This window comes from Leguminivora glycinivorella, chromosome 1 (assembly GCF_023078275.1).
Source record: "Leguminivora glycinivorella isolate SPB_JAAS2020 chromosome 1, LegGlyc_1.1, whole genome shotgun sequence".
In the NCBI taxonomy this organism is placed as follows: domain Eukaryota; kingdom Metazoa; phylum Arthropoda; class Insecta; order Lepidoptera; family Tortricidae; genus Leguminivora; species Leguminivora glycinivorella.
The window spans coordinates 30,188,997-30,261,085 of NC_062971.1; the positions used below are offsets into that span (position 1 = coordinate 30,188,997).

Genomic DNA, 72,089 nt, shown 5'->3' on the forward strand with positions numbered 1-72,089 from the left:
AATTAAGAGATTATCTACGATAATGATATTATACCGAGCCAGTTGCGTCTCGTTCGCCACGAATCGTAAACGATTGTCGCTTAACAGACTTTTGTAATACTAACAACTCTAGACGGGAGCGAGACGGAAGCAAACAACTTTACACGATCAACATCTTCAATTGTCAGACTCAATCAAAGAATGTCATATAATATATATTTTTGTATAAAAAAATGTTTCAACATTGGGAATGCATTTCTTTTAAGCGCGGTGTGTGGTACTCGCATCTCAATTTTCCTCCCGTAGCGTAGAGACAGTAGCTCTCGACGCTTAGACCGGTCGTCAAAATAATTCTAAATTAAAGATGACATGTACCTAGTACAAAAGTAAATAATTAGGTTGTCTATTGTTTGCCCGACAGTCATTTAACATAATATTCATTTGCCCGAATCTAACTTGCCTGAATTTCATTTGCCCGAATGATTTGTTTACCATAAAAATCATATGACATACTCGTTGTTTATCCGAATATTACCTTCCATAATCATACAATGCCGTACTATTTGTTAGCCATATTATTAAGTGCAATAATATGGTTTCATAGAATATTCAAACGCCATAAGCAATTATTGCCATATTAATTGTTGCCCATATTATTACCTAACCTAACCTACTTTCTGATAGCAGTTTCATTTTCCAGGGGTCACAGTTCTAACCTAACCTAACCTACTTTTCCAGCAGTTTCATTCTCCAGGGGTCACAGTTCTAACCTAACCTAACCTACTTTCTGATAGCAGTTTCATTTTCCAGGGGTCGCAGTTCTAACCTAACCTAACCTACTGTCTGATAGTATTTTCATTTTCCGGGGGGTCACAGTTCTAACCTAACCTAACCTACTTTACAAGCAGTTTCCTTTTCCAGAGGTTCACAGTTCTAACCTAACCTAACCTACTTTCTGATAGCAGTTTCATTTTCCAGGGGGTCACAGTTCTAACCTAACCTACTTTCTGATAGCAGTTTCATTCTCTAGTCCTTCTAGTACCTATTATAGTAGTTTTCGATTCTGCCAAAGCACATTATGGAAATTGACTTTTCTGGACGCTAATTTGTATGACAAATGATGGTATGGAATGTGGTACTTACGGATTTCGATGATTCTGACAAATGACATTATGGAAACTGACTTTATGGGAAACAAAGTTTCTGGCACTAGATTAATATAGTAAACAATGATTATGGCATAAGATGTTATGAGAAACAATATTATGATTGTTGAATAGGATGGCAAATAAAATTATGGCAAATGAAATTCTGGCAAATGGGGGTATCCCAAATAATTATATACCTACGGTTTAATTTTTCTTTCGTATCGAATTTACACATCGCATTTTATACAAATCTAAACGGTATGTTCATACAGGTATATTATTATGTTATAACGGTACATGTCTGTATGTGTACATTGGTCAGTGTGTGTAAACATAGTGTATGATAATATGTATTTTATCAGTAAAATGTTAGTCAATCTTTTGTTGACCATTGACGAATTTATTTGAATGAATTTATGAAATTGGAAAAGCAATTTTATTTGGTAAACTGTTTCTGTCGCCAAAACTGCGACTGTTTTATTAACCCCGACGCAAAAACGACGGGGTGTTACAAGTTTGACGTGTCTGTCTGTGTGTGTGTCTGTCTGTCCGTCTGTGTGTGTATCTGTCTGTCTGTGGCATCGTAGCTCCCGAACGGATGAACCGATTTGGATTTAGTTTTTTATGTCTAAAAGCTGAGTAATTATTTAGATATTTTCCAGTTTTTAATGTTAGTATATATGTTTATACCGTTGGTGAATTTCGTTGGCAGGTGAAAGTGTGTGAAAATGCAGGTGCAGTTACCTATTTGAGATTATTCTGAAATAATATTCAGACCAGTGATCACTGTTTTGAAGGTGAAAGACCATTTTCGGTATTAGCCCCAACTACTAGTACCGACTTTGCGAACTAGTGCCGAAAAAAAACACCAAATATTCTGAAAAAAACGTTTATAATGTTAGGTATTAGCTCTTTACCGGCGTAGTGGCTACGAGGTAGTAAATCCTAAATACAACCCATAAAAGTTAACTGTTCACGGTTCCGTAATCATTAATCAACTAAGAGCGTTTTTAATTTCACTGTGACCGTTTGTCTGTTTAAATATGTAGGTCTGAAAGAAATAAAAAAATTGATCGCTTTTTTTTACCGAGCCATGGGTCAAAAAATGAAAAAATCGTAAAAGAAAAAACTTAGTAAGCACAATATTTGGGTCATTCTACTTTTTAGTGCAGGTTTTTGCACTGCTAAAAAAATGGGTTTTAAAAATTTTATCATCAGAGATAAATGAAGTAAATTAACTGTTTTTATGCGTAATTATATCCAGACAATTGAAATTAACTGCCAGCATCGAATTTTGTACATATTTCTTTCTGAAAATGAAGGTTTTGTAGACCAAGGTAGAAAAATCAAACCACTTTGTTACCAATCTAAATATTTTTATTGAGCAGCTTCAGTCACTCATTACAAACAAACAATTAACAAAACGTATTTTAGGAACATAAATCTTTCTCTTCCATAACTATAATAAGAAATTATCATTAATTAAGTCATTTATAAATCACATTAAATGACAACTGTGTTACCGTTGTGCACTTTTGTTTACAAAGATTTGACATAAAATGTATATATGTAAAAATATCTTAACAACGTATTTAACATTGATATTAAAAAATACTATCTTGCATCTGATATCTGTAATGTAGCTTATTATGCCAATTGTACAACTCAAATTGAAAAACCTATATTTATAATGGTAACACAGTTGTGCAACAGTAACAAAGTTGTTTCAATAGACAATTCTCTTCTCTACAAAAATAGCTAATCAGTCTCTTAGTTACCACAAAGGTTGAAGATAATAATTTAATCCTACTATTATATCCGTTTTACCAAAATCACAGCACTTATGCAGGTTGGATTACTTAAAAATTAATAAATAATTGCAGTCATTGTTCAAACACTTCCAGAGGATTAGGGAATTCGTAGTATTCGCGTTTCCCTTTAAAAATCTTTTTCGGTGCAGAAACCACTTCAACAATGTTATCATAAGGTTCACAACTAGTGTCTGTTTCGACCGCTTTAAAAAGTTTGCCAGTATCATTTACACCTCTGTAAAACATAAATTGTATGATGCTAAACTAAGTCTTTGACGAGGCGTTTTGTTTTGTGGTACCTGTCTAGAGCCTTTTTTCTTGCTTCCTCATCTTTAACAGGGTCTAATTTTCGCTTGTTTCGGTACCGACGTTGTTTTTCGGCTGGTGTTAGCGACATGATCTTCTGTAAAAGATAAAAACATGGCATTACAGTACTAATTTTACCGTCAGTAATTAAAGTAAGTCAGCAAACAAATGTGAAATTGTTAAAATATAAACCAATATTAGGTCGATACGAAAAAATCAACTTAAATAAAATTAGAAAGAATCAGTGACAGAGTATACTTACAACTGCGTTACCATTTTTACAACTGCGTTACCACAGCGTAACAAAGTGGGCCGGTAACACAGTTGTAAAATAACATGATGCTACTTGATATTTACGAAATTACCATATAATTTGCAAATCCAACAATAGAATACAATTCAGTGACATAAATGCCACGTATCAATAGTTAAAACATAACGTAAAAGTTCTGATACTTACCTTTTCGCCGGGTAACAAAGTGCACACCAAATAAACACACGCGTCTTGATTCACAACATGGCGGCGATTGAGTGGCGGCACGCGGCTTACTGCCATTCCCCTCCACCCCGCTCTTGTAATGCCCAACCTACCCAATCGAGCCGACCAGTGACGGTACAGTGACATCTAACGATTTTTTTGAGAAAATACCAGTAACACAGTAGTACCGTATTTCACTTCTTCCTTAGGGACAAAACTAAAGTAATTATTTTGAAAAAAAATAAAGCTTTTAAAAATATATGGGGTCTACATAAAAAACGCAAACATATTAAATAAACTTAATAAATTTTTGAAGCATAGGACTACACTGTAAGAAGAATACTTTTTTTGGTTAAGTTAGTCCGCGTATTGGGTCGGGGACACTTTGCAATACTATGGAAAACAACTATGTTACCATAAAATTCCACTATGTTACCCTAAATTATCTTAAAATAGGCAAAATATTCAAATATAAATGTTAACAGAAGTTAAGGAAATATTACGGAAGTTTCATGTGTTGCGCAATTTTTTTTTATTTCATTAAGAAAATGGCAGATCGACATTTTTTTGTCTGGGGGACACAAAAAACTGCACTAAAAAGTAGAATGACCCAATTTAAAAAAGCCGTAAATCCTAAAATAGGTAGGTAATAATAATATGTAAATTAACAAATCGAATCGTTTCATTCTTTCTAAATGTTATTTTATACCTAGTCAGTACATAGCCATGCAGGGCAATAGTTACTTAGCTGATTTTTTTATCTCGCAATATACTCCAACAAACTTGAATTTTATCGTAAAACAAAAATTTCAAGATTATGCCTCGCGGCCGGCTGCTGCTCTCGAGACAAGATTCTCAATTTTCGCTCCAATATAAAATTTAAATATTTCTCGTGTTGGAAATTTTCCTATGAAATCAAATTTCTTTCAATGTTGCCATTCCCCCAACGTTCAAGAACGATTCAAAAGTTCCATGTAAGATTCGAACAAACTTTGATAGGTATACAACTTGTTCTGACATTCCCCTATTGTATTCAACTGCAATAGTGTACGTGTACACAACCAAACAAGTTTGTTGCTGGAAAAGGCGCAAAATTCAAATCTTCTATTATATGATACCAAGAACGATTTAATACTGGACTGACAAAGCCCATACAAAAAAGCGTACCTAATCCTAATACCACTGGAATGTGGGGTTTTTAAGCTTAAAGCTTGATGGCGCTGGAAGTGGCTAAAATCATATTTTTCCCAAATATTTTTGCGTGTTCTTAAGTTTTTTACGAATAAATGACATATTTATTTACCTATGTACAAAAAAATCGAGGTACGATTCTTAGTATGAAGTATGTAAATCCTATATAAATAATAAATAAATAAATATTATTGGACATTCTTACACAGATTGACTGAGGCCCACGGAAGGCTCAAGAAGGCTTGTGTTGTGGGTACTCAGACAATGATATATATGTCGGAGACAGACCGGATATTGGCACGGACAGTCAATTATAGCGCAGCGCGCGAAGAGTTGCAGCTGGACAGCTGACGTCACAACCAACCAGTTGTCCACCCAACCAGTTGTTGTCCCCACTTCGTGCGCTAGGACGGAGCCGGGATACCTGAGACCCAACACTCTCTGGCGGACCACGCTAGAGACAAGAAGTCTTAGAGCCTCCTCGGAACTGTCCACGCTATAATTGTTCTAAACCAAGTTGTTTACCTATCAGCTATTGTAAAATTTAAAGTGTGTAAAATAAATCGTTGATTACTATCGTCTTCGTCTCAATCCTCGATGACCCAGCAACGCCCCGATGTCTGAAAATGGTGCCAATCCTGACCTGTCCCCGACATCAGAAGGTGGGATCACATCGAGGCAAAGAGACGCAAAATAATTGCACCGGAACGGAAGTGCCGCCATATTGGCAATTTCTCGAAGCGCAAAATCAACAAATGAGCGCCCTTATCGAGACACTGAAAAGTTCGTCAATATCAACCTACAATTCTACGGGTGACCTTTCCGGACTTGGAACCCGACAAACAAGAAACCAACGCCATGACATGGTGTGCTACGACCGACGTGTGTATGGCCGACGATCCATTGGCCACCCCAGCTTGTTGTCGCCATCCGCAAGTTGCAGTGACTATGAAGTGATCAAGGAAAATGTTGTTTATGAGTGATAAGAATGGAAACGGTCATACTCGTTATCATAACCGTGAAAAAAAAGAGGAAGTACCCGCTAGAAAAATAATGTCAACGAGTTAAAAGGAGCATCGTCTAGCTGTCTACGTAGCTTTCGCAAATCGCTTACACAGTATAGCAGTAATAACGCTTCGTACAAACTTCACGCCGCGCTGTGCGTCATAAAACTACCCTCGCACGCAACAAGTACATGCGAAACTGAGAAATATTGGATTGGACAGTCTGTGTTGACGTGTGTGTGTAAATGACATCAGTGCCGAGGACATTTCGTTACATCATCATCATTATGTATGGAGAACAGTTCTAAAAATCGGGAAATTCAGAATTCCTAGATATCCAGAAAAATGCCGACCGCGTCGCCCCTGCCAGATATTCACATACGACTCAGTAGTCAGTCGTCCTTATTTTGTGTTGCCAGGGTAAAGGCTTAACGTGGGACCAGTTCCAGGAGCTGTTTATTGCGAGCTAATTACTAACCTAGAAACGTGGTAGTAAGGTCACGTGTCTAACCTTGAATGCAGGTGAGTTCATTTCATAATGTTATTTGGTGAATTGTGGATCCCATTTGTGGAAAGTTTGAGAATACCTACACTTGACGAGAATCATTTGAAACGTAGTGATTATAAAATTTCGAAAAGCGTAATTATTGTTTGTGTTAAAATTATTTAGTGTCTTTTGCTCTCAAAACAAAGATTCTTATTCTAATTTTGTTAGTTTCCAAGATCCGTATTCTGTAACGTTCCGTAGTTTATCAAATTTGACAAGTTATTGCCAGTATTAGAGTAATACCTACCCCTTAATTCGTGATCTATCTCGAATTGTTTATTGTGTGAAAACAGAAGCTACGCATATGAAATTTTATGTTGCAGTGTGCTACAGTCAAGTCTACACAACGTGAGGTATCTAAAGTCGCGTGTACCATCACGCGAGTACCACAGACAATGCTCAGCACTGCATTTCTTGATCTGAAGGATGAAATGTGATCTGGAGAATGGAAAAAAAGGGACAGGTTTCGTTCCAATTGTTTATTATTGAATTTTATTCAGTGTCATGGTTAAGCAATCTAAGAAAAGCCAAAGGTCTAAGTAAAAATTTAAAGACAAATACTTAGAAACACGGTCATGTCCCTACTTGTTGTTTTCATTTCAAGCTTTTAATTTAGTATCTGGGAAACTTCATAAAGTGATAATTGTTAAATCTCATATCTAAGACAATGCCAGTCGTTGTTTACTTGTTTCCCTTTAAGTTTTTACTAAACGATGAAACTGATACCGTGAAAATGATGCTTTCAGTAATGGCCAGCTGTGATAAACCACGACGTGCTTCACTGCACCTACTGCAGCAGTGGCAACCGCTGCTTGGCGCCTTCGTGCTTGAACTGGTCTTCGTGAGGTCTTCATCTTTGGCTTCGACGTGTGCGTCGTAGCGACGAATGAGAATACGACCTTGGACACTGATACTTGAAGCTGGTGAGCAGTTTCCATTTTATTGGGATATTGTTGAGATATTTGTTCTGTTTAGATTGAGAGTTCTAAACAGAATGAAAAAGCTTTAGCTACTTTACTTTACTTTACTTTACTTTGCTTTACTTTAGTAAATTAATTTTTTTTTGTAAACATTAGTTTGCAATCGAAGAATGAAACTCGTTGTTTTCATGGTTAACGTAATTTTTATTTTGTACCATATTGCTATGTGTTGCTTTGGCTCAGACTGCGTACACCATTACAATCATTCGTAAACGTAGGAGTAAAATTCGGATCTATTTTTCCGTTTCTGTGCGGCCACGTATGGGTGGCGTGCGTTTGGTTTGGTGGTGTAATCGGTCGATGTTGGATGCCGTATGGAGGTAGTCCATATTCATGTGATGAACACCGGGTAGAGGTGGTTCATATGTCGCCGTGTGTCAGCTGTATGACGTGTCAAGTTGCCGAATGGATGCAACTGTTAGAGCACTGTAACTCATTATCTTGATTCTGATTTAGTGACATTTTGATCAGTGAGATCAACATGTTGAGTTTCATTCTACTATTGTTGACTTATTTTGGTACCTACATACAATTTTGAAAAGGTTTTTTTTTGTCCTTAACTAAAATGATAGGACAAAATATAAAACTGGTAAAGTTGACTTTTTGGTCATGTTTTTAGTTAGTTTCATAATAAAGAAAAAGTGAAAGGCTTTTTTTGATCTTACAATTTTAATTGCGGATTAGAGTCGTTGTTTTGCGAACCGTGAATTTTTGGTAGTTCTGTGACAGCAAACAAATAGGTTAACATTTAATGGGCTCACGATAGATTGAGGAAAATGCCAGATAGCCACGTACCATTTTGGATGATTTAGATGTAAAGATAGCGAGTGTAATATTGAGAATGAGGATCTCAGTTCGGCTGGTCAGACCGTACCAGAGGCTTCACCGTAGTCGTAGCCCGTTAGAAGTCGGTATCTGCTGTGTGCAGTCCGTGGGTGCGCGATGCGCGGGGAGCTCTGGCGGAGGTCGGGTCTTGCAGAGACCGTAGAGTCACAGGGTTGACTCGGCGATCCCGTGGGGATGCGCGTAGTGTGTGGTTATGGTATAACCAATAGGCCACGAATGAGATACTTGTTTGGATTTTATGAAATTAAATGTGTTGAAGATTTTATTGCGAAAAAAGACAACATTTGGTACTCGGTTGTTTTGGCATTGCGTATAGTGTGTAATAAATGCTATCCATTTCTTGAAATTTAAAGTTTTGAAGGTTTTATTGTGAAGAATAACTAAATTGGCACTTGCTAAAAACAACTGTTTTGGCACTACGTAATAGTGTGTAAATGCTATCTTAAAGTTTTTAACAATGATCATTTTACTTTGAATTACCGAGTTTCTTTGAGATTTCGTCAGGAGTAACCGAACGGTGTACTTTGCGTGTCTATTATTGTTGCAGAGTAAAACACACGAGGACGTGTGTAAGCGCAGGAAGGCCGTGTCGGAGACAGACCGGCGCAGCGCGCGAAGAGTTGCAGCTGGACAGCTGACGTCACAACCAACCAGTTGTCCACCCAACCAGTTGTTGTCCCCACTTCGTGCGCTAGGACGGAGCCGGGATACCTGAGACCCAACACTCTCTGGCGGACCACGCTAGAGACAAGAAGTCTTAGAGCCTCCTCGGAACTGTCCACGCTATAATTGTTCTAAACCAAGTTGTTTACCTATCAGCTATTGTAAAATTTAAAGTGTGTAAAATAAATCGTTGATTACTATCGTCTTCGTCTCAATCCTCGATGACCCAGCAACGCCCCGATGTCTGAAAATGGTGCCAATCCTGACCTGTCCCCGACATATATAATACTTATATAAATACTTAATATACGTAGAAAACATCACACAATCATCATGATAGTGATTGAGAAGGTTTCACACTCGCGGTATGATAACTTAGTACAGTCAGCAGCAGAAATTCCGTAGCGGGCAAGGTGTTCACAATGATCCTAACACGCTCTTATTGTCTTAAAAATAAGATCGTGTCAAGTTCATTTTGAACACCTTGCCCGCTACGGAACTTCTGCTGCTGACTGTACATATGTACTAAGTTATCATACCGCTAGGCTCACGCTATCGCTATAACGGGATGGGCCGAAGTGTCCATTTCTGTAGAATGTGTCACAAAATTTCACGAATCGATTTTAAAAGCAAATATTTTACGTGACTCTCGGGTAAATTAGAACCTACACTGAAATTATTACGATACCTGAAGGATACCATTAGAAATCGTGGAACTGGAATTGTCCTGCCTGCCCTTTAGACAATTTATACATCGACCTGTGCCCTGTATGCGTAGCCGAATGCACAAACGCTCACGATAAAAATATATCTCTATCGCTCTTGCGTACTGGCGCGACAGAGCCGGACTGCATTTCTGCGGCGTTTGGCGTCGCAGAAATGCTATTCGGCTACGGGGCCTGTCTCGTTGTAGAGCAAGTCATCGTTCAGTTAGCGTAGTCATTCCGAAACGCGTGATTGAGCCCTTAAACCCCACTAGTTTCAATAGTTGTACCAAATTTTAAACTCAAATTAATAAATACGATTCATATTTTTACACGACAGCATAAAATGCGATTGGGCTCAGATATTCTTCAAGTTTGTGAGTAGCCAATAGCCCTATCAATCTCCTTTACTGCAACTGAATTCAATATCCGCCATATTCACTTTATACATGGAGACGTCATTTATTTCTTATGACTTGCAGTCTAGACAAATGTACTGGGGGAATTTAAGAGAAAAGCGATAGCGCCCGTCGCTTCAAGTTTTGAACGTACAATAAATTCTCACGATTCAATCCGGATTCCATTCTGTGGTTTATAAATAGTGAAACATTAGCATCGCGAAAAAAGAAAGATAGTATTTTCCGGGATTTATCGGAACGAACCTGAATTCAACCCCGAAAGTTCCCGGAAAACCATGAAAATCAGAGACTTGAATATTTTTTCATTTAAATTTAATCTTGTATAGTGCCGGCACCGAGAGAAGCAGATAAAAAACCAGCCAAGAGCGTGTCGAGCCACGCTCAGTGTAGGGTTCCGTAGTTTTCCATATTTTTCTCAAAAACTACTGAACCTATCAAGTTCAAAACAATTTTCCTAGAAAGTCTTTATAAAGTTCTACTTTTGTGATTTTTTTTATATTTTTTAAACATATATGGTTCAAAAGTTAGAGGAGGGGGGGCGCACTTTTTTTTTCTTTAGGAGCGATTATTTCCGAAAATATTAATATTATCAAAAAACAATCTTAGGAAACCCTTATTCATTTTTAAATACCTATCCAACAATATATCACACGTTGGGGTTGGAATGAAAAAAATATCAGCCCCCACTTTACATGTAGGGGGGGTACCCAAATAAAAAAAAAAACATTTTTTATTTTTGCACTTTGTTGGCATGATTGATATACATATTGGTACCAAATTTCAGCTTTCTAGTGCTAACGGTTACTGAGATTATCCGCGGACGGACGGACAGACAGACATGGCGAAACTATAAGGGCTCCTAGTTGACTACGGAACCTATAGGTGGTCTATAGGTTGACTAAAATATTTTTGTAAGGGTTTTAAATATCTTTGACCATGAATCGCTTCTAATTCTTCTTCTTCTTTTTTGTCGTATCCTCATGGATGAAGGACGTGACGAATGTGAGCACTCTTTACCAGTTGTCTCCTCACCACTGGATCCTGGGCCCGGTGCATGCTGGCCTGCAATGTAGTCTTTGTTACAGACGTTATTCTGTCTGCCCACCGTGTGCCCATGCTTTCACTTCTTCGCCTCCTTGCCATGCATCCCGTGATTGTGAGCTTCTCTAGACTATCTGGTGCGGTCCTGCTCAGATGGCCAAAGAAACCCAGCACACGTTGGGTGCAAATAGTGGAGAGTCTCGTTTTGATGCCAAGTTCCTCCCGTATAGAGACGTTTGTACGGCGTTCAATGCATGAGATCCTGACTATTCTTCGCTTGCACCACATCTCGAACGCATCTATTCTGTGCCGGATTGTTACTTTAATGGTCCAAGTTTCGGATGCCTCATAATTATCATGGACCAAATATATAATATTCTCATTGAACTGTTTGGTCAAGGGAACAATATGTGCGGCTTGGGCTATTGTACCCGGATATTTTCTACCGAGTCATTCTCCATGGCTCCGATTGACCGTTAATGAAGTTTTGTAAATACATTTTTTCGAATAGAAGGATTTTTGGTTGCCTTTTGTAAACAAAGGATATTTCATAGCATAGTGCAGGTTAGTTTGTTGTCAGTTGAACTTTGCTAGTTAGTGTTGGTAGAACTGACGAAACAGTCCACTAGGGAGTTCCGGCACCTATTTCATTAAACTTTGCCGAACCTGTTCCCTTGGCAAACAATTATTCCTGGGCCGTTTTATTATGGTCCTGTGACACATTGAATGACGTTTTTTGTAGTGATGTCAAAGTGTCGATACTTTTTTAGGGCAGTGGTTGTGTATAAAATTAAACAGCCAAGTCAGTTAAAACGTTCTTCATAAACAAAGTTATTTAATATTTTGACCTGAATTAAAGTCAACTGTCGATTTTTAAACATAATTATTGTAGAATATAATATATGAAGCATACTACTTGTTACTTATTTTATTTCAAAATAATATTTTTAATTATGGATTTGTATCAATGTTATCGCTATAAAATAATTGAAAGTTAAGTAATTCATTTGTTTATTTACGGGCTTTAATTTAACTTGCATTCATGTTAATCCGCTCTCGTCTGTTATCGAATTTATTGTATCGATAAACCACCTCTCTAGTCGATACCACCCCAACGCAGTAACATTTGTAAGACGTCTCCACGCGAGTTCATATCAAATTATAGTGTATTTTTTTAGTAATTTAAATAATTTGCTATTGATATTAGTTAAATATTGAGTTTTAACATGAAAACGTTAACTACTATATATTTTAAGACCTCTAAACGCATTAGTGTGACAAGACGTTCTTTCGAGGTGATTATGAACAGAAATGTGTCACAGGATCCTTAATAAAACAGCCCAGGACTAGTACTTACATTAAATTAAATCAGTTTCAACATTACCTAGCCTTATTTAGGAACCAATTTGTAACCTAATCCTAACATTTACCTACTCTAATGATGTTAAGTTTAGTTTCAAGCTTTTATCGTTACAAAAACCTGTACTTATTGCTACTTCAACTGTGAAGGTAAGAGTACCGCTTTAGTCATTAATCAAACTAGTACAATCATTTAAAAGGCTTATTTTCAGTACCAACCTAGCTTAAAACTCTTGGCAAGATAGGCTATAATTTAGACTAGGTACAGGTGAGAAACAATATTTATTATATTTCTTACTGATAAGCTAAAACAATTTCAATTCACTTTGCCAACTGGCTAATTTCATCAACTCTAGGTACTCATTTGAACAATCCGTTCTCTCAGTCGACAGTCTAAGATATTTCTCAAATCTTATAACAAGCCCGTGAATTCAATCAAATTATCAGAAATTGATTCGGTACAGTTTCATCGGCGCAAAAATCTCTCACATTTCGTACCGCATTTCCAGCACTGCATTTTCAATTTCTTCAGAATCAGTAATTGAAAATAAAATTTCGACCTCTCCACTTCACCATTGCCTTAAGGGGGAAGCGTAAGTCGAAGGAGGAATATTCTTATAACCTTTTAAATGCGAGCAGAGAGCGGGGCACGTAAGCGTTCAGTACAATAAAGTAACGGCTTTTATAGCTGAACAAACATAATAATAAGCAAATTGAATTTACGAACTCGGTCCAGTGGATAGAGATAATAACGAAGTTTCGGCAAGGAGTAAAAAACATTTGTTTGAAACAAGGATTCATAAACATAAACAGAAATTAATTTTCCTTCGGATTTTTGTGTTTTGCATATTTACCTACTCAATGTCCTGTAACTCTGTATAGGTCTAATAAACTGTTGCATAGGTTTTATAGGTATTCTGAACCATGTATACAGTAGGAGTAAACGAGTAGATAATTATATACAAGTTATTTATTATTATTATTTATGTATAACACTCAGATCTGCGGGCACGGGTGGTCTGTGTCTGCGGGTCAATGATCTATTTTGTCGATTACTAGAGTGACTTAAGTGACTGCTTTAGTTATTGGGTACAAGCCACGATATATTAAATTGCTTCTAGATCTACTACGCTAAAATAATCCACATCAGACGCAAAATTTTACCATGTGTACCTAAATGTAAAAAATGTGTTGTTTTGTCTTTCGATATCTGTATTACATTACATCAGAGGCCGAGAAAATGAGAATTTCCGGCCAAGAGGGTATATACCGGATACGATACTGTATGGATACCACAGAGAACCTCCTATAGAGTAGCAATCTTGTATATTTTGTTCGCGATACGAGTCACCAGTGTTTGGGGTGCGAGGATGACTTATTTGTGGAATGTAATGCCGTCTGTTTTTAAATTTGAGCTTCTTGTTACCTTTCCACACTACAGGTGGACATCTTTAAGGCATCAAAATACCCTTTTCCAATTTTTTTGTGCGAAAAACACGCGCTGCTTTCGGGTCTGTTACTTGGTCGATACTGATCGGGCACGGCGAGCGCCCGCGCTTTATATCAGTGCAAATACTAGGAAGGCTGGCGACCGCGAGTCGTCTTGTAATGGATGTCTATAGGGGTTGGTCTGTGATGGATACGATGCCAGGAATCCGTTTTCACGCTGAGGCATGTATATAGTACTTTTTTCTCAAACATAGAATTAAATATTTTTTATAAAATGTTTTGGATTTCTGGTTATAATACATAATTTTAGACAATAATATTAATTAAGAATCATATACCTACTATCAGATTCATTTCTTAACATATTAGAAATATTATATCAACCCTTTTCTGCCGACATTTTTCACTGACAACCTTTTAAAAACAAAACCTGCTTTTTGTAAAACCAACAAGCCGTATGAATGACTATGTTATTAAAACAAAAAAACATCACTTTGCTGGCTTAGGCCTGAAAAAGCGATACTTCCAAGCCCATTGCATGTTTGAGAAAAACATATTATACCTAACTACACATACACCCAAGAATATTATCCAAGTCACGATACCTATAATGACGGTTTGATATCTTGCATTGTGAGCTATCTTTATTCCCCTGTCACACATGATGTATGGGCATGGTGTAGATAACGCGATGAATGCGTCGTTGTACCGAAACAAGTCATGGTGGAACTAGTTCGGTCGCTGTATAATTTATTGCATAGTCAAAATTATACATACCGGTCTTAGCGTCTATTTCAGATGATTTATGGTGCAATGTCCCAAAGATATTTTTGGTGGCTAAACAGACCTATGCGAGAGCGACATATTTTGCCACATAGCTGACAAGGGAAGCTTGCGACGTTTCGCTATGGTGTCTTTTTCCCTTTTGTCAGCAAGTGCTGCAAACCAGGTCTGATCGACGAACTTGCGACCATCTTCAACGCACTTTTGGTCGGCTAGAGCCGATTCGGCGTCGATAAAGTTGTTTGTTACCTTGCCTTGTACAGTTGTTTGTTATCCCTTAAATAAAAAAATAAAAAAAATCTGGGGATACCCTTAGAATACAAAAGTATTTGGTATGCAATGCTGTAATCAATTTATAAAAGCTCGGGTATGTCAGATAGCAGATTGGATTGGACCATCATTGGATTAAACCCGCTTACGCTTTTAAAACGAGAAACCCATCAAATCAAAATAATCAAACCCATTGCGATAAACATATGGCGTCAATGATATTAATTTATATGGACTAGACATTTCATACGATGCCGGTCGAATGTTTTCTACTTTGCAGATCGCGACACGAACAAGTTGGCGTTAATTAAATCAAATTCAAAATATTTATTCTTCAGGTCGGCCTTACAGGCCTTTATTACAAGTCAATAAATATAATAATATAATAGTAAATTATACTGGTAAAGAATGCCTTGAGGAATTAAGTCCGCCATTTGGACCTTTTTTATAACTGTGCAATAAAGTTTAAATAAATACAATTTGCACATTAGATAAAAGCATTATAAATTTATACAACACCTAGTTAAACATTACATCATACAAATCTTATTAGAGAATTACAATATACAAAAGATCTACGGTTTAACATAATATTAAGTTTGGAAATGTAAAAGGTCTCCAATGAATGTTAAAGTTAAACATTCCTACGAACACGAGGGGGGAGGCTCGTATAGCATATCCTTACGAAAAAAATATATGTCTATGTATGGTGCGTTCGTAGAATGTTGACCCCAGTTCCGGGTACGCAATTGAAAGAGCCTAAATAAACACGATTTTTCATTAGTTTAAAGTTACCCTGCCCGTTTCGAGTTTTTTGGTCAATTGACTGTGTATTTGATCAGTGATGCGTATTGCATAGGGTTTTCATTTATCCTGTTAGTCGATGCAAAGCCGTACAGGCAAAAACTTTTTGACCGATACTTTTTTCACAAATTTCACAACTTTTCAACTTCGTTACAAAACCTTTTCACGCCTTTATCCCATAAAGGGGTAGGCAGAGCACATGAAACTACTCAGACAAGTTTCAGTGTCACTCTTGGCAAATAAGGGTTTGAATGAAAACGCAATTGTGACATTGCAGTGACAGGTTGCCAGCCTCTCGCCTACGCCACAATTTAACCCATATCCCACAATCTACTTTTACGACACCCGCGGAAAAAAAAGGTGGCGAAATTCTTAACTCGTCACCACACGGGCACCGCGCAAAACCTATTCAATCCTTAAATAGGCCCCCATGACTCCCATAAGTTGAAGTGTAGGTATCCGTGAGCCCGCGCAGATTTAAGATAAGATGTGTTCTATCGCCTGTACAATGGGTTGTGTTCTGAAGAACTGTTTGACATGATGCCAACGGCCACTTTTCATCATCGCACCGCTCGCCATCGACAGGGCGCTCATCCACACACTTTATAACCTAAATGGTCACGCACCGTGAGGTTTCAGAGGAATTTCCTCCCACGAACGCTCCGGCTGTGGAATGAGCTCCCTGTCGAGGTATTCCCGATGAACTACAGTATGGGATTCTTCAAAAAAGGAGTGTACAAGTTTCTAATGGGTCGGCAACGCGCATGTGACACCCCTTGAGTTGCAGGCGTCCATAGGTTACGGTGACCGCTTTCCATCAGGCGGGCCGTATACCTGTTTGCCACCGACGTGGTAATAAAAAAAAAAAAGATACAATGGCACCCGCTTGCGTGCACCCGCTCCAACTAGCGGACGGCCTAAAACACCAATCATGACATAGCGCAATACACCCTTATTTTCTTCAATACTAGATAATATTTGTTTTCAAACTATTTTCCTGATACTTTCGCGTTGTCATCTAACCGTGCAACTTTTTATAGAGGTTGTTGACTGCTAGTGGGGGTAGATTTAAAAATAACGATGACTAAGCGTTTTCCGCCCTGGGTGGCTAGCCGAATGGCACAATCGCTCACGAAACGCTCACGAAACGAAGCGCTAGTAGATATCTATCTCTATCGCGCTTGCGTATTGGCGCGACAGAGCCAGCGGCGTATCGCTTTCGTTTGGCGTCGGAGAAATGCCATTCGGCTACGGGGCCTGGGTGGCTGGGATCGTAGATGGGCCATTTTTTTAAAGTTGTCCACCCCACTTTTTTGTAACATGGGTATTGTTTACGCGATTTATACTCAGAATCGCGAGGTCTTTCGATCCTGATAAGAGAAAAAAAATGTCCCAAGACTTCCATATATTTTTTCGAACCTTCCATTTCGTTACCGCCATACAAAATGTATGAAAAAATGGTAACGGAATGAGAAAACAAACCTTGGGACACTTTTTTTCTCCTATTAGAATTGAAAGAGCTCGCGATTCTGAGTGGAAACCACAAAAAATTTCAAATCCAAAAAAAAGTGGGGTGGACAACTTTGGAAAAAATGGCCCAGATAGCTATCTCTATCGCTCTTCCGTTTTGGCGCGACTGAGCCAGACTGCGTTTTGATCCACGTCTAGCGTCAAACGATTGACAATTTGGCTAGGCCGGATACGGTTTCGCTTCCGTAACATGAAAGTCTTCTCTAGATGCCCAGATATTTATTTTGAGATGTCGAAATTGTTATTATTTACTTTATTTAGGTAGGTATTGGATGACCACCACGGTTGTATGGAAAATCGTTCGCCCCCTTTTTAATATTGTTTGGAGACTGAGTAAACCTTAGATATATCTCGGAAAAAAACATGGTTGTTTTAAGTAAAAACATCGTTTGCTAGTTTGCAGAATAAAAAAAAAGAGACATATTTTGAGGAATCCAGAAACTAATTCGTCCTAATGTGGTAATCCATACTTATATTATTCATGGGAAAGTGTGTGTGTCTGTTTGTTTGTCTTTCACGGCAAAACGGAGCGACGAATTGACGTGATTTTTTAAGTGGAGATATTTGAAGGGATGGAGAGTGCCATATGCTTTTGTCTCTTTCTAACACGATCGAAGCCTCTGGTAAAAGCTAGTTACTTATAATTCTGAACAACAGTGAATAATATTGTAAACCCGACGTCAGGTATCATTGAACTATTGCAATCAGAAATAATTAATATTTGAAATATTTGAATGCTTAATTAATAATTTAACGAATGCAGCACTCAGTACCTAATTAGTCTAATTAATTATAATAGAAGATTACACTTGATTAAATTTTAATCAAAAGGGTTGATGCTTATGTTTCATCATTATATATATCTATGTCTTCTATACAGGGTGATTCATGAGTCGTGAGCAGGAGTGAACAGGGTACTGGGGAGGGTCACACTGAGCAACTTTCATAATGGGGCAACACTAAATTGTGATATTTTTTTTTTCTTAACTATGACTTAATTGATAGTTAATCATCAATTAAGTCATAATTAGAACGTAATTGATAATTAGCTATCAATTAAGTACTTATCAATTAAGTCATAGTTAAGAAAAATAATCACAATTCAGTGTTGCCCCATTATGAAAGTTGCTCAGCGTGACCCTCCCCAGTACCCTGTTCACTCCTGCTCACGACTCATGAATCACCCTGTATATATGTCTTCACCACAGATGGTATTCACTTAGGTACGTTAGGTAACTACTTCTCTTTCGATAAGTATGTTATGTTATCATCCGGTACTCACTTAAAATCTTATCTGTATCAAACCAGAAGTACGACACTCTGATTTAAGTTACGGGCGATTCCGGCATTGTCTGGCCCAGCATTGCTACAAGCAAGTTTAAGAGTAAGTTGGCACAACTTGACTTCCCTGCATGCGACACTACAGATAAAATACCACAGGTTTGTGTTACACACCTTTGCAAAGTTATTTTACCTCTCATGGGTTGTAATACTGGCTACGCTCAGGATTTTATTTTAGAACCACCGTTTTCGCTCAGGATTTTATCTTCGAACCATTCCCTTGAGAATCATACACTGTATGTCTCGGCATTTTAATTCCACACTGTTTGCACTCTGTATAACAAATACTAATTTTCTGTTTATAAGTATTTTAACCCCCGCCGCAAAAAAGACGGGGTGTTATAAGTTTGACGTGTATGTCTGTCTGTGTGTCTGTCTGTCTGTGGCATCGTAGCTCCCGAACGGATGAACTGATTTAGATTTAGTTTTTTTGTCTGAAAGCTGAGTTAGTCGAGAGTGTTCTTAATAGCCATGTTTCATGAAAATCGGTCCACTATGTCGTGTCGTGTCGCGGTCGGGGTTTTTTAAAATTTTAATTTTGTGGTTAGGTTATCATTCAACTGTTTTGTGATACAAATCACATCTGAAACAGGATAACGAAGTTCTTTGAAGAGGGTTGTCTTGTTTCCGCAAATAACCCGATTTGAGGTCAGGTATTATCCCAAAGCACCTAACACCCACTCGAGATTAAAGTTGTTTTGACATTGTCTCCTATACACCAATCGATATGACGTCACCGCCTTGCCTTGAAACGGCTCATTATAAGAGAGACATCCCTAAGGCTACGACATTACAGCACTGAGTACACCAGCCATTAGGAACCTGAGGAGTGAAGTAAGTGCTTCTAAAATTACAAACATGGTGGGTTTTAAGCTTCCGTTATATATTAATGTGGTAAAGAGGTTGGTATACAATAGCTTCTCCACAAAAATGTGTTTCGCATTTTATTTTGAATATAAATTTCAAGGTTTCAAGGAATGAAATTGAAATCGTGATCCGAAACATGTTTTTCTTTCTTTGAAGGTGTCGCTTAAAACAGACAAGTTTTTTTTTTTTTTGTACCGTATTTTTGTGGTTAATTTTTGATTTCGTTGTGGTTTTAAATATAGTATTTTATACAATTGTGATATAATACAAAGCTTTTCAGTCGAGTACCATGTTTAGGCCACGAAGCTTGCTGAGTGGCCTAATAGTACGGTACGAGAGTGAAAAGCTTAATTATATCACTATTGTATACAATACTTTTTCTACGATCCATCATCTTCATCATCAATGGACGTAAATATCATCATTCATGCAAGTTAAAATTAATGTTAATAGAGTCGTTCACCGTTGTATCAACATCGAATTACCTAGCAACCAATTGTTTGTAATAACCGTCTCTGATTGGCCGATAACGCAACAGATAAAAAAAATGTGTTTTAGATGCAGGAAAATTTGCCAGATATCGCAAGTTAGTATATAAATTGTATGAAATTCTATTTTTGAAATTATTATAGTTAACTAAAGTCAACTATAATGAGCTCATTATAATTGAGTCGGAACTGCCATAGAGTATCCAACACTGAAAAGTTAGCACTTATAGTTTAGTCTGTGGTGTCGTAATTGACAGATTACAGTCGACAAGTAGAAAAATATTATAACATCATAGTCAAACTTCGTTTCGATCGGTGTCTTGCGTCAACGGCTGTCAAATCGTCTAGACCGGCGGCAGGTATTGTGATTTGTGACAAACGATAGACAGCAGTCCATCTTATTGCTACAGCCAGCGTATTATGCTTCCAATTTTATCACTTATCCACGTGGATAAAGCATCCGTCACGCTTTGGCAAGTATGTCAGTGTGAGAGTGACAGTTGTCTTATCCACGTGGACAAGTGATAAAATTGGAAGCATGATACGCCGGCTGGACTATCCATACGAGATTATAATAAAAGCGGAAAACTTTATATACATACATAATTATACAGAGTGGGGCCTGGACTGTATCTCCTTATACTGATCATTATAATTTCAAAAATTATGCGGTTTTAAAAATTTTTCATTTATTAGCTAATGTACATATTGTTGTCATACCATTAATTTAGATAGAAGAAACAAATTCATATATTTGTATAGGGGCCGAGCGTGTCAAATTTTGTACTGAAGTTGATTCTTGCCTGTAATTTTAAATATGTCTCAGGCTCTTGATTGTTCATAATTTTTGTGTTGTTGCAATTGAATATCACGTAACGAGGCATTTTTTATGTTTTGGTTGACTTCAACTTACAAAAATTGACGCCCGAAAGCTGCAAGCGGCGAGTATACAAAGACGTTACTACTTACAACAATTTCACTTTCAAGCGGCTCTTTTCTTTTCGGAGTGGTCGTTCCTATTATGCAGATTTTTGAGTGACCCCCATTCCTTCCGCAAAATCTCCCGACGAAAACACTTGTGTTTTTCCTCCTCACAAGTACTTAATTAATTCTGGATTTTCATTTGTATCAATGTCACGAATGATGCGCTCAATGTTTATGAATGTTAAATAATGTCACTAGAGAACAAATCAAATGTTTTTTTTATTTGTTGTATAATTTTGACGACTGGTCTGGCCTAGCGCGTAGTGACCCTGCCTGCCGCGGTCCCGGGTTCGAATCCCGGTAAGGGCATTTATTTGTGTGATGAGCACAAATATATTTTCCTGGGTCATGAATGTTTTCTATGTAAATAAGTAAGTATTAATAAGTAAGTAAGTAAGTATATCGTCACTTAGCACCCATAGTACAAGCTTTGCTTAGTTTGTGGCTATGTCGATCTGTGTAAGGTGTCCCCCAATATTTATTTATTTATTTGTTTTGTTGTTTTAAGTAGTTACACTATTATATAAATATTAAATATATTAAATTAAATATTAAATATTATAGGACATTCTTACACAGATTGACTGAGGCCCACGGTAAGCAAAGAAGGCTTGTGTTGTGGGTACTCAGACAACGATATATATATAATATATAAATACTTATATACATAGAAATCATCCATGACTCACGAACAAATAACGATATATAAAATATATAAATACTTATATAGTACATAGAAAACATCCATGACTCAGGAACAAATATCTGTGCTCATCACACAAATAAATGCCCTTACCGGGATTCGAACCCGGGACCGTGGCGTAGCAGGCAGGGTCACCACCGACTGCGCCAGACCGGTCGTCAAAATAATATAATTATATTTAAGTAACTTCTACCATGAGGGTTTAACGATTTAGAATACGTTGTCGCTAGCGTAAACGACAAGGAAAATGACATTAATTGTATGAAGAAAATTAACAGTGCCCCTAAACAGTTACTAGAACCAAAGAACCAAAAATTAGAGTGAAATGAAATGAAAAATATTTATTTCTTTGAAACTACTAGTCCGCTGCCGAATAAAGTATTTCTATAAATATTTCAAAAGTTTAGGCCCGTGTTAGTATTTGGTATAATCGCACAACGAACTACGTCAAAAATATTTCAATATTAATCGCCTTATCGCAATTGAATACTGCAAAACTGTCGACATATCTGTGAGTCGATTACACCTGCCTTAAGTGACGTTTATGGCCAATAGCTCTCCACTAACTGCCCGAGGCGAGGCAGCGGTGAAAAGCGCATCCACGCTATAGAAATATAGCTAACAGGGTCCATAGCCAACATCAAAATCGCTTACGCTTCGTAAGAGTTTTATAGCTAGCTATATCGCTTCTTCTATAGTGGTTCGACAAAGCCAGACTGCGTTCACGTGCGTTTGCATGCGCGTGTGTGTATAGCACAGCGATAGCATTTATCACGTAATACCGATCTGAGCGTTTCGACTTCTATTCCCATTCTGATTTTATGATATATCACAGATATTGCTGCGGAGTTTTAGGTGGTTTTATGATTTGTTTATTTTAGTTTCAAGTCTTGTACTCCCAAAATCATCGCATTTTGGCAGAGCTCAAAAAACTACACATATTTCAGTGCCACTCTTAGAACTTAAGTTGAAAAAATCTAAAATTGTTATATTATACTGACAACTTTTATTTCCAGCCCATCGCCCACACCATAATATTTTTTTTATTTTCTTAATTTAATAATTAAATAGGTACATATTTAAATATACCTAGCTGGCGAATTCCTCGAACAACGTATCAGCATTGCGATACAGCGAGGAAATGTCGCCAGTATCCTAGGTACAACGCCTCAATTATGTTCATGTATATAAACGCCATAAATAATAGGCGACTAAAAAATACTAATTACTCCGTCAGTTACATTATCAAAGAATTTTAGACACGTATTTTTTATTTTTTATCGTAAACAAAAAATTACGACGGTACAGTGCGTTGAAGTTTCGCGTGACGTCACGCCTAGATACAATTTTTACTTAGACGTGACGTCACAAGCCCCCACTCCGGAACTTATCTTTGTATTTTTTCATTAATTAGAAAAAGCGAAAAATATGTTTAGTAGTAGTTTTGGACGATCTAACTGACGGACTAAACAGAATGCCATTTTTTTATGTAGTCGTCATCCCTGTTATATATTATCTCTTTATAATTATATACAGGATAAAATATAAAGGATCGTCCAAACTTTGCATAGTCACTTGAACAACTAGTCAATGAACAACTTTTATTATGGGGCCAATGCTGAAATCGCGAAAAAAAGATTATACAATAGAAATGAGCGGCATCATGACAGTCGAAATGTATGAAATAGGCAATTTTTTTTGTGATTTTATCATTAGTTCCATAACAAAAGTTGTTCATTATGACCCCAAAAGTCACTATGCAAAATTTGAACGGTCCTTTTTATTTCACTGTGTATAAATTACGAGTATACAGAGTGGGGCCTGTAACAAAGGCGAAGAATTGAACTGTAGGCTATTCTCCTTATACTGATCAACATTTGTTTAGTGACTTTTAAAAATTATGAAGTCTTTAAATTTTTAATTTTTCATACAAAATAAATATTAGTCTTTAAATTTTTAATTTTTCATACAAAATAAATATTAAAATACCTTCAATGTACGCCATTATTGTTGTCATTGACGTTGTCTGTCACACTTTAGACTTAACAGAATTCGCAATACATTACCTCTTAGAAAAAATTATATTCTTTCAAGGTTGATAAAAATAAAAATACTAAGAACCCCGGGAAAGAACCGGGACTCCACCGTCACTGGTTCAAAGTTTATTTTGTATCGAGTCCAAGGTTTGGTTATTAAACAAACGAATCTTAGAACGTAACGGGAAATTTCCCGGTTCCTGATTTCCCGGGAATTCGAATGAACCGGGACAAAAATTTAGGAACCGGTGCTCCCGGTTCTTTTCCAAATATCCGATTTATTCATTCTTTAAATTGTATCCGCATTTGGATTTGTACGATGGCAGTTTTAATTTAATCTGACAAGATAAACATGATATTTATCGCAAATAGTGCAATTTGCAACATTGCTTGAAACAATGATGGTACTATTTAATTGTATTTCCTTATATAACGTAAACAAACCACAGTGAAGAATTGTTTAGGGCAAGAATTTGTTAATTATTTCCAATTCAATGTGCTTATTCTCTCAAAACACACAGACGAACGGACAGAGTCGCGACATAAGGGTTCCTTTTGATTTTTTTTGGTATAGAACTATAAAAATACTAAGAACCGGGAAAGAACCGGGACTCCCGGTTCCAGTCCCGCTTAGAACCGGGAAATGAAATTCTTGGAACCGCTCCGGTTCTGCATGCCCTAGTAACAGTTTAAACACAATTAAAGAGACAAAGGGTCGTAGGGTCTGACATGCGCAAACGCGTGGCGTTCTCTAGTAAAGTTACCGGCACTACACTGCTACAATTATACTACAGAACTTAATCCAGTAATATAACTATATTACTTAACTAGAGACGTATTATAATTATATCCCTAGACTAAGTTTTATCCAGTTACATAATTATATAACTAAAATAGTAACGTATTATAATTATATTCCTAGTAAGATGGTAAGGAATCGCTTTCGTTTAGCTATGTTATGGCATATAATTATATCCCTAGGGTTATAACTATACCTCCGCCGCACCGCCGCACTCCTGCCTACAATCATTTCACTAAACTGAATCCAGTCATATAATTATATGTCTAAACTAGTAACGTATTATAGTTATATTCCTAGTAAGATAGCAATTAATCGCTTTCGTTTAACTATGTTACGACATATAATTATATCCCTAGGGTTATAACTATATAACGGCTTTATCTATCTTACTGCGACATATATATACCTATGTATACGCGAAGAATCGATTTCAGCCGCTAGTCAGCGACTTGTCGAAAATCGAGATTTATAATTGTTTTGTGGCTCAAAAAGCATGACAACACAAGCAAAGAGAAGTCTTTGTTGAGTGCGATCTCGAGTCTGAAGCCTTTGCAAATGACAGGACGAAGCGCACTAAAGTTTCCTTTTGTGCGTTTGGCTTTTATTAGACAATTAGTAGTAGGTACATTTTTTAGTTGAAAATACTTAGTTTTGTATAGTAGTAGTAGTAGACGTTAAACAAAAACACATTAAAAATAACATACATTGAGATATGAAGTACAAAGGCGAACTTATCCCTTAGAGGGATTTCTTCCAGTTAACCTTTGAGTAAATGAGAGGAAAGAGTTAAAGATGGTAACAAAGTCTAGCAATTTCTACAACAAGGTACCATAAAGACAATGGATAAAAATATATACATAGTTATAAGATAAACATAATAACTATATCACACAAAAAAGAATGAGAAAAATAAACTAAGTTGAAAAGAAACACAAAATATATACATAATAAAGCAACAAAGGCAATTTAGTCAGATAACCAGTTTCTTTAGTAGCTAGTTTTGTATAGTAATTAGGTAAGTAATACATAACATAATACATCTCTTTAAAAATCAATTTATAAGTTTTGGTTACCCGATTCAAACTCAATAATTATGGGTACTAAGTGCTAAGTACGTGAACAATTTTCTTAGATACATCAAAGTCAAAATTGATAGTTTTGTTTGAAAAAATTACCCTTTTGACACTGAAACGTACTAACTATTGAAGTTCAAACATAATGTCATGGCCAGGGAGCGTACTTTTCATGCTGATGACATTAATCTGACGTCACGCTCCGTATAGGATGATCCCAAATAGTTTTATTGTAAATTATTAATCATTAGTCGTCAATCATTTTAATCGTGTACAAATTACTTCAAATACAGTAGTCCATTTACATGTGGCATAAATACCTACCTACTTGAAATGTGAAACGTGAATATATATATTTTTTACATAAATTTAATTAAATAGTATTGTTAACAACACATTACAATAAATACGTAGAAAAGAGAATTCATCTCTAACGTAAAGCACACCATCCTTCTTGCATTCATTACCATGCAAAAAAATTCATAACTTAAAATGATTAATGACTAATGATTAACAATTTACAATAAAACAATTTGTGATCACCCTATATGGAGCGTGACGTCAAATTGATGTCATCGGCACGAAAAGTACGCTCCCTGGTCATGGCCGTCCGTGAACGTGGTCTAAATCGTTTCTCGTTCCTTTAACGTCATTACGAATCCTTACTATAAACAATATATATTCATTTCAAACCTCTTCTCCAGAAATATTTACAAAATATGTACCGACCAAGCAATTCAAAAATTATAATAATGACGTCAATATAGAAACAAAGGCTTCAACGCCCACTCGAGACATTACGAGGGGCTTGAAACCTTAGGCCTTTTGTTCGAAATTCCTCAAGGAATAATTAATACGCCGTATTTGAGCATACTGCCCTTAAGTACGTCGTCAATTCAGTTAAATTCATTCACAATTTATGATACAACTGCCGCTTCGCGATATTATTTCGCAATCTGGATAGAATGTCTACAATAATGTGAAGAAACAAAAAAGAGACCTACTTACTTTATAATTAAATTAATACTTAAGTATCTGTTGGCCTATTGACAACCTTTATATTCATTTTCTAGTCTATTTTTGTGTCATGTAAATAAAAAAAAATCAGTTTATATTAACCACTTGACAGTCCAGCCCGCGCGACCATATTCCGGTCAACCGTCCGGGTTTTTAAGCGACGCGCGCAGCGCGCTGCGCATTCACAACTTTTTACAAAAACTTCTGTATCTTCTAAACTACACAAGGTATAGTTCAAAAAAAATACTTCGGTATAAATGAACGTACAGTACTTGAAATAAAATTATAGTGATAGTAATATATGTATGATTATATACTATAAATCAAGGTTAAACTTATGTAATCGAAAAAAAAATGAAGAAATTTTTTATTTGACTATTACTTAAATTACAGGAAATTTTGAGCGATGACCCCTTTTTTCATTACGTAGAGAAATATACTATTTTACCTTTATAATGATACCACAACCAACACATACAGTTCTCATGAAGATATCCAAAAAAAATTAAACAAATTCAAAATCAAACACAAGGCACTGCCGAATTTATTTTTTCATTCACTAAGTAACGAGCGTACACTGCCATCTATACTTTTTGTAGCAAACTATGTAGTTAGGCTACGTTATTGTATCAAGAGAATAAGTAAATAATGCCGCAATATTTCGCTAGATGTCACTTTAATCAACTGTGTCTCCATCCCCTCTTTTGGATAGTAAGGTATCGTAGGACTGTCTACCGGAATTTTTTTTTGGATACTATGCTATCGTAGGACTGTCAAGTGGTTAAAAATCAGAACGCACAGTACTTAAAAGCTCTTATATTTGACTCAAAATATCAGACGTGTTTTTAAAGCGTAACCTCGTTACTCGTAAAGATTAATCTCCACTCTTACGGCCTGTTTACACGGTTCGAGAATTTTAGTTACATCGCGGACTGTTCAGGTTACAATAAATAGGTTCCTACCTACTTTTGCTGACCTTCGCGATCAAGAAGGGTACGAACATTCCATGCGCAGAACGTCATACCACATGATTTGCTTTGGTTTAACTTCTTGTTTTTCTTGTGTTCACACCAATGAAATAAATACCTACCGCTATAATATTAAAACTCGCACTGTGTAAATGGGCCCTTAGTTCGCCAGGTTAAGCGCTCCCAAAGCCGCCCTAAGGCTAAGTTACCGAACTCCCAAGTTACCTCTGACTTTCATTACCTTTACAGAATCTTCTGAATTCAGCTTCCGAAATTAACTCACGGAGCCTTTAGGTCATTCCGAATAGGTTATGAATGTATAATTTTACCATGCCTTTATACTTAACTTCAGGTAATAAAACAAACGGTATTTTTCTTTTTTTAATATGATTAAATTTTCATCAAATGCCATTTAATGCATCACACTTATTAATTAATTTATGAAAACGATCAAAAAACATTTTTTTTCCAATTTAACTAAAAGTCATATACCGGGTGGTTCCTATAATGAACCTAACGACGTGTCGAATCTAACGGAAAACAAAATAAAAACCGGCCAAGAGCGTGTCGGGCCACGCTCAGTGTAGGGTTCCGTAGTTTTCCGTATTTTTCTCAAAAACTACTGAACCTATTAAGTTCAAAATAATTTTCCTAGAAATTATTTATAAAGTTCTGCTTTTGTGATTTTTTTCATATTTTTTAAACACATGGTTCAAAAGTTAGAGGGGGGGACGCACTTTTTTTTCTTTTAGGAGCGATTATTTCCGAAATTATTAATATTATCAAAAAACGATCTTAGTAAACCCTTATTCATTTTTTAATACCTATCCAACAATATATCACACGTTGAGGTTAGAATGAAAAGAATTATCAGCCCCCACTTTACATGTAGGGGGGGTACCCTAATAAAACATTTTCTTTCATTTTTTATTTTTGCACTTTGTTGGAGTGATTGATATACATATTGGTATCAAATTTCAGTTTTCTAGTGCTAACGGTTACTGAGATTATCCGCGGACGGACGGACGGACGGACAGACAGACATGGCGAAACTACTAGTTGACTACGGAACCCTAAAAACGCGGTGTAGGCACACCTCGGACACTGGCGATCAAACATATGAAAGAGGCGCGTTCCTATAGCACACAGTCTAAGCTCGTGTTGGTGAACGCGATACTATGCTTGTATGTGTGAAATATGACAGGTCGACTGTTCGCGTTTTTGACAGGCGGTAACTGTGAGGTAACCGAGAGGGGTGGGCGGCACTTTCAGCGAGGAGCGGAAGTGGCCATACTCTACGACAGTACTCTTTATTATACTGTTGTGTAGGTATATACTTATCGTTGTCTGAGTACCCACAATGCAATCCTTCCTGAACTTACCGTGGGACTCAGTAATATTTATTTATTTTACTTTATCAAGGTAATCAAATGGATAGGATCGCGTTTCACTCGCAAGTAACAATATTTACAGCAATAGCCTCCTTCCCGAATATAGGTTGAGGGAGGCGATGGCTGAGATACGCGCCATACTCGTGAACGGGTGCTGTTTGTGAAGACCGGTCTGTTTCAGCTAATAGGGGCTATAACTATTAGATTGTAACATTAATTTTGATTACATTGAGGCACTCTGTTCGGTCCTTGTTTGTTTATTTTCTTTCTGACTCTTGGAGACCATATACATCTCCAAGGAAAAAAGTAGATTAAGTATATCTATTTTTTTTTCTTTAGTTGTGACATCAAGAGTCTTTTACAACTCTAAAGTTATTTTAGTTATCTTTTATTTGTATCAGTTCGTTTTTTTTTTGTTTTCATCATGTATATTTTTTCTTTTGTTTGATGTACTTTAACACTGATGATAATTAATGAATTGGTTTTGAATAAAGTATATTAATCTTTAACACTTAGAGACTTTACATCTCTAAAATCTCTTATTAATCATAGTAGCTTTGTACTTTGTATAATTTATTGAAATGAATTTCCATAGAGTAGGTGCCTAGTCTGTTAATTTAATATTTCTTTTTTTTTATGAATACTTTTGCTGATTAAATTGTATCTCGTTTTTTAATGCATGTTAATTATAAGATGTAATGTTTTGAAAAGAAGTGGCCCGCCGAGTTTCTTGCCGGTCCTATAGTGGATACCCCCCTCCAACTGAAAAATGAAAATGAAAAATATTTTATTTTCCTTGAAAAAGGTTTACAATATTGCCATCAGTGGTTGGGAGTTATGTATGACGATTGCGCTTTATATTGCCTCTTGGCGAACATTGACATATAGCTTGTTAAGGGAGCAACATTATTTTTACGTCGACGGGTCTCATTTATAGGCTTATAATCAAGTGTTTTATGAAGCCTGAGTCTTGTACTCAAAATATACAGTTTCTTGATGGTTAATAAGTCACTTATTTCATACAGTTCTTTTGTAGGAAACCTGTATGGTTTTGAGTACATCACCTTAAGAAGGCAGCGTTGCCCTCTCTCCACTTCTAAGAATTTGGTCTTGGCGGCACCGCCCCAGGCAGTAATACAATAGCTCATGACTGGTTGTGCTAAGGTAATATAAAGTTGATTCAATAATTCTTTACTAGTAATATATCTAAAAATGTTGAAAATCCAATTTAGTTTCCTTATCCTAGCGTTTACATTTTCAAGTTGCATATGCCATGAGAGGCGTTGTAGTCGGGTAGCGATAACTTTTGAGGTTTCGATAATATTCATGTTGCTTACTTTTTGCCTATGGTTTTCAGACTATTGATCAAATATAAAAATAATATTTTGGGTCGTCCTAGGTACTTGCTTAGCTCGAAATTTAGGTATTTCTATTTTTAAGCAGTGTTCAGTCAAAAAAATATTCGAGAAGAAATTATTTGTATCTATGTAAAAACAACGTGGTTGCCGATGTACATATGCATTTTGGGTCATTTTCATAGATGGGTTTAATTATATTTTAAAAATGTCTAATATTGGCCCTTAAACACCTAATAAAATATTAGAGTTGGTAAGTGAAGTCTTATACTATTCAGGACTATGTTATATATATATATTTTAAAAGTGTGTCACATTCATCCAATGCTTAGGTTAAAAAAAATTTTTTTTTAATAAAAACCCTGTCAAAGCCTCAAAAAAATTTTCATGTTAAAAAGTTGACGTCTACATAATTATAATATGATATCAAGTCATCATTTTTAATTTGGGTCACTTTCATCCATGGGTTTTCAATATTTGGCAGAATAAAACGCAACGCAATAGTATTTTAAATTTTCGCGCTGTGTGGCGCGCAACCGATAGCCAATCAGGTTGGCGCATGCCGCTGGTGCGACGCCGCGCTGTGACACGAGGCGTAGGTACCTACTTCTCGTGCGCAGTCATACATAATTTAAGATTGCCAGAACTGCCAGAAGTTCGGGCTTTGGCGGGATTCTCCTGATTTTTTTTTTGCATGTCTTCCCAATTAAAACTTATACATTACTAACCTTAAGAACTATATTACATTAGTAATGAAAACAGACCAATTATAAATCTCGAAAACACGTAAAGGTATCTAAAATAAACGAATTAAACTAGCTAAACTGTAGTTAAGTTTTATTGTGGTGCATTAGGGTAATACCGAATGACAAAAATGCTGTGGTAATTCCGAAAAGAGAATCTTGATATGATGGAAATAATGGTGATTTTTATGTGACTTTCGTAATTAGACGACTTTCGGAATTACCCTAATGCACTATTATTTTATTTTACATTTCCCTCGAATTTCCGGAACCCTTTGTTCCGATATTGAAGTGCCTAATTCGATCCGGCACTCCTATTCATATACCGTGATTAATATTATTGTAACTATTGATTTCAGTTTTTAGTTACACAATACAGGGTGTAATTTTTATGACGGTAAATATTTATGGCTGCAAATAAATACAAAACCCAAAAACAGTAAAATAAATTGTAACTTGAATATTATTTCCCATATTTTCCTTAATTTTCATTTATAATGGACACGAAGCGCACGGCGGTATACTTAATATATCTCTACACCTTATAAAACAAAAGTCGCGTGTGTCTGTGTGCGCGCGCGTGTGTGCAAACACGGGTGGTGAGACTGCGGTAGCCATTATTGTTATTATTCTCATTATATGGCATAAGAATCCTTTTCACAGACTTTCAACATTATCCCAATTGGTTAAGAATTTAACCCCACCTTAAAAAAAAATGGTAATCAAAATAGGTATGTAATTTTTTTACTCACATTTATCTATCCATACTAATATTATAAATGTGAAAGTATTTCTGTTTGTTTGTCCGTCTTTCACGGCAAAACGGAGCGAAGAATTGACGTGATTTTTTAAAGTGGAGATAGTTGAAGGAATGGAGAGTGACATACGCTACTTTTTGTCTCTTTTTAACGCGAGCGAAGCCGCGTGCAAAAGCTATTATATTGGGTTGGCACAAAAGTAATGAGACACTTGGTTTACGTTTTATATTTTTTATTATTATTACAATACAAAAAACTTAGTCGATGATGTAATCACCATTAGCATCTATGACTTCTTGCCAACGATCCGGCAAAGTTTGGATGCCTTTCGCCCAGAACTCTGATGGCTGTGCCTCGAAAAAGTTGTTCAACTCCACCTGTACATCATGGAAATCATTGAATTGTTTACCCCGCAAATGTCGTTTCAGGGCTCTAAACAAATGAAAGTCTGATGGTGCGAGGTCTGGAGAATAAGGTGGGTGGGGTATCGTCTCCCAGCCCAAGTTCTGCAGCTGTTGGCGAACGGTAGATGCGACATGAGGTCGAGCGTTATCATGTAGTAAAATTACAGTGGCTCGTCTTCGTCGTTTTTTCTTGATAGCAGAAGATAGTTCGGTTAGCTGTGTTGAATATTTGTTAGCGTTTACAGTTTCATTGTGTAATAGTTCATGAAACAGCATGCCTTGCGAGTCCCAGAAACAACAAAGCAAAACTTTTAAGCGGTTCTTTTGACTCAGCACCGGTTGAGTTGGTGGCGTTTCTTCTCGAGGCAGTCAAAAAGCACGACGTGTATCGTTCTCATAATAAATCCATAATTCATCTCCCGTAACCAGATCAGTCAAAAACTCTTTACGTCGGGGTCGCAGCAAAAGTGATTGACAGATGGCGACACGGACTGCACGACTGGCGTCGGTAAGGATGTGCGGTACCCATCGAGCCAAAACTTTTCGATACCCAAGCTCATGCAGAAGGTATTCCACAGCGTGGTGACTGCAGTTAAGTGCTTCCGCTAATTCACGAGTAGTAGCATCAGGATTCGACTGTAGTTCGCGGCGTAAATCGTCATCATTGAATGCAGGTGGTCGCCCTGAGCGTGACTGACTTTCAAGGCTCCTGTCTCCTGATTTAAAACGGTCAAACCATCTGGACACCGTGGCATGGCTTGTACTTCCAGCGCCCAATGCAGTGTTGATATTGTCAGCCGCAGCCCGCGCACTGTGGCCTAACAAGTACTCGTATAAGTAAAGTGTTTGAACTTGTCGCTCGTCCATTTTATTTCAATCTAACTAAACCAATCACGAGGGCGGCTTTATATACCCTCACATTAGAAGTACCTAGAATGTTCTACAACATACTAGAATATTATCGAAAACAATTAACTTAAGAAAGGAAATGTATAGAGTTTTGTAGAGTGTGTCATTACTTTTGTGCCAACCCAATAATATAAAGCTGCAACACGACTGACATTTTTCCAAAAATAGCCAGAAGGAGGTTCCGCCGGTGGCAGTGTTTAGTGTGGCCGTATAGAGGTTTGTCCTGCGACCCTATAGAAATCCGACCGTCGGTCTACCTATTCCGGGTAAAAAAATATTGGACGGCCTGGCCAAACGGCGGGAGATAGCCGGGGGGTGTTCGACCAAATGTCATAGAGGATCTTGGGCTGTTTTTGACGCCGCCATTTTTTTTCTAAGTGGCCGACTATTTTTGACGATTTTTCAAGTTTGTCGTAGAGCACTCAAATTTTGGTCGTAGAATCTCCAAGCAGCCTTGATTGGAATGAAATAAATTTTTTTTGGAAAAACCGGCCAAGAGCGTGTCGGGCCACGCTCAGTGTAGAGTTCCGTAGTTTTCCGTATTTTTCTCAAAAACTACTGAACCTATCAAATTCAAAATAATTTTCATAGAAAGTCTTTATACAGTTCTACTTTTGTGATTTTTTAAATATTTTTTAAACATATTATGATTCATAAGTTAGAGGGGGGGGACACACTTTTTTTTCCTTTAGGATCGATTATTTCCGAAAATATTAATATTTCCAAAAAACGATTTTATTAAACCGTTATTCAAATACCTATCCAACAATATATCACACGTTGGGGTTGGAATAAAAAGAAAACCAGTCCCCGCTTTACGTTTTATTTTACCACTTTGTCGGCGTGATTGATATACATATTGGTACCAAATTTCAACTTTCTAGTGCTAACGGTTACTGAGATTATCCGCGGACGGACGGACGGACAGACAGACATGGCAAAACTATAAGGGTTCCTAGTTGACTACGGAATCCTAAAACTGCTGCAAATGTGAGAAAACTGGCCACTTTTGTTTTATGTGGCAACTTTTAAATCGTAAGAGTTAGCCGGGGGTGCTCGACCAAATTAATGTCATACAAGTCTCGGAGTAGAAAAAAGTTGTACTTAAAAATAATTCAAAATGGCTACTAATAATACTACTAATACTTTTTTTTTATTTCAAAATGGTCCTAGCGCGCTGAGATTTGGCATACGAGTGAATGGCCACCTCAAAATTAGTATTCAAAAAGAATATTTTTGAAAAATTCAAAATGGCGGCCTTTGAGGGCCAATTGAAATTTGTGTGGAGGTTTTTTTTTAGTCGCCATGGTTCCATAATAATACAAATAAGTTAAAAGTGCTTGAACAAATGTTGTACAGTCATCTGAGATCCATCGAATGACATTTAAAAATAAAACAAAATAGCCGACTTTTTTTTATATTTCAAAATGGTCCGAGCGCGCTGAAATTCGGCACACGGGTGGACAGCCGCCTCAAGATTAGTATACAAAGTGGCGGTCTTTGAAGGCAAATTGAAATTTGTATGGAAGTTTTTTTTAATAACCATATCTCCGTAACGGTTGGAAAAAGTTCAAAAAAGCTTGAACTACACTATTTCAAAATGGCCGACTTTGATTTTTTTTATCTTCGGTCCGAGCGCGGTAAAATTTGGCACGAGGTAAAACCGGAGGCCAAAAATAGGAATGAGAATTTTTTTTTGGGAAAGTCAAAAACGGTGGCGTAACGGTGTAACGTTAATCGATCATTCATTGGGGTTGTTTCTTTTTTAAATATAAGAAATACATGATTAAAAATTGTCTTATTTAAAAGTCCTTTTGTAATCTATGTATTATTTCTCAATGTTCAGATTTGAGGAGTTTGGTTCTGACCATCATCAGCAGCTCCACTGCACCAAATGTCACTGTTCTGGACGAGAGTGCACGCTGTTCTTATAAAAATACCAAAGTCACTATAAGCGTGCCGTTCAGATTTGAGGAGTTTGGTTCTGGCCATCATCAGCAGTTCCACTGCACCAAATGTCACTGTTCTGGACGAAAGTGCACGCTGTTCTTGTAAAAATACCAAAGTCACTATAAGCGTGCCGTTTAGATTTGAGGAGTTTGGTTCTGGCCATCATCAGCAGTTCCACTGCACCAAATGTCACTGTTCTGGACGAAAGTGCACGCTGTTCTTGTAAAAATACCAAAGTCACTATAAACGTGCCGTTCAGATTTGAGGAGTCCGGTTCTGACCATCATCAGCAGTTCCACTGCACCAAATGTCACTGTTCTGGATGTAAGTGTATTTTTGCCAAAGAAATTATTTGTATATTTAGTGGAGTTATTGGCCTTCAATATTGAGCCAAATAGATGTAATAGTGTTATATATAAGTCTCAGTCAGCTGACAAAGCCAAGGACCCCATGCCTCATTTAAACTAGATTGTAAGACAGCGGAAAAACACCTGAATATGAACGTTGTTCACCAGAATATTCAGGGTTTTTCCAGCAAAGAATTAGAAGTAGGATTATTTTTAGATAGTAATAATGTTGAAGTTATGTGTATTACTGAACATTGGTTGAAACAAGAACAGTTGATATTTGATTATGTTAATTTTAAATTAGCTAGTTTTTTTGCCAGAAAATCTGCTGCTCATGGTGGCTCCCTTATTATTGTTAAAAATTGTATGAAGTGTAAAGAGCGCAAAGATGTTGTAAAATATTCCATAGAAAGAACTATAGAAATTTCATGTGTTGAATTAGACAGATATATTATTGTATGTGTTTATAGACCACCATCAGCTGACTTCAGCATATTTGAATCTACAATGGAAAATGTTCTGAATTTAGTATGCAAGGGCCAAAAACATGTTATTGTATGTGGAGATTTTAATGTTAACTTGCTCGAGTCATCTAGTAATACTGTTAAAATGTTCTGTTTGTTTAAATCATTTAATTTATTTAATTTATTTCTTGAACCTACCCGGGTAGGTGTGACTAGTGCAACATGCCTAGATAATATTTTTTGTAACTGTGAATGTATAGATAAGAAATTATTTAACTGTTTTCATTCCGATCACAGCGGCCAAAGGGCAGCTTTCTTAAACGTTATTCATGATACTCCACAAACAATAACATATAGACCCATTACTGGATCTCGCTTGGAATCATTCAAAAATGAAATTCTACATAGTTTGTCTATAATACCATTTTCGCATTATGACTGTAATCATTTGTATCAAGATGTTTTCAATGTAATTCTTAATCAATTTAATAACAATTTCAAAGTGAAATCTATTAGTGGGTCAAAAGTTAAAACAAAGTTTAGTGAATGGGCTACTGTAGGTATTCACAAGTAGAAAAAGACTTTATGAACTTTATGGTGAGAGAGAGCTGAACAAGAATTCAGAATTCCTGGACTATGTAAGAAACTACTCAAGAATCTTCAAGAAAGTGTGTTTAACTGCCAAGAAAAACTTTATTAGTTCTAAATTGAAAGTGTCGGACAACAAAGTGAAAACAACTTGGAGTATTATAAATAAAGAAGCTGGTAAATGTAAATCACGCGATTGTCAAGTCAACATTGTATCAGATAATCAACAAATAGTGTCGAACAGCGATGTTGCCTCGGCATTCGAAGATTATTTCTCAAATATAGCCGTTAACACCACAAAATGTTTACATTCTTCTGCGGCTCAAGCCCATTCATTACTTTGTGCTAATGTTAAGAAATGTAATAATTCATTTGAATTTAGTCAAGTAGACTCTGTAAATATTGTTAAAACATTCAAGTCACTCAATTTAAAGAAAACGGAAGACTTATGGGGAACATCAGTTAAAGTAATTAGTCATGTCATAGATATAATAGCACCTTACTTGGCCGTAATATATAATATTTCAATTTCACAAGGCACCTTTCCAGATCTTATGAAATGTAGCAAAGTCATACCGCTTTTTAAATCGGGTGATTCGAGTGATATAACCAATTTCCGTCCCATATCAATACTTCCTGTACTAAGTAAAGTCTTTGAGAAGCTAATGTTAAATGATCTACTGGGACACTTCAACAGACATAGATTACTTACAAGCAAACAGTTCGGTTTCACAAGGGGCCGTTCCACGACCGATGCTGCTTCGGTACTCATTAAACATATATATAATTTTTGGGAAAATTCTTGTGATGCAATTGGCATATTTTGTGATCTTTCAAAAGCCTTTGATTGTGTGGATCATGGAACGCTCATTTTGAAATTAGAACATTATGGTTTGTCTATAAATGCCCTAAACTTTATGTCTTCTTACCTTAGCAATAGAACACAAACAGTAGTTGTTAACAAAACTCGCTCTAGCGGGACTGTAGTCCAATTAGGAGTGCCACAAGGCTCAATTTTAGGTCCATTCCTGTTTTTGGTTTATATAAATGATTTGCCATGTATAGTGAAAAACTTTTGTGAAATAGTACTTTTTGCTGATGATACATCACTGCTTTTTAATGTTGACCGAAAATCTACGGATTACAATGTAATTAATAGCACGTTAGCTGATGTACTGCAGTGGTTTACTGTCAACAATTTACTTCTTAATTCTAAGAAAACCAAATGTATTCGATTTTCTCTGCCGAATGTTAAACCAATCGATACAAAAATACTTTTGAATGATGAATGCTTAGAGATGGTAGATACAACACTGTTTCTTGGTTTAACATTGGACAAAAATCTACAATGGAGTCCTCATATAAAGAAACTAGCAAGCAAATTAAGTTCAGCCGCATACGCCGTTAGGAGAATCAGGCAACTGACTAATGTTGAGACAGCTCGCCTAGTGTATCATAGTTATTTTCACAGTGTAATGTCATACGGTATTCTGGTTTGGGGCAAAGCAGCTGACATACAGACTATCTTTGTATTACAAAAGAGAGCCATTCGTTCTATTTACAACTTAGGAACACGTGAATCAGTAAGAGAACTCTTCAAAGAAATTAATATCTTAACTGTAGCTTCCCAATACATTTATGATAGTATAATTTATGTTGTTAAGAATTTAGACTGTTTCACTAAGAATTCTGATATCCATAATTATAACACTAGAAACAAAAATAAGCTTGCCATAAAGAAGTTTCGTGTCCGTAAAGTACAGAAGTCATTTGTTGGGCAATGCATTCATTTTTATAATAAGTTACCTGACACTGCTTTGAGATTACCCCTCCCAGCTCTTAAGAACTACTTAAAAAAATCATTGATGTTAAAGGCTTATTACAGAGTCGAGGACTATTTGACAGACAAACATGCATGGCCCGAACCAGAAACTACAAAAAACGAATAGCAATTAAAATAATTGTATTATGTATAGAGGACACAGTTCAGATAAGAAAGCACATCAAATATTTTATATTTTATGTTGTGTAGGTAAATTACATATTTAATGATATTGAGATTCATATTATCTTTTTCTTCTATGACAATTTGATATGTTTTCTCTGAAGAAGAACGACGTATTATTAAGCAATAATATAATTTATTGAAATTGATTTCCATAGAGTACCTAGTCTGTTCATATTCTTTGATGAATACTTTTGCATGTTAAATTGTATGTTGTTATTTAATGCATGTTAATTATAAGATGTAATGTTTTGAAAAGAAGTTGCCCGCCGAGTTTCTTGCCGGTCCCATAGTGGATACCCCCCTCCCAACTGAGGGGGGACTGAAATCTTCTCGAGGCTGAGGCGTAGGGTTAGAGCCGGCGTAGCTTTATTTGACGTTCATATGCGCATTGTAATATGCCTACTTGAAAAATAAATATTTCATTTTCATTTTCATTTCATTTCATAAGTGCATGCTGTTCTTAGAAAAATACCAAAGTCACTATAAGCGTGCCGTTCAGATTTGAAGAGTTCCGTTCTAGCCATCATCAGCAGTTCCACTGCACCAAATGTCACTGTTCCGTACGTAAATGCATGCTGTTCCTTTAAAAACACAAAAATCACCATATGTACACCTTTCAGATTTGAGGAGTTCCCTCGATTTCTCCAGGATCGCATCATTAGAACTGGGTTCTGAGAAAAGTGGGACCAATCTGTATGCATATTCATTCAATAAAAAAAATTTTTTTTCAAAATCGGTCCAGTAACGACGGAGATATCGAGGAACAAACATAAAATAAAAAACATACAGACGACTTGAGAACCGTCCTTCTTGAAAGATTTGAGGCGACGGTTAAAAACACTACGTGACGTCACGCGAGGCAAGTCCATTGGGCGTTTTTTTTTTACTATGATGCAGTTTTACTTAGTGTTTTGTATTCGGTAACAGTTATATGACTTCACCTCCTTAAATATTGCCGGTTATAAAAAGTACATCCTGTATTTTGCTTTATAATCCTGTATTTTATACAGATAAATTCCTGTGTCATACTTTCTAGCGGTGACATGGTATCGTATGGAATCCAAAGCTACATCAAAAAAATGTACGAAAATTGTTCTAAATTGTACGCTTATTAAAAAAAAAGTACTACACGCATTTACAAGAAAACAATGATCAATATGTCACCGCCAGAGAGCATTCTTTCTGGCGGGCGCTATCTATTTCACTATGTAACAGTCCACTTTTCAGCTTTTTTATGAATCAGAAAAAATGTACGAGAATTGTACTAAGCTGTCCGATACTTAAAAAAAAATAACTACGCGTATTTACAAGAAAACAATGATTTATATGTCACCGCTAGGAAGCAAACTTTCTGGCGGGCGCTATCTATTTCACTATGTAACAGTACAGTTTTCAACTTTCTTGTAAATCAGAAAATATGTACGAGAATTGTTCTAAATTACACGACAATCTTAAAAAATGTACTTTACATATTTACAAGAAATTTCACCACGCCAACTGGTACGGTCAGCTACATAAGGTAAATATATTTACCTGTATTCAATTTTGACCTGCGTTCTTCCCAAGTAATAAGTTTCGATATGTATTGATATTTATAGACGAGACTGTAAAGGCTCATTTGATTCTTCGAAAACAGATAGCAAAATTGCGTTTTATCCACAAGAGTGCAAAGTAATTTCATATAAATTTTAACTTGACGAAGATAATTATATATATAACCATTATGCAATAGGCCAATGGTGCCCCTGACATGCGTAGAAATAATTACAAGTTTGTTCTAATAAATTGTTATAGATTACTGCTATGTTACTATGCAACAAAAACACACGCACGGTAGCACACTGCGCAGGCCAAGTTCCAGCAACAGGCGGCGCACATACTGTGCACTATTTACACGAACCGTTTCGACCCACTTTTGACCCCCTGTAGCTCAGTTCCTATCGGCTAATTGTTCGCCTAAATTAGGGTTAAAATCCAATCCAATGCCATGTTTAGATGCACTTTAAAATCGATCATAATCATCTTCATCAACAGCCGGGTCCACTGGTAAACATTTGCCATTCTCAAGACTCGCCAGCGCTACCACACGCAGTCCTCCATTCCTGTATACTTCTAAATTTGAACTTTGCAGGTTAATTTAATTATTTGTATAAATAGATTCATTTAATCTTATAAATAATTACGTGCAGCATGAAAACCTGCCAAGGTCAAATTTAGAAGTATTCTGAAACGGAGAACTGTGTGTGGTGGCGACTCTTGGGAATTTCATACATTCAGAACGCACAAATGCATTGTCACTTCATAGTTCATCCGCCAGTAAATTTCACAAACGTCATTTCGGTCACTTAAAAAAAGATAATTAATAAATAATAAGAAATAAAAACAAATGAGCCACCTTTCCAAGATCGTTATAAAGTATTCTATCAGGAAAACTTTACCTGCCCAATTAGCCGATAGGAACTTGGCCCCCTTTTTAACAGGTATGTTTTTGGTGGGTAGCACGCCGCCCTTACACCTGTGAGTTTTACCGCTTACGTAAGCGACTTATGTAAAACTTTCAAATGTTGATGGTTTTTGTAAGCAGCTTACGGTAAGTTTTAACTACTTTCGTAAGCTGAAAACTTTCACGTGTATACGAGTTTGCTTACAGAAGCGACTCAGCTTATCGAAATAAACTGATAAGTTTTGGCCTTACGAACTAGGGCGGTCATTTTTTTTTCATTTCAACTTTGCTTGCTTGGAACAATGTAGACATTTAGTAAGTTGAATGAAAACCACAAAACTTCCGTAAGCAAAACTTACGATAAGTTTTTCATAGGTGTAAATGGAACCATCAGTCGCTTACCAAAGATTTACGTAAGTCACTTACAGGTGTAAAGGCGGCCTAAATGAAATCCATCAATTTATTCATAAATTATGATTCAAAATCATCATTATTTTATACACAGGTAAATTTTATCAGCAAGCAAATATCAAGTTAAAATTTGTATGAAATTACTTTGCACTCTTGTGGATAATACGCAATTTTGCTATCTGTTTTCGAAGAATCAAATGAGCCTTTACAGTCTCGTCTATAAATATCTATACATATCGAAACTTATTACTTGGGAAGAACGCAGGTCAAAATTTAATACAGGTAAATATATTTACCTTATGTAGCTGACCGTACCAGTTGGCGTGGTGAAATTTCTTGTAAATATGTGAAGTACATTTTTTAAGATTGTCGTGTAATTTAGAACAATTCTCGTACATATTTTCTGATTTACAAGAAAGTTGAAAACTGTACTGTTACATAGTGAAATAGATAGCGCCCGCCAGAAAGTATGGTTCCTAGCGGTGACATATACATCATTGTTTTCTTGTAAATACGTGTAGTTATTTTTTTTTTTAAGTATCGGTCAGTTTAATACAATTCTCGTACATTTTTTCTGATTCATAAAAAAGCTGAAAACTGGACTGTTACATAGTGAAATAGATAGCGCCCGCCAGAAAGTTTGCTTCCTAGCGGTGACATATAAATCATTGTTTTCTTATAAATACGTGTAGTTATTTTTTTTAAAGTATCGGACAGCTTAGTACAATTCTCGTACATTTTTTCTGATTCATAAAAAAGCTGAAAAGTGGACTGTTGCATAGTGAAATAGATAGCGCCCGCCAGAAAGAATGCTCTCTGGCGGTAACATATTGATCATTGTTTTCTTGTAAATGCGTGTAGTACTTTTTTTTTTAATAAGCGTACAATTTAGAACAATTTTCGTACATTTTTTTGATGTAGCTTTGAATTTCATACGATACCATGTCACCGCTAGAAAGTATGACACGCTATCCCTCACCGTTTTATGATATAATATTTTGAAGTACATGTGGGCATAGACGTACCTACGTCGATGCCCACATGTACTTCAATATAAAATATAAATAATCGGCGGTGCGTGTGTTAGCTCATTGAATTATATATTATTTTATATTGGGTTGGCACAAAAGTAATGACACACTCTACAAAACTCTATACATTTCCTTTCTTAAGTTAATTGTTTTCGATAATATTCTAGTATGTTGTAGAACATTCTAGGTACTTCTAATGTGAGGGTATATAAAGCCGCCCTCGTGATTGGTTTAGTTAGATTGAAATAAAATGGACGAGCGACAAGTTCAAACACTTTACTTATACGAGTACTTGTTAGGCCACAGTGCGCGGGCTGCGGCTGACAATATCAACACTGCATTGGGCGCTGGAAGTACAAGCCATGCCACGGTGTCCAGATGGTTTGACCGTTTTAAATCAGGAGACAGGAGCCTTGAAAGTCAGTCACGCTCAGGGCGACCACCTGCATTCAATGATGACGATTTACGCCGCGAACTACAGTCGAATCCTGATGCTACTACTCGTGAATTAGCGGAAGCACTTAACTGCAGTCACCACGCTGTGGAATACCTTCTGCATGAGCTTGGGTATCGAAAAGTTTTGGCTCGATGGGTACCACACATCCTTACCGACGCCAGTCGTGCAGTCCGTGTCGCCATCTGTCAATCACTTTTGCTGCGACCCCGACGTAAAGAGTTTTTGACTGATCTGGTTACGGGCGATGAATTATGGATTTATTATGAGAACGATACACGTCGTGCTTTTTGACTGCCTCGAGAAGAAACGCCACCAACTCAACCGGTGCTGAGTCAAAAGAACCGCTTAAAAGTTTTGCTTTGTTGTTTCTGGGACTCGCAAGGCATGCTGTTTCATGAACTATTACACAATGAAACTGTAAACGCTAACAAATATTCAACACAGCTAACCGAACTATCTTCTGCTATCAAGAAAAAACGACGAAGACGAGCCACTGTAATTTTACTACATGATAACGCTCGACCTCATGTCGCATCTACCGTTCGCCAACAGCTGCAGAACTTGGGCTGGGAGACGATACCCCACCCACCTTATTCTCCAGACCTCGCACCATCAGACTTTCATTTGTTTAGAGCCCTGAAACGACATTTGCGGGGTAAACAATTCAATGATTTCCATGATGTACAGGTGGAGTTGAACAACTTTTTCGAGGCACAGCCATCAGAGTTCTGGGCGAAAGGCATCCAAACTTTGCCGGATCGTTGGCAAGAAGTCATAGATGCTAATGGTGATTACATCATCGACTAAGTTTTTTGTATTGTAATAATAATAAAAAATATAAAACGTAAACCAAGTGTCTCATTACTTTTGTGCCAACCCAATATATGTGGATTCATATTGAAAGATAAGCGCTCTTCAATCTGCATAGTGAGTGACACGCTTAATATAAGTATAATTTTAAAGTACTTAGAAGATAAATCGACTAATTATTTGGCAGTAGTAGTAGTAGATTCCACGTTGCATACTAAATTTATTATTTAGAAATGAAATTATTTTATTGATGCATGTGGAAAATAGGTATATTTAATTAAAATTGCTACTCTAGTGGTCTTATCAAATACAACCTTTTCAGGCTTAGCATTAAATAGCGTGATTCGGGTGCACAGTTGAAATAAATTTGCGTTTTGTACGCAACGTGCGGTTTGTCGAATATCGAGAGAGGTCATTGCCCTTCCCTGCTCCCGCGCCACGGCCGCGCGGACGCGCCCGCTTGACTTGATCGAACGCAAATATTAATACCGTATTATTTTTCGAAGCATTCTATTAAACTGACCCAAATTCATGTATCTTATTTACCCTGTCTTTTTAGTTATTAAGATGTGAACTCTAGTAACTTTAATATTTTTTGTAATGGTAAGAACCTATTTTAGCTAAATTATCGCAAATTTTATAAAGCATTGGAGTAGAAAAACACAATTTCAGTTTATTGATATATTTAAAGGAGGTAATGCGGCTTTACTAATTTTTTTAACATGAATATTTTTTTGCGTCTGTTTCGCTAGGTATGACAAATTGTCATATAGCATTCGAGGAAATTAACACAAACTACGTATACACGCTAAAAATGTCATACTAAATGCATTACAGTTACATTTTTTCTCTCGAATATTTTTTTGACCACATTAGGTGAAATTAAAAATTATAACCACAAATTACCAAATTACTGAAAAAGCACCCTAGGAATGTGACCCAAAACGAAATATTAAATTTTATATGTTAGCAAAGTATTTATAAACGAAAACAAAATCAACTTTAATATTTTTTTAACTTAGGACCCAAAATATAGCCAGCGCCGCAGGACTATTGATCAAGTAGCACTCCAAGATATTTAGTTGATTTAACTTTTTCCATTTCAGTACAATTACAAAGAGAAAGATCATCTGGACTACACATGTGTAGTTTAAGTTTTAAATTGTCATTAGGTTGTGAGCTATCATATTTACTAAAGCATATATAATTAGTTTTACTGGCATTTAGCGTTAGAAGATTATTTCTAAGCCATATAGCTACTCTGTTTAAACCAGATTCTGCGCTTCTGAACACTGACTCCCAGGACTCACCGTCGAACACAATAGCTGTATCATCAGCATAGGATCCGATGTGCCCACGTTGCAGTTTAAGATTCGTCAAATCATTGATATAAATAAGGAACAACGTGGGCCCCAGTACACTTCTTCCTTGAGGGACTCCGTAAGTTATATCCACTCTGTCACTTATATAGTCTCCAATTTTTACTCTTTGAGTACGTCCCTGTAAGTAGTCACTCAGCAATTGGAGAGGTAAACCCCTAATACCAATGCGTTCCAGTTTTTGTATAAGAGTGGAGAGAGAGACCGTATCAAACGCCTTTTTTAAGTCTAAGAATAACGCTAGGCATTTCTTGCCTTTATCAACCTTATCAGTGACTAAAGATGTAAGTGATAATATGGCATCTTCTGTTGATCTGGACTGCCTAAAACCAAATTGGTTATCTGAGAGAATATTGAATTTATTTAAATACGACATAAGGCGGTTATTTATTGCTTTTTCCATAACTTTAGAGACGGCAGTCAAGACGGAGATAGGCCGATAATTGCTTACGTCATCTCTCTCTCCACTCTTATGTACCGGAGTCACAATAGATTGTTTTAATGGGGCAGGGAATACCCCTTTTGCAAAACAGAGGTTTACTAGGTGACTAATTACAGGGGCCACAATAATGCAGGCGTGCTTCAGAAATTTGGTTGGTATGGTATCCCACCCAGGTGCGCTATCAGATTTGAGGCCCATTATGATGCTGTGTATTTCCTGGGGATCAGTGTTCAGGAGAACAAATGATGTGGTTGTAAAATTAGGCAAGTTGTTTGCAACTTGATCATGTACATAGATATTATCTGAGTTAATTAAGACTTCTTCTGCTAGAGTTTTTCCAATGCCAGCAAAATAATTATTAACGTGGTTAACTGATGAAGTCGGTGATGTATTAATGTTTAGTAGTTCAGTATTTGTAGTCTTATCAGATTTGTAATTAGTTATTCTTTTTATAGTTTGCCAGAGTTTTTTTGAATTTTTAGATGCTTTAGCCAGCTGTTCTTTTTCATATTTTCGTCTTACTTTTTTTATTAAGTCATTGCAAAAATTACGGTAACGTTTATAGGTTATTTTAACCCTTAATTTGGCAGACATAGAAACATTAAAAATACCGTTTTTTTTTGTTGAATACTATTTTTATGGGTCATAAAGAGCCCCGAAAAAATAATGAAAAAAATCATAATCTTTCAGTTTTTCAGGAAAATTATGTTCGGTGTGGCGAACACTGCCAGCTAATCAAGAATTAAAAGTGTGAAATAATTTGCTATATAAATGTTAAGAAACATACAAATTTTTCGTAGAAAATGAACATAAAAGTATTGTCTACACTTTGTGTGCCCTTTTTGTACTTTGTGACCCCGAAACTAGACCTCCTTCGTAATGTTGACACCGAATATCCCGGTACTCTTGGAGACGGTAAGGGGAATGTCCTGGAATTTAGGCGCTATGTTATGTCAAATGGGGTTTTATATGCGGAAAATGTGCAAAACTTCTTACTGGGGTTCAACTAGACGAGATTATGTTTACTCCACTCGGATACCTGCTCAAGAGAGGCATCGATTTGAGACACAAGTTGCATTCTGCTTTCCAAAACCTGCTCACGATAGGCATTTGCACGACCTGTGTACTGGCTATTATCTGTGCTGTCATCCGCATAGCAATAGATATTGCTAGTTTCTAGCTTATCATTGATATGAAGGATGAACATGGTCGGTGATAGCATAGATCCTTGGGGTACACCTCCGTTAATGGGCCGGATTTCTGATTATTGATCATCGATGAAAACTGAAATGCTTCGCCCAGGTAGAAAGCTGGTGACCCACGTGCAAAGCCTTTCTGGGAGCCCGTACGAGGGTAGCTTGGGGAGATGCGTCTTATGATAAACTCTATCAAAAACCTTAGGTAGCGATATCTAGGCTAACTGCCAGTGCCTCTCCCTTGTTCTCAATGGCGGTGGCCCAACTATAAGTATACCAAAAGAACACCAGCGCCACGACCATGGCGAAAGCCGTATTGCCGGTCACTATAATCTGGTGTTCTTTAGGTACGCCAAGAGCTGGTTATTAACCACTTACTTCATTGCCTTGGAGAGAAGAGAGGTTCTCTCATCTGGGCCTCAATGGGCCGACAGTGTGTAGGGTTTGTGCGATCACCCTTATTTGTGGTTGGATGGACTCAAGCAGTCTTTCAGGATGACGAGCATTTACCTGAGCAGTATGAATGCCAAAAAACGCGAATTAAAACTGAGGTAAGCTCCGCAGCGCACGTTTTCAGCACAATAGCTGGAATACCATCAGGTCCATTGGACTTATTGACAACGAGGGCAAAAAGTGCATGCTCAAGAGAGGCATCGATCGACACTTTGAGTGAAGCGAACCTCGGATGAGAGTATTGAGAATTTTTTACTTGGATGAATTCAATGATGATGGATGAATCTACTCTTAGAAAGTATTTTTGGGGAAGTGGGAAGACTCGAAAGGGGTCTGAATCCTCGCTGTAGGACCTTCATTATGCACATCCATCGCGCTTCAACTCGGTAACGCGGCAAGAACAGTGGTAGGTACTTCTGCATCGGGATGTGCGTAATTAGGTTAGAGTTAGCTATAATTTTTTTTTATTTAGACATCATATTAATGTAATTTAATTTACTTTTGTGCTCTTTTGTGAAATAAATATTTTGGTATAAGGTCCACCGATAATTTGGCAATGTTCGTCACACCGAACATGCAACCCTGGAATTCAAACACTGCGTAGCTGGCGGTGTTCGCCACACCGAACATGCATCAAACCTACTATTTCACTGTGAAGATGGCAGTGTTCGGTACCACGAACATGACTTTTTAAGTGTCACTGTCACTAAATTAAGACTTACACTAAACTAGAAACTCTTTAGTACGATTAATTACCTCATTGGTAACCGATAGATGTCGTTTTTATTAATTTGACACCATAAAAATCTAATATAATGTCATAAATAACTTGATGATACTTCGCGGTTGCCGTCTTGCCGCGATTTTGCGTGCACTGCTGACATACGAATATTGTGACAGCAATGAATTAATTTTCTACCAATTAAAATAATACAAAGCTACAATTTGAGTCGAAAGAAATATAAACAATGATGAAAATGTGACCAGTAGATTTTTTTGAAAGTATGTTCGCCACAGCGAACACTGTCCAATTAAGGGTTAAGTACGTCATTATGTGGTTCCCGTCGTGATTTGAGTTGTAGGCTGTTGCGATTTCTAATGCAACGCAACATGCCCAGGGTCATCCAGGGCTTTATAATTCGTTGGCTACTGGGTATGGGTCTAGTACTTTTACTCTCATTTATTCGTTTATTGTTTTATCTTATTTATTCGTTGATTAGTGACAAGGTATGGATCATTGGATAAGAGAAGAATATCTATGTTTTTATCTTTAAGTTTTTTTAATGCATTATCATAATTAACGGTTATTGTTGTTCGAGGAGTTTGTTCGTGATATTTATTATAAGTTAACGTTAGGTGAAGAGTTAAGTGGTCTGTGACAGATGTTTTAAGAATAGTGGCATATGCGGTGGTTTTTTTGTAATTCTATTTTTAACATTAAGTGGTCCAGACAGCTAGCTTGTCTAGTGGGTAGGGTGTGCCCAGGCAGAATTCCATGGGATGACAACATGTTTAGGTATTTAGATCTGTTAGCTATCTCATAACTTGATTCATGTTGTCTGGGAATGAGGTTAATATTTATGTCGCCTGTGATGATAATGTTTTTAAATGTGGTCAATTTCTCAAGGTGAGTATTCAATGAGTTGATAAAGTCTATTGCGTTACAATTTGAAGGACTGCGATATATACCTAATATAACAATATCTTTAAGTTTTACCTGAATGCAAGTAGCCTGTTCCATTTTTATTTCTATTGTTTGAGCATTAAGTTGAGTTTTCACATAAGCCACTACTCCATCACATTGGTTAGAATTATGAATTGTTGATATAGGAGAGTAGGACTCGATTTGGGGAGTTGGTTTAGATTTATTTAAGTGACACTCGGAGAGAATAATAATATCAATCGTATGATTAAGTTCAGATAAGTTTAACATGAGGTCATCAAGGTTACTATAAATACTCCTAATATTTTGTGAGCAAATTGTTAAGTTGGAAATTGTATTTGGTACGTGTGCATCTAAGTCCTGGATATCACATTGCATTGAAATGGCAACTTCCACTTCGTCAATTTCATTTAAAATATTTGTGTTACAAATCATTATTTAATAGAATTAGAGATATAGGTCACCATAATAAGTGTAATGAGTCGTACTACATGACTTTTATAGCTTGAATTAGTTGGTTGAGAGAACAGCATGGCTTTATAAAGGAGTATATATGTATATGTTATTTTTATGTCTGTATATATGTATATGTGTATATATGTATATGTCATTTTTAGGTACTTAAGATGTGTGTGAGTGTTTTGTTAGAGAACAGCATGGCTTTATAAAGGAGTATATATGTATATGTTATTTTTATGTCTGTATATATGTATATGTGTATATATGTATATGTCATTTTTAGGTACTTAAGATGTGTGTGAGTGTTTTGTATATAAGTGTTGGTGTGTGATATTATATGTGAGTCGGAACGGACAGTTATTAATGCATAGCAGTGAAAGATAACAATACTTAATCTACTTCTTATAACTATAACACAGCAAAAGAAAAACAGTATTTTTCCTGTAATTAAATAATCAAGTGGTAGTCATTTTTGTTTAAATAAATGGATGATTTGAGCCTCACTTGTTACATGTACGATGTTCGAGTTGTCGTCCTTTTTAGGTAAATGTTGCCATACGCCGTCCAACAGTACTTGTACTGTTGTTGCCGCTTGAGCTCGCGGGCCAAGAAGTACAGCCGGGCCGCCTTAGGCGTCAGCTGCTCTGCCACGAACACTGGGGTCTCCTCCGAGTTGCGCAGGCCAAGGTGTTTGGCACGAAGTTTGTCTTTATTTTTGGCGTTAAATAATTTACAGGCTTTCAGGACATCGTTTTTCGAAATAGTAGACGAGGTTTCCACTATTATGGCGGTTGCTTGAGGACCTCCTGGTTTCGCACGCACCCTGAAGACATCTTTTATGTCTGATTTAGTTAAAGGGCAGTCTATTGTTTGAGATAAATGTATGACAATATTGGTGAGTTCATGTTGAGTTCAACTGAGGGGGGACTGAAATCTTCTCGAGGCTAAGGCGTAGGGTTAGAGCCGGCGTAGCTTTATTTGACGTTCATAAACTTTATAAGCGCATTGTAATATGCCTACTTGGAAAAATAAATATTTCATTTCATTTTATTTAATTTCAATATTTATAATAATAAATAATTTACAATAAAAGTTGTAATCTTAACCGTTATTCAAAACGATATTACCCTTAGCCAAGAGTACAATCGCTCGCGCTCCATAACCCACAACGATATGCCACTGTCTGTGTTGCTCCAATACGGAAGAGCGATAGAGAGATCTAAGTTTAGTTTGAGCAATAGTTTTTGAAGTCACAGTCGCCAACAAACTGTCATACAGTTTGGCGAAAATACAATAATTAGAATAATACAATAATTATAATGTAAATTGAAATAGATATCATACACGAAAGAAAAAACGGCAAGGCCCACTGGTGGCCGAGCCGGGCGTGTGGTCTAGTGGTAAAGACGTTAGCCGCGTAAGCTAAAGACCCGGGTTCGTTTCCCGGCTCGGCCACCAGTGGGCCTTGCCGTTTTTTCTTTCGTGTACATGATATCTATTTCAATGTATAATTTATATATACTCGTAGTATTTATTTTAGTATTTATTTTTATTTATTTATTTAACCTTTATTGCACAACGTAAAGTACAAATGGCGAACTTAATGCCTTAAGGCATTCTCTACCAGTCAACCATTGGACCAAACAGTAGTAGTGTGACTACTTGAAAAAAAAAAACAAATCAAAAACTATTCAATAAAATAATTTGATTTGTTCCCTAGTTGTACAATTCACTCAGTCAGCACTTTAGAGATACCTTTAATAGGGACACCAGCCATACTAAATTTAGCCTTAACTTTTGACCCTCCCTCTCATGTGGACACACTTTTTGGCCAATCAACTCAATCTAGGTTTAGTCACATTTAGTTAAGATAGTGACAGGTCCATACCGTAAAGCACTGATTTCTTAGAGCATAAGATGCATTCAATAAGGCAGTGTCGTACGACACGACACGACATCGTATCATACCGTATACCCGCGTTGTGCGTTATACCACCCTTAAATAAGGCGTGTGACACGAACGGTGTTTACGTTGATTATTTAAATCAGGCCGTTTCGGTATTCCTTCGCGACTGGATAAAGTGTTCTATGCAAATGACTTTATGAGGCGACGCGAGTTACAGGGTGTAGCGAATAGCGAAGATAATACTACCGGGAAACGTATTTTTAGAAGGTCGTGACCTCTAAGCCCGCTGCCACGCTGAGTCTAGCCAGAGTCGCGCATTTGGTGAGCAATTATCGAACAGTTCGTCTCCGATATTGATGAAAATTGGTAGGCTAGTAAAGTAGGTACTTGATGAAAATGATGAATGATCAAATGAAATGAAATAAAATTTTATTTTGCTTGAAATATGGTACAGACGTTGTTCAGACAATATTATATGCATCAATATAGTATTCTCAGCCAGATTTCCCAAAATGTCCCATGAAATTTGTAGGAGAGTTTGCTTTTTTGTTGATTTCTATACGTTTCCGATAACTTTATACTTTGTTTAGATATTATTGAAAAGTCATCATGTCAATAATATCTAATAGTGGTTTTGAAACAGTTTAGTTAAAAAGGACTAGGTAATAAAATGTGTGAAAATTACTAAATAATATTAGTTACATAAATGAGCGCCTACAATTTATTTGCTACCCTGACAGCGAGCGACTTTTTACAAGCTTTTATTCAACTTGCCTTGTTACGCCGTGTCTTGCGTGGGCGACGGTCGCCGTCGCGTCTCATACTTCCATATCGATAAGGTTTGATTTCGTATGCGTCGCATCGCCGTCGCGCGACCATCGCGCGACCGTCGCCCACGCAAGCCACGGCGTTAGTATGTTAGTTTGCGTCAAAACTAGAAGCTAAGACCCACTTCCCGGTTTTCGATTGAGCTGAAATTTTACACACATATGTAAATCACGTGACAATGCAATATTATGGTATCATGGAGCTGATCTGATGATGGAGCAGAAAGGTGGTCATAGGAACTCTGTTATGAAACGTCGTATCCCCATCGAGTAAGGGGTTTTTAGAAACGTCTCGGAGAGCAGTAGATGACTGTTGAAAGAAAGGTACAGTCGGCGATAAAAGCTTGTGCCAAATATGAAATTTTTGCAAAAAAACTTATTAATGATTAAAACGTTATCCTCAGTTTGAGCACCCGGATTTATGCTGCTGACTGGACATTTTAAGGGTCAAAATGTACTTAATATTAGTACTATAGTTTTACTCAGAAGTAAAGGAGGGAGACACGTGTATGAGAAAGGAAAAGGTTTGTTTGAAAATGATGAAAACATAAAATGAGAGTTCTTAGAAGCCCTACCATTTAACAGATAACCATGAATATAAATATAAAGGCCAAATTTGTAGCCGACATTTATTAACTTTGACGTGTTTGACATAAAATTGTAAAACTTTAGAATACCTACACACAACTTTTGTGTAGGTATTTGTGTATTTTCACTTGACTAAATAATTTTGAAAAAATTTGTACCCATATAATATTTATCAGTGTTTATATAGACGCTTAGGTAAATATTTTTATGAGAATTGCTCACGTCCGCTTTCCTGTCAAACCTTCTGCACGCGGCCGAGAAGTGAACAGTGAACACATTTACTGATCAACTGTTGACCACACATACCAATTTCAGTGGTGATTCCATAGAGCTCAGTTTAATTTAAATTCCAGTAGGTAGATGTTTTCATTCCAGTAGGATGAACACTGTTTGTGAATGATTTTGCTTATTACCCGCCTAGCAAAACTAAGGCTAATTTACGCAAGCTTTCTTTAATAATAGTTATTTGTTATACAAGGGGGCAAAGTTGTATTTTAACGCCGAGTGTGGAATTGAAAAACGAGCAAGTGAAAGGATTCTATAACCAGGCGAGTGGTTCGAAATAGAATCCTGAACTTTTTCACATTTGCATGTAACACAAAACTTATCCCCTCACTATAGCGAGGAAACTACAACGCAAAAAATGCGTTTATCACTGCTTCCAGTACCTAGATTCAACTTTTATCAATTTTAAAGCAGTTCAATACAAGGTCAAATTTCTTTACCCACTATAAAATGCAACCCGCTGGTAAAGCAAAACACTTTTCCGAGCTAGTGATATTTGTTTTAGCCTTGACCTGTGTCGCCATCTAGTGTTTGCAATAAATAGTACTTACATCGACCGAAAGAATTCTGTCTTAACAGTACAACTACTGCACACGAGATGGCGCACGAAGAAAAACGCATGAAAACTCGAAAATTCGCGTTTTCCGGGACCTAAGGATAAGTTAGACCGATTTTTCACCCCAAAAAACCCCCACATAACAAATTTCTGCGAAATCGTTAGAGCGGTTTCCGAGATCGTCAGTGTAAATAAATATATATATAAATAAATAAATAAATAAATAAATAAATAAATATACAAGAATTGCTCGTTTAAAAGTATAAGATATCTACTCATTAGGTACTAAGGTAAACTAAGTACCTAATCAATTTATTTAGGTATGCCTATTGTCTGCATAGCAATTGATAACTTCAAATACTACCTACTTGTTGATTATAAAAAAAATCTTTAGACTACAAAAAACGAATACTTAACATTAGACAACTTATATTTTTGTCGGTAAATGTTTTTGTCGGTATATGGATACAATTAAATATGATCCTAAAGAAACCACTACTTACTTTTATTTAAAGATCAGAAATGTGCCCACCTACATAATATAATATGCGTGCTTTATAAATAGTTCTAGAACTTTGTTAGGTGAATACCTAGTCGTTTTTTTGCCGTACTTTATGAGATATTTTACTTGTCTAAGGCCCCAAACATACATTCTTTCCCATTCCTAATGCTCGATTCGCACATATGATTAATAGCCAAAGAGCACGTGTACGTCAGCTATTGTTAAAGTAAATACGTAATACAGCCCATACCTGGAAAAACGCATTGAACCTCACCTATGAATCACACGTGTAGAAAAAATACCCGATAACTTGCCGATAACGTAAACGTCACGGGAAATGATATTAATTGTATGGAGAAGGAAACAGCTCGCCAAAACGGTTACCTTACTACTTACACCCAACAATTACATACCTTCCCGTTAATGACATACCCACACATTTCCCGTGTTTGTACGCAATCTAGTAACGCCGTATTGTAGAATTTCAAAAACAAAGGGTAGAAACTATGTTTATTAATAGGTATTTCATTAGTTTACAATTTTACTGTGACAGATGTATTAATCGATGGGAAACCAAATACGATTCGAAAGTACTGTCACCTGCAATAATATGTTACTATAAGAAGGCCGCAAAAATATATGACACACTCTTACAAATAAGATTGTGTCGGATGTGGATTCTATTCTAGCCTTCGAATCGCAGGCTTTGTCAGGTGGCTACAAAACCAATTCTACAACATGCTTCGTCAAAAAAACCAATTAAATGTCGAAAAATAAAATCTCCGAATAGTAAAAGTTTTTTTCGCAAAAAAATCATTTTTGGCACAAGCTTTTATCGCTCATTATACTTTTCTTTCAACAGTCATCTACTGCTCTCCGAGACGTTTCTAAAAACCCCTAACTCGATGGGGATACCACATTTCATTACGGCCAACTTTCTGATCCATCATCAGATCAGCTCCATAATATTGCATGATCACGTGATTTATATATGTGTGCAAAATTTTAGCTCGATTTCAAACCGGGAAGTAGTCAAATTTAACTTGCAAGATTTGATAACAGACTGACTAAGGGGACAGGTGAAAGTAAATAAAAGCTTGTAAAAAATAAATCTTCGAATAGTAAAATGTTATTGCAGGTGACTGTACCGTTAGCATAATATACCTTATATCTTCGCCAGGGTTTATTTTCCGACTGAATCTTGTCCACCTTTCCCGATCTTCGGAATCCTCCAGTGTGATCGTTCTCTTCTATGTCCGCTCTCACGGCGTCCAGAGTACCTACAGGCCAAATGCGCAAACGCTTGCAATAATATCGTTTTCGTACTTATGTCTATCACTCTTCTGTATTGGCATTGGCACGACAGAGTCAGACTACGTTTCGATCGACGTCTAGCTAGGTAACAAATAAATTAATAGTTTAAAAAACACTATAAAACACGCTTTTATAAATGCACGTAAAAGCCAAAAATAAATTATGGATCGTTCAAGTTGTCTCTATTTGTGAGCTGAAGTTTAAAAACTATGTGCTTTTAATTATAATATTTGATTGTAAAAGCGTGGGGCGCTGGAACAGGAAAGACTTTTTGTATAACCACAGAATATATAAGTATAACTTGCTGATAAATCAAATTATGCTATGTTACGGGAAGGAGGTTACACAGATTGACGCGCTAACTGGAGTTGCAGCATGACTAGTAGGTTCTACATTAAACAGTCAAATCAATTAAAAGTCAGTGTTCAAAGTAGGTACCAGTTTGTCGAACTCAGACAAAATATGCGCTAGTAGCGAGGAGAGTCGACAGTCACCGACACTTAGAACGCCGCTTTTTTCCGGTAATCAAAGTACAAAAGGGGAAAGTGTCTACAGTGACAGGATGCAGAGTTCTTGTTCGTGGACGAGATATCTTTGGTTCTCTTTGGTAACCCTTAGGCGGCATATGTAAACGTTATGTTCTTATGCAACTTCATTCGCCAGGAAGTTCGAATTAGTATTTGTTTACAAGAAAGTCTTTCCTGTTCCAGCGCCCCACGCTTTTACAATCAAATATTATAATTAAAAGCACATAGTTTTTAAACTTCAGCTCACAAATAGAGACAACTTGAACGATCCATAATTTATTTTTGGCTTTTACGTGCATTTATAAAAGCGTGTTTTATAGTGTTTTTTAAACTATTAATTTATTTTATACTTTTTAGTCATTAATAATGAAATAAATACCTTTTAACATTTATACATAAAATTATTTCAAGTAGGCGGATTTTACATGCCATTTGTGGCTTAACGTGTACTTATTGCTAATTGCTACTTAATAATAACTAGCGGCTACCTTCTTATTACGGTATTATCATAAAAATGTTTATACCTAGTAAGTTATCCGTAAAAGATAGACAATATAGACATGTGCCATCGCGGACTTTTTGAAGACATTAGAGAGACATACTTTCGCCATACATTGTTTTGAAGCTCTCAGCTAGTGGGATTTTGTTTGACTCGATTAGAAAATATTGTCACATTTCAACTAATTCAAACAAAATTTAAGTATTTCTTTTTTGCCGAGCCCCCTTTATTTGCACTTAAGGGTCACAGGAAAACCATTACCCAACTTATTTTAAATACAACGTTGATCTTTCTTTTATGCGGGGGCTTTGCCCCCGAGCCCCCTTTGTTTGCTCTGAAAGGTCACAAGAAAACGCTAACCCAACTTATTTTAAATACTACGTTAATCTTTCTTTTATGCGGGGGCTTCGCCCCCGAGCCCCCCTTTGTTTACTCTTAAAGGTCACAAGAAAACGCTAACCCAACTTATCTTAAATACTACGTTGATCTTTCTTTCATGCGGGGGCTTCGCCCCCGAGCCCCCTTTTCTTTACTCTTAAGGATCACAAGAAAACCCTAAACCAACTTATTTTAAATACAACGTTGATCTTTCTTTCATGCGGGGGCTTCGCCCCCGAGCCCCCTTTTGTTTGCTCTTAAATGTCACAAGAAAACGCTAACCCAACTTATCTTAAATACTACGTTGATGTTTCTTTCATGCGGGGGGCTTCGCCCCCCGAGCCCCCATTTGTTTGCTCTTAGATGTCACAAGAAAACGCTAACCCAACTTATCTTAAATACTACGTTGATCTTTCTTTCATGCGGGGGGCTTCGCCCCCCGAGCCCCCCTTTGTTTGCTCTTAAGGATCACAATAAAACCCTAAACCAACTTATTTTAAATACAACGTTGATCTTTCTTTCATGCGGGGGGCTTCGCCCCCCGAGCCCCCCTTTGTTTGTTCTTAAATGTCACAAGAAAACGCTAACCCAACTTATCTTAAATACTACGTTGATCTTTCTTTCATGCGGGGGCTTCGCCCCCCGAGCCCCCCTTTGTTTGCTCTTAAAGGTCACAATAAAACCCTAAACCAACTTATTTTAAATACAACGTTGATCTTTCTTTCATGCGGGGGGCTTCGCCCCCCGAGCCCCCCTTTGTTTGTTCTTAAATGTCACAAGAAAACGCTAACCCAACTTATCGTAAATACTACGTTGATCTTTCTTTCATGCGGGGGCTTCGCCCCCGAGCCCCCTTTGTTTGCTCTTAAAGGTCACAAGAAAACGCTAACCCAACTTATTCTAAATACAACGTTGATCTTTCTTTCATGCGGGGGGCTTCGCCCCCGAGCCCCCGAGCCCCCTTTTCTTTACTCTTAAGGATCACAAGAAAACCCTAAACCAACTTATTTTAAATACAACGTTGATCTTTCTTTCATGCGGGGGCTTCGCCCCCCGAGCCCCCCTTTGTTTGCTCTGAAAGGTCACAAGAAAACGCTAACCCAACTTATTTTAAATACTACGTTAATCTTTCTTTTATGCGGGGGCTTCGCCCCCGAGCCCCCCTTGTTTACTCTTAAAGGTCACAAGAAAACGCTAACCCAACTTATCTTAAATACTACGTTGATCTTTCTTTCATGCGGGGGCTTCGCCCCCGAGCCCCCTTTTCTTTACTCTTAAGGATCACAAGAAAACCCTAAACCAACTTATTTTAAATACAACGTTGATCTTTCTTTCATGCGGGGGCTTCGCCCCCCGAGCCCCCTTTGTTTGCTCTTAAATGTCACAAGAAAACGCTAACCCAACTTATCTTAAATACTACGTTGATGTTTCTTTCATGCGGGGGCTTCGCCCCCGAGCCCCCTTTTGTTTGCTCTTAGATGTCACAAGAAAACGCTAACCCAACTTATCTTAAATACTACGTTGATCTTTCTTTCATGCGGGGGCTTCGCCCCCGAGCCCCCTTTGTTTGCTCTTAAGGATCACAATAAAACCCTAAACCAACTTATTTTAAATACAACGTTGATCTTTCTTTCATGCGGGGGGCTTCGCCCCCGAGCCCCCTTTGTTTGTTCTTAAATGTCACAAGAAAACGCTAACCCAACTTATCTTAAATACTACGTTGATCTTTCTTTTGATCTTTCTTTCATGCGGGGGCTTCGCCCCCCGAGCCCCCCTTTGTTTGCTCTTAAAGGTCACAATAAAACCCTAAACCAACTTATTTTAAATACAACGTTGATCTTTCTTTCATGCGGGGGCTTCGCCCCCCGAGCCCCCCTTGTTTGTTCTTAAATGTCACAAGAAAACGCTAACCCAACTTATCTTAAATACTACGTTGATCTTTCTTTCATGCGGGGGCTTCGCCCCCCGAGCCCCCCTTTGTTTGCTCTTAAAGGTCACAAGAAAACGCTAACCCAACTTATTCTAAATACAACGTTGATCTTTCTTTCATGCGGGGGGCTTCGCCCCCCGAGCCCCCCTTTTCTTTACTCTTAAGGATCACAAGAAAACCCTAAACCAACTTATTTTAAATACAACGTTGATCTTTCTTTCATGCGGGGGCTTCGCCCCCCGAGCCCCCCTTTGTTTGCTCTTAAATGTCACAAGAAAACGCTAACCCAACTTATCTTAAATACTACGTTGATCTTTCTTTCATGCGGGGGGCTTCGCCCCCCGAGCCCCCCTTTGTTTGCTCTTAAAGGTCACAAGAAAACGCTAACCCAACTTATTCTAAATACTACGTTTGCTCTTAAATGTCACAAGAAAACGCTAACCCAACTTATCTTAAATACTACGTTGATCTTTCTTTCATGCGGGGGGCTTCGCCCCCCGAGCCCCCCTTTGTTTGCTCTTAAGGATCACAATAAAACCCTAAACCAACTTATTTTAAATACAACGTTGATCTTTCTTTCGAGGGCTTCCCCCCGATTTGTTTGCTCTTAAATGTCACAAGAAAACGCTAACCCAACTTATCTTAAATACTACGTTGATCTTTCTTTCATGCGGGGGCTTCGCCCCCGAGCCCCCTTTGTTTGCTCTTAAGGATCACAATAAAACCCTAAACCAACTTATTTTAAATACAACGTTGATCTTTCTTTCATGCGGGGGGCTTCGCCCCCCGAGCCCCCCTTTGTTTGTTCTTAAATGTCACAAGAAAACGCTAACCCAACTTATCTTAAATACTACGTTGATCTTTCTTTCATGCGGGGGGCTTCGCCCCCCGAGCCCCCCTTTGTTTGCTCTTAAAGGTCACAAGAAAACGCTAACCCAACTTATTCTAAATACAACGTTGATCTTTCTTTCATGCGGGGGCTTCGCCCCCGAGCCCCCTTTTTTTACTCTTAAGGATCACAAGAAAACCCTAAACCAACTTATTTTAAATACAACGTTGATCTTTCTTTCATGCGGGGGCTTCGCCCCCGAGCCCCCCTTTGTTTGCTCTTAAATGTCACAAGAAAACGCTAACCCAACTTATCTTAAATACTACGTTGATCTTTCTTTCATGCGGGGGCTTCGCCCCCGAGCCCCCCTTTGTTTGCTCTTAAAGGTCACAAGAAAACGCTAACCCAACTTATTCTAAATACTACGTTGATCTTTCTTTCATGCGGGGGCTTCGCCCCCTAGCCCCCTTTTCTTTACTCTTAAGGATCACAAGAAAACCTTAACCAAACTTATTTTAAATACAACGTTGATCTTTCTTTTATGCGGGGGCTTCGCCCCCGAGCCCCCCTTTGTTTGCTCTGAAAGGTCACAAGAAAACGCTAACCCAACTTATTTTAAATACTACGTTGATCTTTCTTTCATGCTTCCCCCTCGAGCCCCCCCCCCCCTTTTTTCTGTTCTTATCTTCCGGCACCATCATCAGGCCTTGAAACCTAATCGTAGTCATAGTTCATTACAAGACTTTTCTAAGAAGCCCAAAAACAGCTATGATACGATGTTCTATCATGTAGTTCCAGTTCATATCTTCCGGCTCCATCATCAGACCTTGAAACCTAATCGTAGTCAGTTCATTACAAGACTTTTCAAGAAGCCCAAAAACAGCTATGATACGATGTTCTATCATGACTCATTCTTCCGGCTATCATCAGACCTTGAAACCGTAGTCAAAGTTCATTACAAGACTTTTCTAAGAAGCCCAAAAACAGCTATGATACGATGTTCCATCATGTAGTTCCAGCTCATATCTTCCGGCTCCATCATCAGACCTTGAATTCTAATCGTAGTCAAAGTTCATTACAAGACTTTTCTAAGAAGCCCAAAAACAGCTATGATACGATGTTCTATCATGTAGTTCCAGTTCATATCTTCCGGCTCCATCATCAGATCTTGAAACCTAATCGTAGTCAAAGTTCATTACAAGACTTTTCTAAGAAGCCCAAAAACAGCTATGATACGATGTTCCATCATGTAGTTCCAGCTCATATCTTCCGGCTCCATCATCAGACCTTGAAACCTAATTGTAGTCAAAGTTCATTACAAGACTTTCCTAAGAAGCCCAAAAACAGCTATGATACGATGTTCCATGATGTAGTTCCAGTTCATATCTTCCGGCTCCATCATCAGACCTTGAAACCTAATCGTAGTCAAAGTTCATTACAAGACTTTTCTAAGAAACCCAAAAACAGCTATGATACGATGTTCCATCATGTAGTTCCAGTTCATATCTTTCGGCTTCATCATCAGACCTTGAAACCTAATTGTAGTCAAAGTTCATTACAATACTTTTCTAAGAAACCCAAAAACGGCTATGATACGAGGTTCCATCATGTAGTTCCAGTTCATATCTTCCGACTCCATCATCAGATCAGCTCAACAGTACCATATTATTGTATTGTCATCGGAACTACATATAGCTGCCAATTTTCATTACGCTACGACTCCTGGAAGATGGTTAAATTAGCCTCCGCAGATTCCATTACATACATAGTTACATACACGACGACCTAATAAAAGCGTGTTAAAAAATCTAAGACATTTCTACCTATTTACCTAAAAATATTCTAAATGGCCTAGACTATCACCTATTTTCACCTTTGCACCAGGTTAAAAAACACCCTGTATCCCGTATGTGATCAATCGTATTATCAACGCGGTTTAATAGTAATTATATCATTTTGTAAATTTTTAATATATAAATCTTTCATCTGTTTTTTTTTTTCAATATCGCCCCATCGCATCACTAACACCCCTATCATCTTGGCAAAGAAACACAAATGTTTGTGTGGCTTGTGCGCAACGAATGGAATGGAAAATGAGATCATTTCGTCTTCCCGCGTTTTACAATACACTCTTGCCTGTCAGCGGCTTTGTCCTCATTAGTTCAAGTACATTCGTTACACCGAACGGCATAACTTTAAACTCAAAGAGTCCATTTTAGTCCTTAACACAGTTTCAGTTTGGCTTAAGATGGCGCGAACGTATTTTGAGATTTGTAGCTTTTGTTTGAGTTAATCAATGTATGTTATGCTTTAAGAGTATTTTTGAATCCCTGTTTGTTAAGCATGCCTGTCTCTCATATCTTTCTAATTGCACATTGACAAAGTCTATAGAAAACATTTCTAATAGTTGTCCAGTAATTACTAGTAGATAAACAATAAGTCATAGGGTAAGAGTAGGTACGCTATCGTAAATGTTACGGATAGTGGCATTTATACGCTATAAAGGGTTCTAAAGCTCAAAACTCGCGGTAGAGGTTCTTTCGCTTTCTTCTGATTTCTGTTTTTATGGAATGGTACGTAATAGTAATATTAAAGTGTGTATGCTTGTCGTATTGAGTTGCCGACGTCCATAGATTATGGATAGCTTGACATCAGGTGGGCCTTATGCTTGTTTGCCACCCTCGTAGCATTTAATTAAAACACAAATAAAATTACGCATTACGGATACAGAGATTAATAATGTTACTCTTTTTAATACTTTAGGCGGGTTAAAAACGTAGCTCTCATGTACAAAGGCTGATACCAAGTATTTTACCTGCTTTGGCTCTATATTTATGCAATTTTGTTAAGGAGCGTTTTTAGTCGGTATATCGTCCCATTAATGCAAATACCGACTAAGTGACTTTTTGACGAAATCGAGTTTTTAGCACCTATAGAATAAGGTTTTCAAGGGCTACAATATGTTAAAACCCATGTATTGATACGACGCTGCATTCAAAAGATAGCTTCCGCATAAAGTTACTTAATGGTCAATTTGTTGCATTATAAACTGCCAGAATGTAATATGAATATTTAATATAAACTTTTATGCTTTATCCGCCAAGTAGAACCTTTTAATGGTGTATAGTGTTTTTTTGCATTTAAACATTTTGTTAAAGTAGCCATCTTATGTTCTACAAAAAAGTTTAATGTGTACATATTTGATTTTTGCAAATAAAACTATCAACAAAATTCTTTATTTTAAGCCAGGCTAAATACACCAAATGTCTTTAAGATGTTTTTCCAGAAGATGTTTGTTTACAAACATCAGCAATTTCATTCTACCAAAAAGTTGTATAGGGACTATAATTGGTTTTGCATGTGGTGTGACGAAGGAAAGGATAACGGTCTATTACTGCAAATACCGACTATGTGTAAATAGGCGATTTTGAGATAATGCGGTTTGAAAGTTTGAAGGCACGTTTTATATGAAAACATTAAGGAATTTACGTTATGTGTATGGCATTTTAAACCCTATATTTTTTTGTTTACTACTTTGTCGTATATATATTCAGAATGTATTTAGTTGACGATCAAATACAATTTAATGAAACAGTCGAATACCTACTTAGTTGGTTTTTCCTGTAGAAATAAATGTTTGCATATTTCTCTTCTTTATACATAATTATAACCCATTGTTTGTCTTAAATAAAGCTTCGTTTTTCATACGATGTTCTACAACCTAAATGAGTTTTTTCTGAAATATACCGGGTAATAATTATAAGTTAGCCAGTAAGCTAATATAGTCAGTAGTTTTTAAGAATATTGTACGCTCGAAATGGGCACTGTTGATACTGTATTTCCTGTATATCATACCATCTTATGTACACAGTTAACAATGAATAAACTTTACTTTACTTACTAGCATACCTACGGTACGAGTAGACTTCAGATGTCACAACTGTGTACCACTTCACCAACTGCAGTATTAAGTGGTTGAAACCACTCATGGTACCCTTTAGGTATTAAATCTCTGCCACAAAGGCTGAATAAAGTCTTGAGGACACTTAGGTGGAGTCGAGGCACGTCGAATCGAGCCCTGCATACATTTACAATGAACGATGAATCCGATTCGACGCGTCGCTAATGGACGTAGTTTCATAAGAAATGCAGAAGGCGAATTAATGAGATTCGACTCGGCGAGCTTAGTGGGCACTAGGCTTAAGTTCATGTCGAGATCTGGACGTAGCACAAGGCAAGAAAATCAACGCCACAAATTAAACTCCAGTTCAGTAGAACCACCTCAAACCTCTTAATGTATCATATCATATTTCTATCTCGGTCTAAAGCTCGATAAACAACTAGCTATCTCTGCGTTCAAGAAAATGGACTTACGCAGACTTTTTGACAAAGGTATCGTAACTAAATAGTACCATGAGTGCTTCCAATCACTTAATACCTAGTTAGTCTAGCATTGTCAGCCGTGTTACGGACGTGTTTGTATCCAATTCCACCAGCGATGAAGATGTTGTTTAATAACTTTTTATCACTCTTGCGCAGTAAGTGTGCAATCGCACGAAGGCGTATCAGGAGTAAAAGAAAAAACTTTTTCCCAAAAGAGTGTTTAAATTTGTATTTTGGACTACCATAAATACTTTTTTATCTTTTTATTGCAAGTGTGATGAAAAACACTGCGTGTAACTGGGGGCGTAAGAATATTGCAAACATGATTGCTTTAAATCGCCCCAGAAACCTATGTAATTACCGTTACACATTACTTTTTCTTACTTATTACCTCATCTACGCCTACATTTTAGTGACTTTGGCGAATAGTACAAAACTTTAAATAAACTATTCCTTCAGGTTATTGAGCGTACAAAAACTATTTACCTATACTAAATGTAACAGTGTAGATAGTGAAATTTCGAACATAAATTATGGCGGACTTCGGATTGCTGAGACAGTGAACTAGTATGTAGTAAGTACCTATGCATATTATGCTATTACCCAAAAACGCATTAACCGATTTGTAAAATTCTTTTTGTGATTTCAAGGGAATGCTATTGCGTTACTTCTTGTTAAATTTTACTGAAATCGGTTAAAGTATTTTGTGAAAAATCTCCTAAAACCGGTTGAAGAGGATTTTTTCAAAATTTTTTTTTTGAGAATAACTCTTCAAAACCATAAATAAAGTATTATTAATGGTTAGTAATGTTAAAAAACTTTTAATTACAAATGTACCAGTTAAATTAACAATGATAAGTGAAGTTTTGTAACATAAAATTAGAGCAGCTATATTTCCTGCAACTAAAACCGCCTATGTCATTGAGAATATTTAATATATTTTGAAATAAGTTCAAAACTTTTGTATATTTTTTCTTTTTTTGCAAATCATAAGTAAAGTGTATTAAAAGCAAAGCTTAATCAAAGGGAAACACTGCTTTATATGTATTAATAAGAGAAATATACAAATTTTTATTTCTACAGGAAAAACCAACTAAGTTTGCTACTATTTTTTTTAAATCGTAGTTTTATCGGCAATCAAATCAAGCCTGGATATTGTTTATGATTAAGTATTAAACAACACAATACGGGCTGTAGAATGCTGTATACAAATAGTAATTTTTTTCATGTTTTCATATGAAATCGTACCTTCAAACATTAAAATCGCATTATCTCAAAATCACTTTTTTGCACATAGTCGGTATTTGCAGTAAGGGGACGATATATTAGTTATAAGATAATGTAAACATTTTTTTATATACGTATGCCAATTTTGGCATGCAATCTCTTATTTAGGTATTTCATAAGTACTTGACAGGTTTTTGTTTTTATCAGGCGCTTAGCACTATTCAAAAAATATCTTATTATTAAATTAAATTTAATTAAATATCATTTAATTCAGAAAAATATATATCCAGGAGAACGATATTATTCTCTTAAACTACGTAAAACTCAAATATTTCCCAGAGATGTAAAAACATAGCTAGATAATTTTTCGACCTGAAAAACCTCCACATTTTTTTTAGTAAATAAATATTATTTTTAAAATCGGGACTTAATCGCGTATAACTACATAGTAAACTGACCTCCAACGTTTCAAGGACGGCGTTGTCCCCGTGGTCTCGGAGAAGACTGGCTTGAAATGACATCAACACCTTCTGACAGCCGCGCGAGTTTTTCGAACTACCCGCACTTGGTTTTGATTATCAACTTGAACTGTTTGCGCACTAGGGATGTTACTCTGTCGACATACAACACTGACGATATTCGATTTAACGACTGTCGATATTATTTTCGGCTTACACTTATTAATGACAGGATTCCATGTGGATGAGATCCTAAAACCTTCGTCCCGATTGAAATTGCGATGTTTTTTGATTTCAATGGCTTCACGCACTTTTCTACTGTAGAAATGGCGTTCCGTGGAAAGGACTTTAGGGTCATGTAGTTCGATCCAGTGGTTTGGCCCTGACTCTAACAAATGTTCAGCCACGGCAGACTTGTTGACCTGACGATTTTTCACAGCCGCGATGTGCTCCTTTACCCTTTCTTCTATGGTGCGCTTAGTTTCTCCAATGTAGGAGCTACCACAACTGCAATCAATTTTATAAACGCCAGGTGATTGAAACGGTATAACGTCCTTAGGTGATCTTAGGCTTCCTGCAACTTTGGATAATGGCGTGGTAAAATAATTATGTGTAATAATCGTGAAAGTTTAAATCAGTGTTAAATAAATATTATAGGACATTCTTACACAGATTGACTAAATACGGTAAGCTCAAGAAAGCTTGTATTTCCTGACGGACAACTCATATCTAATAATGGCCCCCAATAGTTTTTCTTACCGTAACGTTCCTTGCTTGTTTTTGAATTTGCTACTCACTGTCACTGAGATTATCCGCGGACAGACGGACGGACAGATAGACATGGCGAAACTATAAGGGTTCCTAGTTGACTACGAAACCCTAAAAATGTCTTAAAAAAATCTCCACTCATAACGCGGCAGAATCGTACCGACCTACATAAGTCTTTAGAAAGTGTTGAAACTTTTTAACCGACTTCGAAAAAGTAGGAGGTTAGTTTTTACTTAAGTTCATAAACAAACACCTCTTAAATATTCCTTCAATTAATTACCCTACATTTTGGGGAAAATATCGTTTCCTGACGACCTTATTTGACGCCCTCCACCTTGTATTATTTGCCATTCCCAGCTCTCGGTCTACTTGATCACCGAAAAGGCCTCCATTGATCATGATTAAATAGTCGAAGAGCACGTGTAAGTCAGCTATTGTTGAAGTACCTAATAAAGTGGATTATTGGCGAAAGGATTCTGGCCCCGTAGCCGAATAGCATTTCTGCGAAGCGAAACGCCGCAGAAATGTAGTCTAGCTCTGTCGCGCATTGACGCAAAGATCGTCAGCGTTTGTGTATTCAGCTACACATACTGTTCATTTTATTTTCCGTCACGTGTTAGATTCTGAATTAAAACAGAAGAGGTGGAAAACTTATATTTGACAAGACTAATATCTCTAACAATATTTAATAACAATTAGACTACCTCATTTGATGCACCCCATCACCCTTAATTAATGCGATTTCAGTCGATTATTTCGACACGAGAAACGGATTCATTAGAAGAGTTTGCAGGTTTTATGATCAAATATTTCAAAGAAGAAATTAATAATGTAGGTTTATAAACTGTTAACCGTGAATTGTATTAATAAATATATTTAATTTTGATTGTTAACGTAACTAATCAATGGCTGTTTATTTATAAATTTTATGATGCACGAGTACTGTTTTACGTAAGACAACCTACACGTAGAAAGTCCTGTTTCTGTATTATATTTAATATTAACTTTAGTTACTATTGACGACCACCAATTTGCCAGTCTCTTTTCGGTGAAGGAAAACATCGTGAGGAAACCGGACTAATCCCAATAAGACCTAGTTATGTACCTCTCCAGTTGGAAGGTCAGATGGCTTTCGTAAAACTAGTGCCTCCGCCAAATCTTGGGATTAGTTGCCAAAGCGGACTCCAGGCACCCATGAGCCACGGCATTTTTACTCTTGATTCTTTTGCAATTTAGGGATGTTTCGCTTAGCTTCGTTTTCGCAAACTTTAGTTTTCTTTAAGCTGTAAGCAAAGTAAACAAATTAATTGAATTTGCACCTCATGGTAAATCATCTATTACTTATTTGTTTTTACACAATGTACAAGACAAATCTAGGAATAGAAAAGTTGTTAAGTAGTTAGCTGTTTCCGAATCGAAACTATATTGCGAGGAACGCAGTAATTGAGTGATGGATGATACACATGCAGACGCGATCAAGTGGCGTGTGTCACCCAACCAAAATACAGGAATAATAAGCACGTGTCTATTTTTACAAACAAATCCAGTGTGCGTAGCCGAATGCACAAACGCTCACGAAACGCCCACGAAACGAAACGCCCACGTAACGAAACGCCCACGAAACGAAACGCTCGTAGATAGAAACGCTCTTGCTATTGGCGCGACAGAGCCAGGTCCCGTAGCCGAATGGCATTTCTGCGACGCGAAACGCCACCGAAAGGTAGTCTGGCTCTGTCGCGCCAATACGCAAGAGCGATAGAGATAGATAGCTACGAAAGAGATATTATCGTGAGCGTTTCGTGAGCGTTTGTGCATTTGGCTACGCACAATTTCGGCTACGGGGCCAGGTATTTATATTAAAAATATATTTAAAATTATGTCTCTCGAAAGACAGAGATTTTTTCCACTTCAGTCTATATCAAGAAAAGGACAGTGTACAATTTTCAATCTCATATCATCCATAATTTATTTATTTATTATTTATTATTTATTTATTATTCTTCGGAGAACCAACAGCTATTAATACAGGAAGGTTAACTTAATTAGGTTACAAAAAGCCAATTACAGGTTCCCACCAATAGTAACATACTGGGAGTTATTAGGTGGTTTACACTATCACATTGCAATACTAAGCAACCTACTTAATCTAACTAGATTTTAAACAAAACAAAACAAAAAATATCATGCTTAAATGACACACTCGCTTTAAAAAACTACAGTCATCGGGTAGGGCAAGCTCACTCAAAGCTATTGTTCACTAGATTACGCCGCACAGATTGGATATTACTGTTAAAAATGTCTATGTCTAAGTTTTTCGTTAACTTATTTAAACTTTTACTCGCACGTATTAAAAAACTGTTTTGCCGGTAGTTGCGCGTACAGATGGGAATAGAAAGGGGAGGAAAGTGTCTCTTGGATCTAGATGGAGTATTGAAAGAAAGTTCAGCTAGCAAATCGGGGCAGTCCACGTTCCCATTGGTTATGTTTAAAATATAAATTATGTCCGCAATGTCACGACGTCTATTTAGAGGAATGAGATGGTGTTTTTTACATATGTTAATATAGTTGGAGGAACTATATGGACTATTCAATTTAAAACAAAGGAACTTAATAAATTTTCTTTGAATGCGTTCTATTCGGTCGATATACGTATGATAACGAGGGTTCCAAATTTGTGATGCATATTCAAGCTTGCTTCTTACATATGCGCAGTAAAGAATTTTAATAGTTTTAGCTTGGGTGAAGTGTGTAGAACTCCGTATAATGAATCCTAATGTTTTTGAAGCGTTAGATATAATATTTTCAATATGTGAGTCAAATAAAAGTTTTGAATCATGCGTCACCCCCAGATCTCTCATAGATTGGACCCTTTTGAGTGGTTGATTTTTTATTAAGTATGAGGTATGAATTACGTTGCGTTGTCGAGAGAAGGTTAAAGTAAAGCACTTGGATGGGTTGAGTTCCAATTTATTTGATTGGCAGTATGATTCAAGGCGTATAAGGTCATCTTGGATTAAAGCAGAATCGTGAATAGAGTTTACTTTAGCAAATATTTTCATATCGTCTGCAAAACTCAGTAATTTAGAAAAAACAAAGCAGTCACTAATGTCATTGACAAAAATGTTGAATAAAAGGGGCCCTAACAACGAACCTTGAGGGACGCCACTTGGAACAGTAATCCAACTAGATACATAATTATTAATAACAACAGCCTGTGATCTTTTGTCAATATACGAAATAAACCACCGCAACAGGTCTCCATGTATTCCCATGTTATAAAGCTTGAGAATTAACAGTCCATGGTCAATCCTATCGAACGCCTTGCTATAATCCGTGTAGATTACGTCAACTTGACTACCTTTAGTCATCGCCTCAGTAACAAAGTTATTTAGCAGTATCAGATTTGAGACAGTAGATCTTCGTTGAAGGAAGCCATGTTGAGTAGGACTAAAATGGTTCTTGACAGCTCCAGCTCCAGCATAATTTATCTTATACTATTAAACGAGCAATTCTTGTATATTTATTTATTTATTTATTTATTTATTTATATATACCGACGATCTCGGAAACCGTTCTAACGATTTCGCTGAAATTTGTTATGTGGGGGTTTTCGGGGGTGAAAAATCGATCTAGCGTAGCCTTAGATCCCGGAAAACGCGAATTTTCGAGTTTTCATGAGTTTTTCTTTCGCGTTTGTAAACGTAAAATATGGTCCTTAATTTCGCCGCGCGCGCATCGATTCCGCTTAGCTCAGTCGTACGAGGTCGGTCTAATGTACGCAGATAGATCGTATACTCCAATTGCTAATTCGAGTCCAAAAAAACTACGACAGATACGTCAATGTCACAGCTGTCAATGTCACTTATGTCACTGTCAAAATACTTTTCAGGTTTCGCCAACCTTCTACATTCTTTATTTGGCACGTAAGAAATCCAAGAATACTTGATGATAAAATTGTGGAGAAAATTCTTTTTAGTTTTTTTGTTTTAATTCTCATACGTCAAATTAGTTCCACCGGTCGCCACTAATGATAAATGTTGGTAATTCGCATTATATTACGTGTATATGTGACAATCAACATCACCTTCATTCACGTTGCTAATAATAATAAAACTTAAACCAGACAAACGTATGCACTAAAGCTGCCCTATCTCAGTCAGGTGCAATTTTCGCCAATGTTTATTAAATTAGTCATTGGAGTCTAACAACCCATTACCAATATTAGAATGTTATTGCTGAAGGGTAGCACCTGAACTGGCTCTCAGAATGGCGCGTGGCGAAGTCAGGGGCTCACGAAAGGTATTTCCTTAGCGTATTGAACGAGTGCCCAATGTATCTCTGAGACTCCTCAGGAGATTTGGAACCATAAATTGAAGAACATTACTCAAACTTACATACTCTCTTTAAGGTAAAACAATAGATCATTACATGTGCCATTTTTTATCTAAAAGGTTCATAAGTGTCGGTTGTCAATAAAGCGCTACTTGCATATTAACGTCTGTCATTCATATATCAGAGATGTAGTCTGTTTAATTGTATATCTGTGTATCATACATAAAATACAGTTTGACAGACCATGGTGTCATGGCCGCTTCCAAAACAATGGCAGCCGTGGCAACCATAAAGCCCACTATACACTATTTCGCTGATTAGCTAATTGTAAAATATATGTATAAAAAATTGGTCACAATATCTATATCATCAATAGTTTGTTCTATACCGCAAAATATAGCACCAAATGTTATTGATACCTGAAGTGATACAAGCGCAATACCAACTTTACAACTAAAAATCACGGAAAAAAAGAAAAAAAATCGAGCGTCCTAGTATTTATGTAAATAATAAAAGACTATTAAATATATAAATCAAAGGATTGAAATAAATAATAAATAATTTATCTTGGCGTGTGTTTTTATAAAAAAGGATTATACTATTTTACAAACATTTTATTGCAGTGGCAACATCGTAGTAGTTTTTTTGGACTCGAATTAGCAATTGGAGATAGGTGTCAGGGTTTCGAATCCCGGCCAGAAATTAAGTTTTTGTTTTTTGGCTTTTTTTTTGTTTTTGTATTTATAAGAGTTTTTTTTAATCTAAAGACGTGATATATTAAAATAGAACCGAGCGAAGCTCGGTCGCCCAGATATTTACTATTATAAATGGGAAAGTGTGTGTGTCTGTTTGTTTGTCCGTCTTTCACGGCAAAACGGAGCGACCAATTATCGTGATATTGTGGAGATAGTTGAAGGGATGGAGAGTGACATAGGCTACTTTTTGTCTCTGTCTAACTAACCTCACACTTCCCTAAAGTAGGGGGTGGATTTTTGTGTGTTGTGAATTTAACGCGAGCGTGGCCGCGGGCAAAAGCTAGTTCTAAATAAATGTGACAGAAGAGTGTCAACTTTTGGGCATTAGCGTGTCGAGCACTGGTACTTTTACCTTATTCGCGACCCGCTAAACTATCCTTCAGGCCGCCAGATAGCACTTAGCGGTCCGTCACTAAAATGCAGTCATAACCCATTCGGACGGCTGTTTCGCTTTTTATTAGCAGTAAAACCACATGCATCCATTAACCGAGAGTGCAGCTGCATTCACGTTGGATGCGCGAGCGCTGGTCACTCACTTTTTAGTGCATGTGGATTGTGGACTTGTGGAGTGCGAGTTGGACTCGCGTCTAAGGAAGGTCCCGTACTTGGCATATTTTAGGTCAAAACAGGATTATACTTACGTAGGCATTTTGGTTTGTAGCCTACTGAAGTAAATACATAACTATAAATACCAAAACAACTTACATTTTTCACATTGATTTTGCTACATGCGATTTTTTTACATAATAATATATGTATTTTCATTCCATGTC

The 72,089-nt window shown here is 36.9% G+C and overlaps 1 protein-coding gene and 1 long non-coding RNA gene across 2 annotated transcripts; one reads left to right on the forward strand and one right to left on the reverse strand.

Moving 5' to 3' along the window:
- Positions 1–2,856: 2,856 nt before the first annotated feature.
- LOC125233828 lies at positions 2,857–3,920 on the reverse strand. The gene is made up of 2 exons (XM_048139962.1): positions 3,705–3,920; positions 2,857–3,341 (listed from the first exon to the last, which is right to left on the reverse strand). Exons 1-2 carry the CDS (start codon positions 3,867–3,869, stop codon positions 3,198–3,200), a joined length of 309 nt encoding a protein of 102 aa, XP_047995919.1. The 5' UTR covers positions 3,870–3,920; the 3' UTR covers positions 2,857–3,197.
- A 23,237-nt stretch (positions 3,921–27,157) lies between these two features.
- On the forward strand, positions 27,158–53,240 carry LOC125231630. Its single transcript, XR_007177646.1, has 3 exons — positions 27,158–27,403; positions 27,791–27,795; positions 53,195–53,240. It is a non-coding gene; the product is annotated as an uncharacterized LOC125231630 (long non-coding RNA).
- The last annotated feature ends 18,849 nt before the right edge of the window (positions 53,241–72,089 follow it).

Coding starts and splice junctions, on each gene's coding strand:
- LOC125233828 (XM_048139962.1), bottom strand. CDS start 3,869: ATGTCACTGTACCGTCACTGGTCGGCTCGATTGGGTAGGTTGGGCATT. Junction 3,342..3,704: donor CTTTGTTACCCGGCGAAAAG/GTAAGTATCAGA, acceptor TATCTTTTACAG/AAGATCATGTCGCTAACACC.